The sequence below is a fragment of the Mercenaria mercenaria genome, unplaced genomic scaffold (assembly GCF_021730395.1).
Source record: "Mercenaria mercenaria strain notata unplaced genomic scaffold, MADL_Memer_1 contig_740, whole genome shotgun sequence".
Classification (NCBI taxonomy): Eukaryota; Metazoa; Mollusca; class Bivalvia; order Venerida; family Veneridae; genus Mercenaria; species Mercenaria mercenaria.
The window spans coordinates 10,747-73,397 of NW_026463638.1; the positions used below are offsets into that span (position 1 = coordinate 10,747).

Sequence of the window (62,651 nt, forward strand, 5' to 3'; positions counted from 1 at the left end):
ATGGAAACATTGGGAATCGCAAACAAAACATTATTTGTCTCCTACAGAGTGAAAACCAGTTTCGGGTGGGCTGGGACGATTTCAAAATTGTGTATGAAATCGAACCGAATCGGTTAATCGGCTGCCATATTGAAAAGGTTTTTTTTCTTAACGACTGTATCAAGGTACTTCCCGCAGCCGATAACATTAGGAACTTAAGGGCTTTGTCGTTTGCAGCTAAATCATATTTTGGTATTTTACTTTAAACATATTACAACAGACAAATAATTGAATATTGAGGTCCTATGTTTGATGTGATTTAGCGGAAATATACTGCGGGTCTATGTGCTAGTCATAGAAATGTATAAAGACAAAGTACGATTCGTCATATTTATTGTATGAGAGCGATTAACAGTTTTGCAGAATTAAAACCGGTTTCACCTAGTTATCGAATCGGATCCGATTAACCGAGCAACCGTCCTAGTCCTAGTTTGGAGACTATAGGAATGCGCTTTTCCGTCCGGCCATCATTCTGTTATTCCGTCCGTCGGTCCGCTATTTCGTGTCCGGTCCGTATTTCTGCCATTTATTAAGGGATTTTATTATTACTTGACACAAATGGTCCGCATGATGTAACAACGTGTCATGCGCAAAACCCGGACTCCTGGCTCAAAGGGTAAGATCACAATTGGAGGTCAAATGTCAACAGGGATTTGTTCCTGTTCGGTCCATAACTCTGCCATCCATGAAGGGATTTTAATATTACTTGGCACAAATGTACCTCGTAATTAGACTGAATTAGATGATATGTCATGCACAACTTTTAGACGCCTATCTTAAAGATCAAGGTCACACTTGGCAGTTAAATGTTAACATGGCAAGAACAGGGTTTGTTTCGTGTCCGGTCCGTAACTCTGTACACCATAATAGGACAATATGCCATGCACAACTTTCAGACACCTAGCTCAAAGGTCAAGGTCACACTTGGCTGTCAAATGTTAACATGGCATGAACATGGTCTGTTTCGTGTCCGGTCAAAAACTCTGTCATCCATCAAGGTATTACAATATTACTTGGCATAAATGTTCCATATGATGAGACAACATTTCATGCACAACACCCACAGCTCTAGCTTAAAGGTCAAGGTCACACTTGGGGATCAAATGTCAGTAGGATTTCTTTACTCTCCGGTCTGTAACTTTGTCATGCAAAACAGGATTTAAATATAAGTTGGCACAAATATTTCCCTATATGAGACAACGTGTAAAGCGCAAAACCCTTAGCTGAAAGGTGAAGATCACACTTAGAAATCAAGGGCCAAAAGGGCTTTTTTCCTGTGTAACTTTTTTATTGCTGGCCGTAGGGAAAAATCGAGACCACTTTTCTGTGGTATATCCAGTTTTTAGCTGTATTTTGACCTATAAATTGGGAACTAAAACTCAGGCCCCAGTTTCAGCAGATCTTTCAGAAACAACCTACCTGAATGCTTTGAAACACATTACAAGTCTTTGGCATCATGAGAAGGTCTCAAAAACTTGATTTTATTTTTTGTCTCTTTATAACACAGAAATTTTATGAAGGTTTGGAATGTAAGGGTTCTCAGGAAGTATTGTACTAGATGCTTTCAAACTATTGATAAGCTGTCATTTTATGAAATGACCTTTCTGAACCAGGTTCCATATCACTGATATACAGTAAACAACATTATGCACATTTTGAAACTTAGAAACTTTTGGTATAACCTTTGTATGCAAGCTAGGATTATCTTAAAGAGCATCAAATAGTTGAGTGCCCTGTAATTAAAAGCTCTTCTTGTGAACTGCGATACCGACTCAAGAAAATGATAAATACTTCGTTTACTTTCAGAGAGCCAGTTAGGTGAAGGTTGCTCTATTAATGCTCACTGTGACACTGTAAGAAATGCTGTATGCACTAGGAATGTTTGTGTGTGTAACGGTGGTTATTTTGATACACAGACTGGTATTGGAGGATCCTGTCAAAGTAAGTTTTAAAGACATTTCTGAGCATGTATGGCTTTGACTGTGCTTTGGCTTCTATGAAATCTACCCGTGCCAGTCAATGTTTAGCTCACCTATGCAAGCTAGGATTATTTTAAAGAGCATCAAATAGTTGAGTGCACTGTGAATAGACAGCTCATCTTGTGAACTGCGGTACCATCTCAGGAAAATCATTAATACTTCGTTTTCTTTCAGAGAGCAATTTAGGTTAAGGTTGCTCTGATAATGCTCACTGTGACACTGTAACAAATGCTGTATGCACTTGGAATGTTTGTGTGTGTATGAAAGTGGGTACTCTGATACGCAGGCTTTTACTGCAGGATCCTGTCAAAGTAAGTTTTTATGCTTACTTGGCGATGTATGGCTGTCTTTACTGTGCTCATTGCTTCTTGGAAGTCTACCTGTTTAATCCCTGTTCCTCTCAGGTTTCATCGGAAGAATACAGTTTATTGTACAAGGAAACTATTTCAACAAGGACCACAAATATAGTTCCTCACAAGTGTCGTATTGTACTTGCGTTCAGGGGTTGATTGTTCAAGATGACCAACACGAGTGATTTATTTATTTCAAAGAAAAGCCAGGATTCCTTGAAAACCATATTCTCTGGTATTTCAAAGTTTTTATTATATATAATACTGCAGTAAAATAATATATTTCTAACTATAAAGTTCCTCGTTCTGTTTAGTTTGACATCGCAACAACACATTTATATGGAGACTTTCCAGCTTTTGATAGTGGAGGAAAACCCCAGGTGCCCCTCCAGGCATTATTTCATCACGGGCTGGAACCACCGATCTTCCATAGACCATCTGGATATCTTCCTCACATGAAAAATTCTACGCCCCAAGCAAGGCTCAAACCATCATTGGTGAGGGGCAAGCGATTTGAAGTCATCACCCTTAACCACTCGGCCACGGAGGCTCCAAACTATAACATTATGTCTATCAGTAAACTTCTACAGTCACTGAAGATAATTCAATTATGTTATTACTCAAAACAAAGACCACATATCTAGTACAACACCCTCATATTAGTCCTCTACTGGTCGAAAACCCGTTTCGGGGACTTTCCGTCCGTCCATCCATCGTAATTCCTGTCCGGAACATAACTTCATAACCATTACAGATACTAACTTCAAACTTGGCATATAGGTAGATGGCGATGAGAGGATGTGCATAACACTTGAACCAGCTCTGTAGGTTAAAGGTAAAGGTCACAAATTGAGCTAAAAGTTAAACACTGTCCATCATATCTTGTGTCTGGAGCATAACTTTATAATCATGCAAGGTATTTACTTCAAACTTGGCATGTAAGTGGGTGGGAATGAGATAATGTGCAGAGCTTAAGAACCAGGTCTTTAGGTTAAAAGTCAAGGTCACAAACTGAGCTCAAAGTTCAAAATCTGTCTGTCATAATTTGTGTCCGGAGCATAACTTATTAGCAATTTAAGATATAAACTTCAAACTTGAGATGTAGGTAAGTGGTGATGAGACAATGTGCAGAGAAAATGAACAAGGTCTGTAGGTCAAAGGTCAAGGTCGCAAATGGACCTAAAAGTCTAAACTTGTTCATAATATTTAGTGTCTGGAGCAAATGTCACAGCAAGGTCAAATCTGCCTATCATAGTTCGTGTCCAGAACTTAAAATACATCTTTTATCAATTTTTTTATAGAATTACTATAAATAGCTCATTTTGTAACTTCTTTATTATTAGCCGTAAGGAAAAGCCGAGACCACTTTTTTGTGGTATAATATAAATGGTACCTCAAACTTTTGGGGGGATACTTAGGTTGTTTTCTTGGGGTGATCGTTTCAGTTAAATATCGTTTACATGGTAATTTGACAGAAAAAAACATCATGGTTCAGTTTACCGGTAAACAATCTCGAAAGTTCGGGATTTGAAAATATTTGTCAACTTTATTTTACCTTGTTCATGATATTTAGGGTTTTTACATCCATTATAAAAACGTTCCGGTGGATGCTTAGATTAAAAACTTCATGGAACTTTTGTTGTACATTTTTGCAGTCCGCTTCTAGTGCTGTCAAAGTCACATGTTTCTCGTACTATACTATGGACTGTTTTGGAAGGTATTCGCATTATTTATCAATGCATTCATTACTATGCACTTCAAAAAATGTTCACTTGCCAAGTAGGCTGCCGACACTGGGCCCTCTAAAGTTGTGTACCAAATAAATGTGACAAATTCCTCTGTAAACACTGCAGGCCAGAAGAGTGAAACAAAAACATCCAACAGTGTTTATTTTAAAAAATCAGAGTGCTTATCTATGTTCTTGGCCACTTATGTTCATGGATGTTTCAATGTTTTCAGATTTATTTATCATTTGGCCTAATTATTAGCCCGACTATTCGAAGAATAAGTAGAGCTATCCTACTCACCACGGCGTCGGTGTCACACCTTGGTTAAGTTTTTCGTACCAGTCCGAATTTCGATAAAGTCTTTTGAGATAAAATTTTGAAACTTTCAGCACTTGTTTACCATTACCATGTCGCGTTTTAAGCGAGTGTACATAACTCCATCGACGATTTTGGCTGAATTATGGCCCCTTTTAACTTACAAATCTTGGTTAAGTTTTTCGTATTGCATTGCTCCCTCTCTACAGCGGCCCGCTGAACAACAATTTCCTCCTGGCAATAACACTTGCTACTGACTCAAAATATGCTTGTTGTTCTTTATTTTACATCTCTACAACAACTCCCTCTGAGCAACAACCAAATTTTCTGTCTCCAAAATGGTGTTGTTGTAGAGAGGAAGCACTGTAGTTCATATAACCAATTGAAGCGCTTTTGTCAAAAATATCTATTGGACGTTTTACAAATGAAACAGGCTGCCGGCGTCTATGCTATTTTGCAGTGTCATGTGACTGTCTCATCGTCACGTGGTATCTTGTGAATGTAGAGGTTATAATGAATGCAAGGGAAGGTAACCGCTGTGAGGAGCTTGTCTCATCCAGTGTTGATTAATAACCATTTAGAGAACTCTTGATTGAATTTAATTCAAATTATGACCCTTATTTGACTTAGAAGATTTTAATGAAGTTTTTATATTGTCATAATAAAGTTTTAATTTGTAGTAAATTGTAATAAAATAATTTTGACAAGTAATGGCCTTTGTTTGGCCTGGCAATTGTTGAATACTTGAGCATGCTGTCTAATGGCTTGTCTTATTTCTTTCTTTAGACAAGGTAAGATAATTAAGAGTCTGATAGACAGATTGCAGATTTGTTGATTTGCTACATGTGTTTGTGACTTTACATATAGTCATATGGATATGGACTGGATATGGTGATACATGCATTTTCTGTTTCCTTCTAATTACTGAATAAAATAGAATATAATACTAGTATACATGGACCTATATCTTGAATAAATACCTAAATATGCCTTTATGTACTTAAGGTAAAATTCAATGTTACTAAAAATGAAAAATAAAAAACAACTAAAAAAACCCCCCAAGAAAAAAACAAACAAACGTTTTAGCCCATAAGTTCAGTTTGAAATGACATATTCTTTAGGTAGGCCAGTGATCTAGTGGTAACACGCTTGACTGTCAATCTAGAGGTCCGGGGTTCGAATCCCGGTCCAGGCACTGAAAATTTCTGAAATGCTCTCGAGTGTCTCTCACCTAATTAAGAGGTTCTTCCCAGGAAAGACGGCTGTATCTAAAACAGATTTCTCTCTATCTGTTCCGGGTGCTTTATCTCACTCTGTCCCTGTCTGGTCAGATCGCTCTGTGTCTGTGCTATTAGAGGATGAATTTCGCGCTCTGTGTGGCTGCGTATGCTATATGTAAAGCGCCTTTGAGCGTGTTTATCATGAAAAGGGTGCTATATAAATCTGGTATAATAATAATGATAACATTCCAATCAAACAAAGTGTATATAAGCTTATACTCTAATCTAGCTCAAGGCTGCTTTTGTCGGTCTAGTAACCAACAAGTGACTGTAGTTCAGACTGGCATCCATTTCCCTCAAAGTTGGTGTACAGCAAGTTTATAGCTTATTAGGATTGTATTTTTAGGGTCACTAGAATAAAGGTCAAATATTAAAAACTTGGCTTTGTAGCTTGCTTTGTTTTTTTTTTTTTTTGTTACATGTATGCCATTGAAACAGCTGAATACAGTTTAGATAAACCCATTCTACAAGAAACGTAACTATTGTTTTTTATTAGTCCCCGACTGGTTGAAAACCAGTTTCGGGGACCATCATTCCGTTTGTCTTGTCCGTCCGTCCGTCTGCAATTGCGTGTCCGGTTCACAATTCTGCCATCCGTAAAGGGATTTTAATGGCACAAATGTTTCCCATGATAAGACAACGTGTGCTGCGCCAAACCTAAAGCCCTAGCTCAAAGGTCAAGGTCACAATTAGAGGTCAAATGTCAACAGGGCTTTTTCCCTGTCCGGTCCATAACTCTGCCATACATGAAGGGATATTTATATTACTAGGCACAAATGTACCTTATAATAAGACTGAATGTGTCATGCACAACTTTAAGACCCCTAGCTTAAAGGTCAAGGTCACACTTGGCAGTCAAATGTTAATCTGACAGGGTCTGTTTCGTGCCCGGTACATATCTCTGTCATTCAAGGGATTTTTATATCACTTAGCACAAATGGTTCCCACGATGAGACGGCGTTTCATGCGCAACTTTCGGACCACTGGCTTAAAGATCAAGGTCACAATTGGAGGTCAAAGGTCAACATGGTTTTTTTCCTGTCTGGTCCATAACTCTGCCATCTATGAAGAGATTTTAATATTACTTAGCACAAATGTTCCCTATGATGAGACAACGTGTCGTGCGCAAAATTCGGACCCCTGGCTCAAAGGTCAATGTCACAGTTGGAGGTCAAATGTTCCTGCCCGGTCCAGAACTCTGTCATGCATCAAGGGATTACAATATTACTTGGCAAAAATGTTCTTCATGATGAGAAAACGGGCCATGCGCAAATCTCGGGCCTTTAGCAGCAAGGTCAATATCACACTTGGAAGTCAAAGGCCAAAAGGGCATTTTTCCTGTTTAGTCTGTAACTCAACTATCCTTAAAGGGATTTTAATATTACTTGGCACAAATGTTCATCACCATGAGATGGAGTGTCATGCGCAAGAACCAGGTCCTTAGGTCTAAGGTTAAGGTCACATATAAGAGATCAAAGTTCAGATACAAGAAAGACTTGTCCGGAATATTTCTTCTTCATGCATGGAGGGATTTGAATGTAACTTGGCACAAATTTTCACCACCATGAGACGGATTGTCATGCGCAGGTTCCTAGGTCTAAGGTCAAGGTCACACTTAGAGGTCAAAGGTCAAATTCAAGAATGACTTTGTTACATCCAATTTTTAGTTGTATTCTAGGTGTATCTCTACCTGGAAAAAAGTTTCTTGTGGACTTATATTATATAGAGTTATTGTTAGGATTAATTTTCCTGTGTTGTTACTATAAATAACCTACATGTTAACTTTTTTTTATAATCGGCCGAAACAACTGTAGGTTTTTATATATGCAAATTTTAATCCATATGTTTTGTTATAACATATTGTACATATAGTTCAATATTGTTTTAATACATTTAATACATGATTGACAGATATCAGTTCATTATGTTATACTGCAGAAGAGAAAATTAGGTGCCTTCCAGTAGGAGAATTTATTTCATCTTTGCACTGTTTCAAATCTGGAAATTGAACCAACTTGATATGATTATGCAGGAATAACATGTTTTTTGTCTACAGTTTCCCTTGCGATTTCGCAGATGCAATAAAAAGAAAAAAATATGCGCTGTTAATACTTTTCTAACATAACAAGTGTAAAAAAGGCTAAATGGAATGAATTTTATGTTGCTAAGCTGTCATTTTCTTTTCAGACTTGTTTTGTGGTATTATGCTTCAAGGTGATATGCAAATATATAAAAATGTGTATTTACTAAATGTGACCTGCTTATTTACAACAACCTTTGAAAGTAATATTGACATAATTTAAAACATATTAAACTTTTTTGCACATAGAAATTATATGTTCTTTCAGTTGACTGATAGCTTTTGTTACAGATATGTAAGTAAGTATAACTGACATACTTCTATAAACACTACAAGAATGTAGTAATGTTATTGGTCAATTTACTATTAACAGTTTCTGCACGTGATATAATCTGAGTGGTAAAGTAAATTTAAAGGTAAAATTCCAGTTATGCATCTTATTAAAACAGGTTAGAAATATACTAGACCAAAATTTCATATTTGAAAATATGAACAGTTCCGACATTATAGCTCATATAAACAAAAATCAGTATGTCTATGTGTGAAAACAGTGATGTAAATAAGGTTTAAAAGAATACACAATACATGTGTAACTAAACAAGTATAAATGAGAAATACCACTAAAATTGTGCTGTCACTGCTTGACATACCTATATCTCAATTATTACTACATGGTTTTGATTCAGAATTAAAATAGTTGTTCTACATGTTCACCTACACATCATATGATGCAAAAACGATAACTCCGGCACCAATATTTTATTATGAATAATTATTGATTGCCCTTCGTCCCTCGTCCGTCCACTATTTCTTGTGAACATGAGAGTATGATTACAAATAATGAACATTTGTCAGAGTTCTTTCCTATTAAAAGGGGAGTTCGTCAAGGCTGTCCTTAATTTATCCCCTTATCTGTCCATAATATGCATTGAAGGCCTTTCTACAGCTGTCAGGAATAATACAGATATCAGAGGTATAAAAATGTCAATACCGAGACAAAACAAACCCTCTTCGCTGATGATGTAAGCTTCTGTTAATATGGTAGTAGAAAATCTTTCGTAACCCTAATAAATACATTACATAATTTTAGAAACGTATCTGGTCTAAGACTGAACGTGTCCAAATGTGTAGCTTGAAGAATTGCTTCACTGAAACACTCAAATGTTCTATTCTATAGCAACAAAAAGTTTACATGTACATCAGAGCAAGCAATAACATTAAGTATTGTATTTTCGAATGATTCAAACCAGACACATAAATTGAATTTAGGACCCAAAATAGCAGAATTGAAGCATACACCGGTAACTTTCTTGGAGTAAATGGAACTTATAATCATTAATTGGAAAAGTAACAGTACTAAAACATTTTCTTAAACTAATCTATCCATTAACACTTTTAAGAAATCCCATACACGAAACAACTTTAGATTTAAAAAGAAGCATGTTTAAATTCCTGTGGGACGCAACACCAGAAGAAATAGCGAGAAATATAATTATACAAAATTATGTAAATGGAGGTCTCAAAATGATAGATTTACATTCCTTTATAATTTCCTTAAAACCTGGCTGGGTTAAAAGACTACTCCAAGAAAATAATGCACTATGGAAAATAGTGTATAAATATGAGGTACATTCTTTTTCAAGTTTAATTGCCATCCGGTGATATACAAAAAATGACCTTAAAATAATTATAGATTTCTTAAAGAAATATTGAATGCTTGGTCCGCGATAAATTGTCTTACAAATAATGAAATCATTTCACATCAACTACTATGGTATAATCACCACTTGAAAGATAAAAGAGGAAATGTTTTCTTTTACAAAAAGGATATTATTCTTAAAAGACATTTAAGATTACAGGTAAAAAGTTCTGTTCCTTCGATTTCGTTAAAAATCTTTACGAAATATCAGAAGGTGAGTTTATGTTATATCATAAGATAATAGGGGGGAGGGGGGGGGGATTTTATTATTACTTGACACAAATGGTCCGCATGATGTAACAACGTGTCATGCGCAAATCCCGGACTCCTGGCTCAAAGGGTAAGATCACAATTGGAGGTCAAATGTCAACAGGGATTTGTTCCTGTCCGGTCCATAACTCTGCCATCCATGAAGGGAATTTAATATTACTTGGCACAAATGTACCTCGTAATTAGACTGAATTAGATGATATGTCATGCACAACTTTTAGACGCCTATCTTAAAGATCAAGGTCACACTTGGCAGTTAAATGTTAACATGGCAAGAACAGGGTTTGTTTCGTGTACGGTCCGTAACTCTGTACACCATAATAGGACAATATGCCATGCACAACTTTCAGACCCCTAGCTCAAAGGTCAAGGTCACACTTGGCTGTCAAATGTTAACATGGCATGAACATGGTCTGTTTCGTGTCCGGTCAAAAACTCTGTCATCCATCAAGGTATTACAATATTACTTGGCATAAATGTTCCCTATGATGAGACAACATTTCATGCACAACACCCACAGCTCTAGCTTAAAGGTCAAGGTCACACTTTGGGATCAAATGTCAGTAGGATTTCTTTACTCTCCGGTCTGTAACTTTGTCATGCAAAACAGGATTTAAATATAAGTTGGCACAAATATTTCCCTATATGAGACAACGTGTAAAGCGCAAAACCCTTAGCTGAAAGGTGAAGGTCACACTTAGAAATCAAGGGCCAAAAGGGCTTTTTTCCTGTGTAACTTTTTATTGCTGGCCGTAGGGAAAAATCGAGACCACTTTTCTGTGGTATATCCAGTTTTTAGCTGTATTTTGACCTATAAATTGGGAACTAAAACTCAGGCCCCAGTTTCAGCAGATTTTTCAGAAACAACCTACCTGAATGCTTTGAAACACATTACAAGTCTTTGGCATCATGAGAAGGTCTCAAAAACTTGATTTTATTTTTTGTCTCTTTATAACACAGAAATTTTATGAAGGTTTGGAATGTAAGGGTTCTCAGGAAGTATTGTACTAGATGCTTTCAAACTATTGATAAGCTGTCATTTTATGAAATGACCTTTCTGAACCAGGTTCCATATCATTGATATACAGTTTACAACATTATGCACATTTTGAAACTTAGAAACTTTTGGTATAACCTTTGTATGCAAGCTAGGATTATCTTAAAGAGCATCAAATAGTTGAGTGCCCTGTAATTAAAAGCTCTTGTTGTGAACTGCGATACCGTCTCAAGAAAATGATAAATACTTCGTTTACTTTCAGAGAGCCAGTTAGGTGAAGGTTGCTCTATTAATGCTCACTGTGACACTGTAAGAAATGCTGTATGCACTAGGAATGTTTGTGAGTGTAACGGTGGTTATTTTGATACACAGACTGGTATTGGAGGATCCTGTCAAAGTAAGTTTTAAAGACATTTCTGAGCATGTATGGCTTTGACTGTGCTTTGGCTTCTATGAAATCTACCCGTGCCAGTCAATGTTTAGCTCACCTATGCAAGCTAGGATTATTTTAAAGAGCATCAAATAGTTGAGTGCACTGTGAATAGACAGCTCATCTTGTGAACTGCGGTACCATCTCAGGAAAATCATTAATACTTCGTTTTCTTTCAGAGAGCAATTTAGGTTAAGGTTGCTCTGATAATGCTCACTGTGACACTGTAACAAATGCTGTATGCACTTGGAATGTGTGTGTGTGTGTGAAAGTGGGTACTCTGATACGCAGGCTTTTACTGCAGGATCCTGTCAAAGTAAGTTTTTAGGCTTACTTGGCGATGTATGGCTGTCTTTACTGTGCTCATTGCTTCTTGGAAGTCTACCTGATTAATCCCTGTTCCTCTCAAGTTTCATCGGAAGAATACAGTTTATTGTACAAGGAAACTATTTCAACAAGGACCACAAATATAGTTCCTCACAAGTGTCGTATTGTACTTGCGTTCAGGGGTTGATTGTTCAAGATGACCAACACGAGTGATTTATTTATTTCAAAGAAAAACCAGGATTCCTTGAAAACCATATTCTCTGGTATTTCAAAGTTTTTATTATATATAATACTGCAGTAAAATAATATATTTCTAACTATAAAGTTCCTCGTTCTGTTTAGTTTGACATCGCAACAACACATTTATATGGAGACTTTCCAGCTTTTGATAGTGGAGGAAAACCCCAGGTGCCCCTCCAGGCATTATTTCATCACGGGCTGGCACCACGGTAGAACCACCGATCTTCCATAGACCATCTGGATATCTTCCTCACATGAAAAATTCTATGCCCCAAGCAAGGCTCAAACCATCATTGGTGAGGGGCAAGCGATTTGAAGTCATTAACCTTAACCACTCGGCCACGGAGGCTCCAAACTATAACATTATGTCTATCAGTAAACTTCTACAGTCACTGAAGATAATTCAATTATGTTATTACTCAAAACAAAGACCACATATCTAGTACAACACCCTCATATTAGTCCTCTACTGGTCGAAAACCAGTTTCGGGGACTTTCCGTCCGTCCATCCATCGTAATTCGTGTCCGGAACATAACTTCATAACCATTACAGATGCTAACTTCAAACTTGGCATATAGGTAGATGGCGATGAGAGGATGTGCATAACACTTGAACCAGCTCTGTAGGTTAAAGGTAAAGGTCACAAATTGAGCTAAAAGTTAAACACTGTCCATCATATCTTGTGTCTGGAGCATAACTTTATAATCATGCAAGGTATTTACTTCAAACTTGGCATGTAAGTGGGTGGGGATGAGATAATGTGCAGATCTTAAGAACCAGGTCTTTAGGTTAAAAGTCAAGGTCACAAACTGAGCTCAAAGTTCAAAATCTGTCTGTCATATTTTGTGTCCGGCGCATAACTTATTAGCAATTTAAGATATAAACTTCAAACTTGATATGTAGGTAAGTGGTGATGAGACAATGTGCAGAGAAAATGAACAAGGTCTGTAGGTCAAAGGTCAAGGTTGCAAATGGACCTAAAAGTCTAAACTTGTTCATAATATTTAGTGTCTGGAGCAAATGTCACAGCAAGGTCAAATCTGCCTATCATAGTTCGTGTCCAGAACTTAAAATACATCTTTTATCAATTTTTTATAGAATTACTTCCCTTTGTTGTTACTATAAATAGCTCATTTTGTAACTTCTTTATTATTAGCCGTAAGGAAAAGCCGAGACCACTTTTTTGTGGTATAATATAAATGGTACCTCAAACTTTTGGGGGGATACTTAGGTTGTTTTCTTGGGGTGATCGTTTCAGTTAAATATCGTTTACATGGTGATTTGACAGAAAAAAACATCACGGTTCAGTTTACCGGTAAACAATCTCGAAAGGTCGGGATTTGAAAATATTTGTCAACTTTATTTTACCTTGTTCATGATATTTAGGGTTTTTACTAAGGCAAATTTTCATCCATTATAAAAACGTCCCGGTGGATGCTTAGATTAAAAACTTCATGGAACTTTTGTTGTACATGTTTGCAGTCCGCTTCTAGTGCTGTCAAAGTCACATGTTTCTCGTACTATACTATGGACTGTTTTGGAAGGTATTCGCATTATTTATCAATGCATTCATTACTATGCACTTCAAAAAATGTTCACTTGCCAAGTAGGCTGCCGACACTGGGCCCTCTAAAGTTGTGTACCAAATAAATGTGACAAATTCCTCTGTAAACACTGCAGGCCTGAAGAGTGAAACAAAAACATCCAACAGTGTTTATTTTAAAAAATCAGAGTGCTTATCTATGTTCTTGGCCACTTTTGTTCATGGATGTTTCAATGTTTTCAGATTTATTTATCATTTGGCCTAATTATTAGCTCGACTATTCGAAGAATAAGTAGAGCTATCCTACTCACCACGGCGTCGGTGTCACACCTTGGTTAAGTTTTTCGTACCAGTCCGAATTTCGATAAAGTCTTTTGAGATAAATCTTTGAAACTTTCAGCACTTGTTTACCATTACCATGTCGCGTTTGAAGCGAGTGTACATAACTCCATCGACGATTTTGGCTGAATTATGGCCCCTTTAAACTTACAAATCTTGGTTAAGTTTTTCGTATTGCATTGCTCCCTCTCTACAGCGGCCCGCTGAACAACAATTTCCTCCTGGCAATAACACTTGCTACTGACTCAAAATATGCTTATTGTTCTTTATTTTACCTCTCTACAACAACTCCCTCTGAGCAACAACCAAATTTTTTGTCTCCAAAATGGTGTTGTTGTAGGGAGGGAGCACTGTAGTTCATATTTTGTCTAAACTGTTTGACATATGGCCACCACTTAGTTATTATAACAGTCTCTATCTGTAGACAAGAGTACATAACTCTGTCAACTATTTTGGCTGATTTATGGCCCTTTTTTGACTTGAAAATTGGTACAATTTTCGTACAAGTCAGTGTTTTGTCAAAACTATTTGACATGTGGCTTTGAAACTTTTAAACACTTTTTATCATCATGATGTACATCTGTAGGCAAAAAGTACATGAACCTGTCAATAATTTTGGCTGAATTATGGCCCTTTTTGGACTTAGAAATCAGTTAGATTTTTTTGTACCAGTCCATATTTTGCCTAACCTGTTCTTCATATGGCTTTGAAACTTTGACCACTTGTTTACTATCATAGTTTATATATGTAGGCAATACTACATAACTAGGACAAGGACTTTTGCTCAGTTATGGCCCTTTTTTGACATAGAAATTAGTTAAGTTTTGCTAACCATTCCATATTTTGTTTAAACTGTTTGATATATGGCTATGAAACTTTGAACACTTGCTTACCATCATGGTCAATCATTGCCATATAGTGCAATACTTATCCAAATTCACAAATACAGGCATATTGTTTGTTTTATCTATTTTTTTTTCTTTTGTCTGAAAATCTATAGTAATATTTTTGACCCCATACTTCCATCAATTCTTCGAATAGTCGAGCGCGCTGTCAACAGACAGCTGTTGTTGATTATCTACTTGCACCTGCTGTTGTTTTATTGCAGCATCCATGACAGTTAGGGTGTAGCACAGGACTTACAGCGATTGCACAAATATTTAAGCCAATCAAATGCTTCGTAACAAGTATCATGTAAGATGCGTCGAAATATGTGTATTAGAAAAAAATATGGCCGACCACACTAGTTTTTGTTTACTTTTGATTTATGACAATCAGTTGTTTATTACCCGCTGCCAAGAGGCGGTGGGTTTACTGGTATGCTAAATTTTTTTCGCGTGTGGGACATGAAGCAAGTCACGTGACAGGTTTTCGATACTGTATAGAATTTTTAGTCGTAGATGTGTGATACATCAATAATTTATTTAAATGATAAAATATTATATTTATGTATATGTATTTTATCATTTTTTTTAAAAAAAGTAAGAAAAAAAACTTGGGTCACGTGACACATTTCGACCATCTTCGTAACACACCGTAAGTTACGACCATCTTCAATTTTCGCTTTCGGATTGCTGTGACCTAGTTCACACGATCCTTTTGTTTACATTTTTATTTTTACAATTTTCGCCTTTCATGTGGTACATTTGGCTTAGATACAAGAACTTTATAATTTGGTTGTGATGTAGGATTACTACGATTATTGGAGATTTGTAGAATAATGCGTTTTGTTTATATTAAATTGTATCAACGGATTGATGCGTAAGACGTCATCAATATCTGCGTACATAACATGTAAACAAATAATCAGCTGTTCAGTGATATGATAACCTTTGATAGAGCTATGTAAAGTTTGTTGTTGAGTACAGTCTTCAATGCATAAAAGGTAACTGCACATGTACCGTCATATAGAGCCACGTATCGTACAGAATGTTAAAGCACAGCCATCTTGCCAGTTATGTTTGTCGAAACAGGTGAGTATAGGATAACTTTAGTTTAGGTCAAGGTATGTTTGAGTCATTCAGGCGGCGTGTCAACAAATGATTAACTCGACATTGTTGCCCTTTCGGCTTCAACATTCTAGTTCTTTAAATTTTGCTCCTGTCTTCCTCTGATATAACCCTTCGGGCATATATTGTTACTACTCAGGGGTTTCGCGGAGATGGATAGGCTAGGTGTACTGAAGAACTCTAAGTAAAGCTAACTCAAGTAGTTGAAAAGGCTAACAGGTTATAGCCTTGATTCAGTGTACCGTAAAACTTACTAAACCAGAGAAACTATAAGACTCAGGATAACAGTTAATGATGTTAATTAATGTTAATATATCATATTCCAGAAAATACAGGCGAAGTCAACACATTAAACAAATGCATCTCACTGATATCAAATGTAATCACAAATTTCTTTCTTCTTGATAATAAGCGTATTCATCTATTGATGGTTAAAATCTATCAGTATAAGTAAAAACTTATCAAATAAGATTAAGACCGTTCCGGCTTTCCATAGTTTACAGGTAGCGAAGCGAATAACAATGAATTTAAAATGTATTACAAAAAATAACAATGCTGCGCTCTCTCACAAGTAAAATATTGCAAGTTTTAATACATATCTGCTTTTAGATTAATCCATTTATGACTGATCCGGCGTTCCATAACTTGCAAATATTGACGCGGATATAAAGACAACGTCCAGCGTACATTTATGTTCAGCATAGTGTTCATTTTAGTGGTTTTAGTTCTGAAAGCTTGAGCTGAAGTGATTGCTGATGGCCAAAATCGGACCCTTTTATAGTTTTCAGGAGAAAATGACCCCATAAAGTTACCAAAACAGTCAAAATGGGTTATTTTGGGTAAATTGACCAAATGGTTAGTGACCGAAGGGTCACAGTGACCTAAATCGTTACACTCCATGCTGAACACTGCCGAATCATAAAAATGGCGGTTTTATGAAATGTATAGAGAAAAAGAACATCAAAATAACGCTAGTTAACGCGGTGACATGCGCTCTCGCGAGATTATCTCCTATTGCCATTCTGTGTATTTTATACTTCCTTGGTGAAAAGAATCGCCATAATGTCATCTTTAAGTGTTTGCCTTATCAAGGACGTTTGCAGAGTATACAACCCAGGTCAATAGATGTCACTAGTTTGTTTATCTTTAATCATTACGAATAATTGTTGTAACGCTCATGTTTATTTTAGAGAGATCCCTTGATGAAACATGTGGAGCTAATTCCCAATGTTCTCTTGTAAGCAACAGCATATGTAACAATGATATCTGCTCTTGTAAGAGTGGTTTCTTTCGTTCTGGAAACATATGTACAAGTAAGTTTTGTCTTAATAATTTTAAATGCGTATTAATGCCATCTTTGGCTATTTAAGTGGGTTAAATATATAGTTGTTTTCATTGGGAAAGTACTTCAAAATGTGATGCATAAATGTAGCATCCCGGGACAGGGTTCTTACTTTTGAATAGCACTTTGATGGATTTTATTTCTTTATAATCCCCAATCAACAGATAAGGGCTATAGAAGTGGAAGTGAAATTTCCGTGTGTGTGTGTGTGTGTGTGTGTGTGTGTGGGTGTGTGTGTGCATCCGTCATGCATGTACCTCTTCTCCAATATATCTTAATGGAATTTGGCTATATATAATGTATAATCCCGAAAGGTCATTGCTGCAATGGTACAACTCAGGACTAATTGCTTTATATTTATAAACTTTTCTTAGTTTGACAATTGAATAATAAGAAGAGCTAATGTATTTGCACTGGTATAACCGCATATCTAAAACTGTTTCTCGTATTTTATGCATACACCTTCCCCGCCTTAAACCTCTACTCCTTCAGATCATATCCATCCCCTCCTTCAATATTTATATGTCATGTGGAACGATGTGTGCAAGGATAACTCAAAGCGGTTTGGTTTTGTTTGGCACACACATAAATTGTATGTTTTCTAACTTCGATAGTAGTAATAAAAAAATAATATCCAATATCAAATTTGCTCACATTGTTAATTGAGAACTACGTTTAGACCACGTTTGAAAGCAAGATGGATCATCCAAATTTATATATGACACTTGAATTTCCCAAAAATTCAACTAATGACCATGTCAATTCTTTACCTTTGATAGCAGTTTATATACGAAGCACAGATAAACCTTGTTAAATCTTTAGAGAGACTCTTCTATAAGCATGTTTTCAAAATAAAATCGTTGTCAGGGTTGGCGGGCATGCAGATGACTTAAAACTGGTCGTTTCTGTTCAATAAGTTTAGTTATGATTGAGATATTGAAACGAGACTTGGCTATTAAGATCAAGGTTTGGATTACATTTGAATTCACTGTTACTGAAAAATCCGCTTAATAACTAAAGTTTTGATTGATGTATAGTAATGAAACTTGGCCAAAAGGCAGCTTACAGAAAAACCAATGTTGCCAAGACCAAGGTCAGCATAACTTGATTAATTTACATACTTTATGAACTCGAGCGTAGGCGTTTGTCTGTTGTAATTATTAAGAACAGCGGACGCGTTTGGTTCCATCCTTGTCTGGACTTATACTTTTTTGTAATATTAAAGGAGCTATAGATATCGTAGGTTCAAGGTCAGGATCACAGTTGCTAAAACATAAATTCAAATCACTGGGATCATCAGATAAGTAATTTCCTGTTAATAAATTTAGTTATTATTGACCTACTGCCATTACACTTGGTGTATACCAGGTTAGTATAAAGACCTAGCTTTAGATTGTATTAGGAGTCACTGCTGCTGAAAAAGAAGATGATTTTCGCTCAATATCTTCATTTTAGGTATACATTTTGTCACCAAACATTTAGCGTAGATATTTTTTATCAAGACAAAGGTTGGGTTTGTATTTTAGGTCTCTCGGATCAGGATCGTTGATACTATAGACAGAAAATGATTTCCGCTAAATATCGTTAGTGTTGGTACATCTATTGTCATCAAGGTTGGTGTATAGATAACTTTAACTCAGGCAAGGTTGGGTTTGTATTCAAGGTTGCTGTTACTAGAATAGAAAGACAACAGTTTATTAAACCATATTTCGTGGCGTTGCCGTGTTCCTTGTCTACGTAATTTATCTAAAATCTGGACAGAATGTTTCTCCTTGTCACAGCTAGTACAAAATCAAAACAAGGTTATCTGAAGTAATTAAAAAGGGCCATATCATAGAAACATTTTGTTAAGCACTTGAGGTCATATTTTCTAAACGTAGACAGAATGTTTGTATTTATAAAAACTATATCAATTTTAGCTTGCCTATTTGAAACCTTTCAGATATTATAGTTCAAACATCGTTTTTAACTAATGACAAGCGATGGAATTGCGAAAAAGAAACCAATTTATTTTCATATTATATCCTAACGGAAAAAAATGAGTCACTTAAGCACGAAGTGCTTCAAATTTAATGGTAGTCATAGATACGCCATCTTTGAGACAACAACATTCAAGGAGGCGGAAAAACTGCCAAATACATGGACTACTAATTAAATCAAAACCTTTTAATAAACATGTACCTCCTCAATCATGAGTGAAGATTAGACTTGCCAATAAAGTCCTAGAGACTGAAGAAGGCCTGGTTTAGTGTACTTTAGACGGAGATTTTTGTTGTTTTGACCTTTAAACGGTTTTTTTTTACCTATAAGTCAAATTGTGTCTTCACTAAGCTGCGCTCCGTTTTGGCAAACTTAATTGCGTTAGAATGTCAATAAATGATCTATATCCTATACTTAGCGCTTATGTTAATACACTTTCGTACGCATCGCCGTCCGCGTCACAGAAGTTTTTCAAAGTTATGCTCCTTTGCAACTTCAAAAGTTTGGCTAAAATTTAATTGGCAGCATATGAGGAGGTTTCTCAAAAACTACTTGACCAAATACTCTCGGTGTCATAGGGTGACCTCATATGGTATGTTACACAACTCTAGCGTTTTTGTTTATTTTTTGTCAAATTAATGTCCTTTAGTAACACTTAAATTTTGTGACAGTTTTGCATGTAAACAAATTTCTCAGAATTTACTTAACGACATATTTTCAGATTCTCGATATGTCTTTTGTATCATAGGATAACCTCATATGGTAAATTTTAAAGCTCTGGCTTGCGTTGTAGCAAAATTATGCCACTTTCTCATCTGAAAAAAATAGCAAAAGCTTTTGTTTTAAGATAGCTTAAGGCAGAAGGGTTTAACATAGTTGAGCGCGCTGTCATTAGACATCTCTTGTTGTCCACTGGGATGATTTGATATGCCATTTTTGACTTCCCCCATGAAAATTGGAGATATAGAATTATGATATGTGTCCATCTGTTTGTCTTCCCTTTCCCATTTGACTTGTTTTCTACACTTTTCGGCATTTTTTTAAACTCAAATACATCCTTGATCGCCTTTAATTGAACTCCGATCCATTAGATCAAGCGTTGTTCGGTGTTTCTTTAATTTTTAATATATCACACATATTGCATATAATAGTATTTGTTACCGATATGTATCTACAGATGCTTTTCACATAGCTCAAATGATCTCAAAAGCTACCATTTTGAGGACCATTTCTAGCATAAAATATGCTACAGATTTGACAAAAACTTCTAACAACGCTGTGAAATTCTGTAAACTGAAATGGAGCATTTTAGCTCACCTGAGCAGAAAGTGTTCGGGGTGAGCTATTGTGATCGCTCACCTTCCGGCGTCCGTCCGCCGTCCGTCCGTCCGTCCACACTTTCCTTTAAACAAAATTTCCTCTGAAACCATTTAGTGGAAGTTAATGAAACTTGGTCTAGATATTACTTGGTTAGTCCTCTTCGAAATTTGTTCAAATGGTTGCACAAAGGGGTCGCCAGTACTCATTTAGAAAAATCTTTCAACGACATCTCTTAAATCGCTGGTGTGATTTTGAAATAATTTTACACAAATGGTTCTTGTGTAATCTTCTACCAAGTTTGTTAAAATCATTCTGGTTCGTCTAAAAACATGGCTGCCAGGGGGCGTGGTCACTTTGCCCGATATGTATATAGTGGAAACTTTAAAAAAATCTTCTTGTCTGAAACTGCTGGCCCGATATTAAAATGACTTCACACAAATGATTCTTGTGTAACACTCTGACAAGATTGTTCACATTATTACGATTCGTCAAAGGAGTGTGGTCTCTTTCCCTATATATATATATAGTGGAAACTTTTAAAATCTTCTTCTATGAAACTGCTCGTCCAATTTTGAAATAAGTACACAAAAATAGTCCTTGTGTTATCATCTACCAAGAATGTTCAAATTATTTTGAATCGTCAAAAAACACGGCCTCCAGAGGGTGTGGTCATTTTTCCCCATTTATATATGGTGGAAACTTTAAAAATCTTCTTGAATGAAACTACTCATCCGATTTGAATTTTCTTTAACATACATTGTAAATGGTCCTTGTTTGACCCTCTACCAACACTGTTAAAGTTATTTTGAATCGTGAAATAAGATGGGCACCAGGAGGTGTGGCCATTTTCCCCTATATGTATATATTGGATATATAAAATATTCTTGTCAAAAACAGCAGGTAGAATTTTAATGATTTTACACAAATGTTTCTTGGGTGACCTTATACGAATTGTTGTACAAATTATTCTGTTTCATCAAAAACTATTGCCACTAGATGTGGAATGTAACCCCTTATTTATATAGTGGAATCTTTACAAAACATTTATGTTTGATATTGTCATATCACATCATTCCCCAAATGTCTTACCCTACCTCCACCCACTTTAACGCGCACATACGCATTACCTGCCTGTATATATTTAGTAGAAACTCTTAACTGTTTAAGCAAGCAACTAAACTCAGGTGAGCAATATAGGGCCACCATGGCGCTCTTGTTGGTATTATTGCTACATAATATGAACTTTACATGAATGAAGAATTATGGCTTGTGCCTTTATATACCTTTATTATTTTTGGCTTATTTTGTTAACTGCAAAATGTATCTCTGTTAGATATGTAGAACTTCTAAAAGGGAGTTTAATATTGCAAAAATCGCGAACTAGCTATTTGCCCGACCAGAAAAAATGTGTTAAGGCAAGCAATTAGCTTTATCAAGATACAGTGCCTTCGCAGAAGTGTCGTACAACTTCTGCATGCAGATCTACATAATGACACATCTCACAACTTAGGAAGCCATTTTTTAATTTATAGATTAATCATTACCGATGATAATTGTATTACTTGTCTTTTCAATGCCTTATTTATTTTAGAGAGATCCCTAGGTCAAATATGTAGTGCTAATTCCCACTGTTCTCCGGTAAGCAACAGCATAAGTTCTGTCTTCATATTTTGAAATGTGAAGTTGTCTGTGGCTGCTTAAACTGGTTAAGGCAGCTGTGTCCACCAAAAGCATCACTTAGAATCTTACATGGCGACCTAAATAGTACCAGTAAGTTCTGTCTATGAATGTTTAAAGTGTAATAAATTTATCTTTGGCTATATAAATTGATTAAATATATAAGTTGTCACTGGCAAAGTTCTTCTAAATATGAGACATTTAATTAGCATGCCAGGAAAGGGTTCTTATGTTTGAATAGCACTTTGATGAGTTTTATTTCTTTTTAATCATTCAAGATAGCCAAGTGCTGTTCTTATGACCATAATAATGTATTTCTGCACACCTATCAAATATTAGGATATATAGCCAAGAAAAGGACTGCAATTCAATTCAGTTTATAAATTATATCTCACCAATACAAAAAGAAAATGATTTAAAAGTAATATAGCTGTTGTGTGAAATTTCTTTATCCTGACACCAGGTACTATTTCAGTTAGGTCAAGACGATGACAATTGTGTCTCTGCGTAAAACTAATAACAAGAGTAGATTGGGTTTATGTAACCTTTTACAATTTAGATTACTCGTATTCTTACCAAACAATTTAGATTTAAAATTAACAGAGGATTTTTCTTTTTTTGCACCAGAGATGAATATAGCAGCTAAGTCAAACTTGTGCTGAAGACCACTTCCTTATGAATCCGGCTATTTTCCCCTCCCGTCTAGCCATACATGGTGTAAATGTACCTGTAACAAGAGACTACCTGTCAACAATAACCACCATTTCCAAATTTTCAGTAGTAGTCTTTATAAACAGGTTTGACTGTATGTTTTTTATTTACTGATATTTATATATGTACCTGAAAGGAAAAACCCGTTCCTGTTATATTCATTATATATAATATTTACATACAATAGAGCGCCTGTTGGGACAATCATGTGATGCAACAAACCAGTGTACAGCAGTCAATGCAGTGTGTAGTAATAGTAAATGTCAGTGTCGAAGTACATATTTTGATACAACCGGGTCTGCAACTGGTGGATCTTGTATTCTGAGTATGTTTCTACATTTCTAATTTGGTTACTTGATTAAATTATTTTGATTTTGAAGTCCTATTAATCTAGATTGAGGCTGCTGAAATAGACATTAATTAATACTGTTTTGCTAACATGAATTTGTAAATAAAGAGTTAAATTGGTTAAATTGATACCAAACACATTTTACTTTGTTTGCATATTGCTTTTCTTTCAGAGACTCCTCTTGGTGGAACATGTCCACAACCAACAACTGCTGTACCAAACACAGCAACCTGCAATGATATTTATGCCAGATGTACAGGAAGTGGCACTTCTTACACATGTCAGTGTATCAGTACATATTATGACAATATGGACAATACAGACAGGAAATGTGTACAAAGTATGACAAATCTTATTTCGGTTATTAGCTCACCCGAGCACGAAGTGCTCAAGGGTGAGCTTTTGTGGTCGGGTGAATAGCCGTCGTCCATCGTCGTCCGTCATCCATCAACACCTTCCCGCCTAAACCACCGGTCCAATTTTGATGAAACTTCACAAGAATGTTCCTTGCATGATCCTCATTATAACTTGGTCAAAGAAATGAATTTCATACAGAACGCTGGTTGCCATGGCAACCGAAAGGAACATTTTAAAAAATCTTCTTGTCCAAAATCACAGTAGCTAGGGTTTTGATATTTGGTATTTGGCATCATCTAATGGTTCCCTACCAGTTTTTACAAATTATCCCCCTAGGGTCAAATATGGCCCGCCCTTGGGGGTCACATGGTTTACATAGCTTTATACAGGGAAAAACTTTGAAAATCTCCTTGTCCAAAGCCACAGGGCCTAGGGCTTTGATATTATGTACGTAGCATAATCAAATGGTCCTCTACCAAGATTGTTCAAATTATTTCCCTAGGAACAAATATGGCCCCACCCGGGGGCCACATGGATTATATAGACTTATAGAGATAAGTGAAAAACTTCGAAAATCTTCTTGTCCAAAACCACAAGGCCTAGGGCTTTGATATTTTGTATGTGATATCATTTAGTGGTCTTCTACTAAGATTACTCAAACTATCCCCCTAGGGTCAAATATGATCCCGCCCCGGGGGTCACATGGTTTACATAGACTTATATAGGGAAAAATCTTCTTGTCCAAAACCACAAAGCCTAGGGCTTTGATATTTGTAATGTAGCATCATCTAGTGGTTCTTTACCAAGTTTGTTCAAATTATCCCACTTGGGTCAAATATGGCCCCGCCCCGGGGGTCACAGGGTTTATATAGATTTATACAGGGAAAAAATTTGAAAATTTTCTTGTACAAAACCACAGTAGCTAGGACTTTGATATTTTGTATATAAAATTATCTAGTGATCCTCCACAAAGATTGTTCAAATTATCCGCCTAGGGTTAAATATGGCCCCGCCCCGGGGGTCACATGGTTTATATATACTTATATAGGGAAAAACTTCTTGTCTGAAACTGGAAGGCCCAGATTTTTGATATTTGGTATGTTGCATTGCCTAGTGGTCCTCTACCAACATTTTCAAATTATGCCCCTTAGTTGAAAAGAGGCCCCACCCAGGGGGTCCCAAATTTTACTTAGACTTATATAGGATTTTTTTTTTAAAAATCTTCCTGTCTGAATGTTCAGTGTCTAGGCCTTTGATATTTGGTATGTATCATTGCCTTGTTGATCTCTAACAAGATTGTTTGAATTATGCCCCTTGGGTGAAATGAGGTTCCGCCCCGGAGGTCACTTGTTTTATGTATAACACATAAGTTATTCAGGAAAAAAATACTTAAACATTATCAGATCATATTTCCTATACAGTTTAATTATAATTACCTGATGATCCCAAGTGATTAGGGATCTTAATACTGACTTTCAGTGACCATGAATGTGACCTACTTTCTTGTATTTTAAGATACGACCTTGAAATTTGGATGACACGTACAGTTGTGCACACCGATCTAAAAACTGATTTCCAGTGACATTGAATGTGACCTACTGATCTTCTTTCTTGTTTTTTAAGATACAGCCTTGAAATTTGGATGACTTGTACAGTTTTGCACACCGACCTTAAAACTGACTTTCAGTGACCATGAATGTAACCTACTGACCTATTTTCTTGTTTTTTAAGATACAGCCTTTGAATTTTGATGACATGTACAGTTTTGAACACCGATCTAAAAACTTATTTTCAGTGACCTTGAATGTGACCTACTGGCCTACTTTCTTGTTTTTTTTTTTAGATATAGACTTGAAATTTGGATGACTTGTACAGCTTTGCATACCTATGTTAAAACTGACTTTCAGTGACCATGAATGTGACCTACTGATCTTCTTCCTTTTTTTTTCAGATACAGCCTTGAAATTTGGGTGACATGTTCAGTTTTGCACGCCGATGTTAAAACTGACTTTCGATGACAATGAATGTGACCTACGACCTACTTTCTTAATATCAGTTTGACATTTGATACATGTAGCTCATATTACTCAGTTGAGCGATCCGGGGTCATCATGACCCTCTTGTTTATTTTTTGCATGCATTGTCTAAGACCTTTTTGAGAGAAACTGACATATAAATGAAAATGTCTTGTATATTGCACTTTAGCAAAATGTCAGACGATTTCTCAGTAGTAACAATTAAGGTGCTTTCGTCATACATGTATTACCATGGCTTGTAATTGAGCAACAAAAAGAATATTGTCACTTACATTCAAAGACGATTGTAACCTTATGATTAAGATATTAGATACCTAATAGAAATATTCAAAAAATGGTATTAGCTTGGTACATTCTTAAAGTTGACCTTGTTTTGAACTGTTTTGCAATTTTTGAGCAACTTTTACTGTGACTTTTTATAAATTTTATATAACTTCCTTAAGCACAAGTAGAGACAAATTTCAAAGTGATGGTCACTGTCTAAAACGTTTGCAGAGACTTCATTATACCAATAATTTTTATGAAAGAAAAGTCAAACTATTGATACACAATTATAAAACACAAAATAAAACTGTCAATATCATTTTTCTAGGGTACAAGTAACAGGGTTTTTCGAGACGGAATTCTAATTCAAACATTGAAAAATTAAGGTCGAGACCTGTGGGACTGTTTATAATGCTGTCACTTCATTCAAAAATAACCCTGGGGCAGAAATAAAACCTACAATAGAGAACTTTTACCGAATGTAACTCAGTTATTTTTAAAGATGTCTAACTCTGCCCCCCCCCCCCCCCCCCCCCACCCCCCCCCCCCTCCCCCCCCCCCCCCCCCGCCCCCCCCCCCCCCCCCCCCCTTTCTGTTTCAGAGGAAAATTCACTTTGAACAGCAAAAAATAAAAAATAAAAAAATCCCAATTTTGTAAAATAAATCAATGACAGATCTTGAAAAAAGTAAACAGGAATATAAGGAAAAACAATTGGTCCTTGTGGGCCTGAGCCTATGAAACTTGAAAAACTCTTCAAAAGGAGGTATATTATTAGCTATCTTATATCTTAAAACAATTTTAAAATCTCTTTTAAAATGTTCAGAAGCTGGTACATTTGCATTATCTCAGCAGTGGTACCTGATAGAAAGGGTTTTCATTATGTTATAATTTCAGAGGTTGGACTTGGATACAGCTGTCCTAGATTAAATGCCTGTGGAACTTCTAATGCCGGTTGTGTTGGTGAAAAATGTGTATGTGAGACTCAGTACTATGATGACAATGGTTCCACAAATAATGAAGGAAGTTGTGTCCCCAGTAAGTTTCTTGTTACATAAATCAAACCAAAACTTGTTTTTAAGGGTCTCGTATATGTATCACATAACTAGTTGGGTTTCCTTTTTTTTGAAAAATCAAAGCACGTTATTTTGGTAAGGGTTTAAGGAACTTTACGTTGAAATTCATTTTTGAAGTAAATTGAAAACTACACAAAACTAGAAGGTGTTTTTGTCACAAAAACATATGTATCTCCTCCCCCGCGTATATCTTTATCTCTGGCGGCCATTTTGTGCAGCGAAGCGGAACGTGTCGGCGATATGCAGAACTAGGATTAGTACTGATCACTCCTGAGAAGTTTAGCCGAAATCTGTCCAGCTGTTTGACATGTGAAAGCCGGATAAGATTTTTCTACTTTTAGCTCTGGTGGCCATTTTGTGCAGCGAAGCGGAAAGTATTGGCGATATGCACAAAACTTTTGTGCAGTTTCGTCGAAATCCGGCAAGCAGTTTGACCTGTGAAAGCTGGACAAGCTTAATGCGGACGGAAGGACGGTCGGATAGACGGCGAAGGCAAAAACAGTATGTCTACCCCACCTATTGGGGAGACATAATGAGAAGTTAACTTTAAAGCAGACATGAGTTTGTTCATTAGAACACTTTATTGAGCCTTTTTTAATTATTAAATTTGAAATGAAATTTATATATACATATTTCTTGATTGTCAGACAATATGACTCTTAATATACCTGGTATGTACTTTAATGCATGCTATGGGTATTTCAGGAATATCTTTAGGAGCTTCTTGCAATGGTAATCCACCAATGAATCTCTATCAGTGCAGTGATGCAAGTGCGACATGTTTATGGTCCTCTGGTTCCTACAAATGTACCTGCAATACGGGATACCACCCGGAAGATTCAGAATGTATTGCCAGTGAGTAGCAAGATTTACTGCATTGCTGTAACACAATTATAAATATTACTGAGTGTCTTTAAAGAACAAATATCAGGTATTGAAATTTTGTTGTAATTGATAGAAAATACTTTTTTTATGAGGGATTCATGTTTTGACATCTGTAAGCTATTCTGATGTCCACAATTTAGTGTTGTTTCACCAATTTAAGGTTCAAAACTCTTTTTTACTTAGATTGAAAGTACAACTCGGGCTATAAGTCTATACCGGCCTCAATGTCATACGGTAAAAGCCTGTATATGTTGATTTTATTGCAGGTATTGAAATTTAACATTTTGGTCACTTACCATGCAGATAAATAAATGTAAACTATTTTCTCTTATTACTGCTGACTTTGCATAGTAGCATAATTGAAACTAAGATTCAGTCCTGAATGTAACGCCATATGCGAATTTCGTGCTACGAAAAAATATGTTCACTGCCATGTTTTGTTTTATACAGATAAACCCCTTGGGGAAACATGTTATGTTTCAACTGATTGTTCAGATCCTGCATCAGGCTGTATGAATAGCAAATGTATCTGTGGTCACAATTATTATGACAATAATGGCTTTACTCAAGGAGGAACATGTTCACCAAGTAAGTTTTCAAACTTTTTTGTTTACCTGCAAAATTTCATGATTTAAAAGAAATCCAATAAGTAAAGGGCACCTGCTACAGACGGAAAAGGAAAAGAAATTTAAATATGTTAACATCAATTATATTTGAAGAAAATGTCACAATAAATTTACCAATAATAACTATTATGCTGAGAGCTTGACAACTTTCAACATTAGCCGTACCATTTCTCAGACTTTATCCTCTGACAATGTGTCAATATACATCATGAAGATATCGTTTTTAAAGATGAGATTTTAATTATTGATTATAACATTTAAAACATAAACACAATTTTAATAGCCTTTTTGGTCTGCTGGTATTTCTGTACGAGACACACGACATTCAAAGACTGTTTGAATGCCGTGCAAAAAAAACAACAACAAGCAAACAAAATACGACAACATTAGACATACGGCATTGACAGCATAAGACATACGACATTCAACCATTCATTCAAGCATTTGCTGTGATAAACATATTGGGCGTCTTAGATAACCAGATAATAATTCTACGGTCAGCATTTAAAGGAACATTCAAATATGTAACTAAACTCGTCACCTAACATAACATTATTTGGACACTGGTAGCAAAGTATCGGATCTAAATATCAAAAGTCCCTCTTTTAATAGTAGGGGTATGGTTACTACGCCATAAATGGTAAAGAGATTCAGCAAGAGCTTTTTGTAAAATTTGAAATAAGGTTTTACATTTACTAGAATTAAGAATCTTTTCCATATCTATTTTGACGGCGGACAAAACGCATTGATTTATCCAAAAGTTAGCAAAGCTCACTGTCGTAATATTTTCTTTTCACATAAGATGTCCAAGGAGAGTGATAAACATTTTGTTGATGAAGTGCAAGTTTCTACATTACACAATTTGAAAATTTTTGCACACAAAATTGAAGGCTCTACCTTCCATTAAAGAATGAATAGGTAAAACACCGAGCTCGGGGGATCTTAGAGTTTCCCTTTTCCGTCAGTTCGTCCGTTGTACAAAGTTTGCTCACATATTCATATATGTAACTATAAGGTATATTTGTCACGAATGCCCCTTCTATATATTCTTAGGATGGAAGACGGGTATATTTGTTGGTATGTATTTGTTTAGGTTGGCGTGGCCCTTATAGACAGGGACCCTCACCCTGTATTCATGAATCTTGCAACATCAAGCCGTAATAATGAAATGAATGAACTGGCACGCAGAAAAGTGCTATTCAAATATTCCAAATTTAAATGTAAACACAAAGTCACCGCATCCGAATGTTCAAATGATGTAAGCATAAATATGCTGAAGTTGAGCACTACCGCACTAATACATCAAGCACCACCACAATCCGATAATATTATAATACAAAATTAATTCAGAATTAACAATACTATCAATTCTGTATTCATTATATTATTCAAGAATTTTAAAGGTGAACTTACGTTTTTAAAGCTGTAGCACTGTTGAAACAAAACTGTATGTCCTTTTTACTAAAACATTAGCCTTAATTCATCTTAAGAACGCTGTATTATTTTTAAGGGTAGCCGTTTACAGACAGCGATCTGCATACATTTTAAGGTATTAATATTAATATTTAAAGTAGCAGTCCTAAGGTAGTGAGTTTTATATATTTTATGGTATTAATTTAATAGGAAACGAAAATAAAGTAAAATAAGGTGTCATGCATCCTTAGCCAGCGCTACAGACACTATCTTTAAATTTTGGTTCAGCCTGTGCTGGAAAATCCCAAGAATATATGACATAAAACATATGCCCCTTCTATGTATTCTAAGGATGGAAGACGGGTATATTTGTTGGTTTGTAGGGCGAAAGTCGAAACATAAGTTATAGTTGGTTTTAACGGATTTAATACATGCAAGTGAAGGCGAAAATTGATGTGGAAATGAGGAAATACTTAATGTATTTACAATTTTACAATCAGAAAGTAAGATATTGATTACCTAGTCACAACTGGTGGTTGTGTAGTACTGCAGAAAATCATGGAAGTCAAACACTATAGGGAAAATACCGCAATCAATCGCGCAAGTGAAATATTGATCACATTCACAAGAGGGCGTCATGAAGTTTCGTCGAAATCTGGTCAGCAGTTTGACTTGTAAAGCCTGGACATGATTTTTCTACTTTTACTTCTAACAGCCATTTTGTGCAGCGAAGCAGAACATGCCGGCGATATGCACAACTAACTTGGTAGTGAACACTCCTGTGAAGTTTCGTCGAAATCCGGACAGCAGTTTGACCTGTGAAATCCGGATAAGATTTTTCTTTTTTAGCACTGCCAACCAGTTTGTGCAGCGAAGCGGAACGTACCTGCAATATGTACAACTAAGCTTGGTACTGACCACTCCTGCCTGTGATATTTCGTCGAAATCTGTCCAGCAAGTTGGCCTGCGAAAACCAGACAAGATGTTTCTATTTTTAGCTCTAGCGGGAATTTTAATGCAGGGAAGTGGAACGTGCCAAAGATATGCACAACTTGGGTTAGTACTGATCACACCTGTGAAGTTTCGTCGAAATCCAGGCAGCAGTTTGACCTGTGAAAACCGGACAAGATTTTTCTATTTTTAGCTCTTGTGGCCATTTTATGCAGCGGTATGCACAACTAGGGTTGGCACTGATTAATCCTTTGACGATTCGTCGAAATCCAGCCAGCAGTTTGACATGTGAAAGCCGGATAATATTTTTCTATATTTAGCTCTGGCGGCCATTTTGTGAAGCGAAGCGGAACATGTCGGCGTTATACACAACAAGGCTTGGTACTGATCAATCCTGTGAAGTTTTGTCCGGCCAGCAGTTTGACCTGTGAAAGCCTGAGAAGCTTATTGCGGACGGACAGACGGCAAAGGCAAAAACAATATGTCCCCCACCTATAGGGGAGACATAACTATATATAATGCAGTAATACTAAAATTACTTATTTTTGCGGTGTTGAGACGCGCACCTGCTAGAATGTAAACAGTCAGAGAATTTGACGAACAACATACTACAATATTTAGAAATTTCATTATGTTCTTAAAGGTTGTGACATAAATGTCAATTCGCCTGTAGATTGCCAAGCATGTCGCCATTTTAGGATCACATGGTTCTACAATCGTCACGTGATTTTGTTGGATGCAGGGGTATTTTTTTAGGCTTAACACCACTAAATCTGGCTATCTTTTTATTTCTGAATCATATAAAATTCGCTTACTATTTAATGTTTTTTCAACATTTTCTAGCGTATCAGATTTTCTCACAAAGAACTTTATCGCTAAAATAGAAAAAGAAAAAGAAAAAGGGGTGTTAACTTCTATAATATAAAACTACATTTTGTTAAATACAACCCGCTGAATGTACTCCGTTTTGCTTCTTTCGATGTCTCTTTTGGATACTAGTATATAAGATCTTTACGCCGCCATTTCTACCTAGTATGCGATAAGACCATGCCAATTTCGATAGAATGCTGCACATTCATACTGAAACGCGGTAGGGTAAAAGAAAACACGTTGCTATTGAGAAAAGGCACCAGGAAAGGAAACAAAAAATAGCACTATTTATATGTGGACTACTTGTGACTAGACTTACGGAGGCTTACATTTGATTTTGGAGTGATCAGTCTATTGACAATATTCGATTCATCACGGGAAGTTGCGCACCAGTAGTTACAAATTGGATCTGACTCATATCAGACCAGAGTTATGGCCCTTGACTTGGCGTAAAATGGCATACTTTTGTGTCAAGTATTTGACCAAGGATTATAAAACATTACAGGAATATCATTCAGCGTGTGAAGTTGTGCACCTCGCGTATTGTTAGAGATAATACTCTGTTTATTGTCCTTGATTTAGTCAAAAATATGCAAAGAGAGCATAAAAGTTTGTGTCGGCCATATCACAACAAGCATTTAACCCAGGGCCATGAAACATAATAAGAATATTATTCAGCATGTGAAGTTGTGCACCTGGGACGTGTTTCCGGATTTCTTAGAGTCAGATCTGAGCTATGGCTCTTGGTTGTCCAAAGTGTGCATAAAGGGCATACAAGTTTGTGTTGCATGTATCTCAAAAAGCATTTGACTTAGAGTCATAAAATGTTAGGGGATTGCTATATAGGACGTGAAGTTGCGCACCTGGTGTTCTGTTTGGGATTACACTCAACCAGACCTAAGTTATTGTCCTTGACTTAGTGAAAAATACACATTCATTTCTTAAAGGTTTTGTGCTTTTATCCTAAAATAATCCACTTAGAGTCATGGAACCATGTAGAAATATTATCCAGCATGTGAATTTGTGTCCCCAATATTTTTTATTTCACTTTGCGAGACAGACAGAGAGTTATGGCCATTGACTTAGTCAGGAAAAAAAAAGTTCGTGTCCCATGTATCTCAAAATGTACCTGACCTACAGTCATTAAACATTAGAGGATTGTTATACAGCATGTAAAGCTGTGAACCGAATGTTTTCTTTTGGATTTCAGCTAGGTCAGAATGATGGTCCTTTACTTATTGACAAATACACCTATAATGTTTAAAAGTTTGTGTTACATATATCTTAAAAATATTTCATCTAGTCATGAAACTACATGTATGTACAGTGACAGAATCGGGGGCATCTGTGTCCTATGGACAAACATCTAGTTTTCATATTTTTTATTCTTATTCCTTCTATTTTAATGACATGTTTTAAAATGATACCACTGCGAAAGTCATGGATAAATATTTGCATACAACTGACCTCTGTGACCTTAATACAGATATCTTCTGTAAGTGTTATTTTGAAAACAATATTTCTTAAGTTTCATAAAGACTATTCATAAAATAATTTCATTTTGCAATAATGAGTCGTCGATTTTCCAAAACGCATCGTACTTTTAATTTAATTTCCGTCATTTAAGCTCCAGAAAGGAGCACATTTTACATCCGCAAATAAGCATTTTACGACTGTGCAAATTTTGCAAATTTACATCTGACATTGTTTACTTTAATAGATGAGGATTAAAATGCGTCACATTTTGGAAGGGATAGGAGAAATTCCAAAGACTGTTTGATGTATTTTTTTGAAAAGGTTCATTAATTCATATATCTAGTAAAGTTAAATTCATTTGATGAGGATTTTATACAATTAAAGTAAATATCTAAAGATGAAATATTTTTGTGGCTATTGGACATTATGACCAGATTTTCAACTCTGGAACTAATGATGGTTTAAACCAGTAATAGTTAAGTCATGGCTAAACTTTGCATTCTAACGGATTTTTTACTAAAACTCGGCACGTAAATTTGCAAAGTATTAGTTTCGCCCCCGTCACTTACCCTAAACCATTTAATACATTTAGCGAAGAGTCTTGCCGCTATGTTACATGTACATACATTTTCATATTTGCCTTACGTTGTATTATATGTATCTACCCATGAAACATTTTATGCTCCAAACTCCACGGAATAAGGCGGCATATAGTGGTTGGACTGTTCGTCTCTCTGTCCCTCCCCTTGGATTCCAGCTAATAACTTTAGAATGCTGTGACATAGGAACTTCAAACTTAATAGGCAGGTTGTTCGTGACTGGCAGACGGCCCTTATTGATTTTGAGGTCGCGTTTACCTTCAGCTGAAAATCATTTTCCAATCAATGGCTGAAGATTGCTTTGGCATTCACTCGTCACTCTTCATAGTTTGGTTTTCAGTGGCCAGAAGATGAGCCCCATTGTTTTTTGGGGTCAGTAGTTCAAACATATAAGTCACAGAAAAGTGGAGGCCATGCTTTTCTTTGAGAGTCTGTTCCGCAACAATATTCTTTAAAACAATAACGTTGTATATCACAATCATATTGTGGCGATTCTTCTTCACCGTATGTATTTTTCTACAAACATTTCAATTTTGACGTGTCTTTGAAATGTTTGTAGAAAAATACATACGGTGAAGAAGATACGTCAAAATTGAAATGTGAAGAAAACTTTGGTGTAGATAAATTATTCCAAGCGCTGGCCATGACACTTTCGTAGTGTTCACCCAAATATATTCCAGCTAATTCAAGTTAACGAAAAATACTTTAGTAAAGTTTATTTGCTATATGCGGCAGACACTGACCCAATCTCTCTATTATCAACATTTTTCCGATGAATAGAAAGATCATTCATTGATGACACCGCTTAAAGTAGAAAAACCCAAACGAATGTTTAACTTTTCTCATACCCTGATATTCACGTACGGACTAAATCATTGTAAATGTATATAACACAACTTAACTGAAAAACCGGCCAATAGTTAATGTGAGCTGTTTATAATAAGATGATCAAACGGTATTAAACCGTCTTTAATTAACAAATAATCAAGGCCTTCGAGTGGTTTATCGTCTGAATTACCACGGTTCAGAGTTCAGATGCGTAGGAATTGAACCACGAATGCGTTAAATACTGAAGCATCCGAACGATGAACCGTGGTAAATTAGATGATAAATCACAAGAAGGCATTGATTGTTTTCATTCTGACATGCTCATTGATATATTTTAATAAATATTATGCTGGACTTCATTTACGCGAGGAGTAATTTATCAGACGTCATGCAGCAATTTGACGTCATAATTGAGTCATAATGTTCTCGCGCGTCAAACGTTGTTTATCGCAGAATATATAGAGTTTGATTTTCCTTTTTGTTTAGCTGGAAATCAAACCGAGCCATGTTAGAATGCAGCATAACTGCTGTTACTTTCACTTTACGTGGGTGTTTTAACAGGAGAGAAAACGTGTGCTAGCAGTGAGATTCCCGCGCTCACGTACTGTTGAATTACCCTTTTATATATGCGCGTCCCGTGGTAAAGCGTAAACGTCAATTGGCCCCGAAACGGATAATTTCAAAGGAAGTGAAGTAAACGTCAAAAAAGCAACTCAAACATTCCCGCGCATTTGAGTTACATCTTTCAAATGTCAAACTGATGCTGAAATATTAAGAAAGTCAGTAGGTCACATTCATTGTCAATGAAAATCAGTTTTACGATCAGTGTGCAAAACTGCGTATGTCATCCAAATTTCAAGGCTGTATATTAAAAAACAAGAAAGTAGGTCAGTAGGTCAAGGCTACAGTCAAGTGACATCATATGACTTGGGGTCATCAGGTAATTTTAATTAAACAGTCGTGGAAATAGGATCAGATAGATTTTTAAGTATTTTTTCCTATATAACTCCCATAATAACTAAATGACTACGGGGCGGGGCCTCTTTTAACCACAGGGGCATAATTTGAACAGTTTGGTAGACGACTACTAGGCAATGCATCATACCAAATATCAAAAGCCTAGGTCGTGTGGTTTAAGACAAGAAGATTTTTAAAGATATTTTCCTATATAAGTCTATGTAAAACTTGGGATCCCTAGGGCAGGGCCTTTATTCACCCCAGGGATGCAATTTGAAAACCAGATATCAAAGGCCTTTGTCTTGTTGTTTCAGATAAGAAGGTTTTTAAACTTTTTTTCCTATATTAGTCTATGTGAAAATATGGACCCTCAGGGAGGGGTCATATTTGACCCTAGGGGGATAATTTGAACAACCTTAGTAGAGGACCTCTAGATAGTGCTACATAACAAATATCAAAGGCCTAGGCCGTGTGGTCTTGTACGAGAAGATTTTCAAAGTTTCCCTATATAAGTCTATCAAACAAATGTGACCCCCGGGGCGGGGCCACATTTGACCCTAGGGGGATAATTCGAACTATTTTGGTAGAGACCACAAGATGATGCCACATACCAGATATCAAAGCCTTAGGCCCAGTGGTTTTAGATAAGAAGTTTTAAAGCTTTTCCTTTCGGTTGCCATGGCAACCAGAGTTCTGCATTGAATTTAATTCTTTGAACAATTTTGAAAGGAGGGAGGGGCGGGGGCATCCAAGGACCCTGTGAAATCTGGTGTTATTCTGCCCAGTTGTTTTCAAGAAGAAGATTCTTTTAGAAAATGTTGACGGACGCACGACACATGACGGACGGCGGACATTGAGCGGTCACAAAAGCTCACCATAAGCCTTTGGCTCAGGTGGGGTAAAAAGAGAAAAAATGTCTGCCGCTGATAGGGATCGAACTCCCGACTTCTCGATTACAAAACGGGCTGGCTACCTTTGTGCCAAACCGAATCTATGACGTCATAATGCTTAATTTGATGTATATGTAAAAAGTTACGGCAGCGGGATGAAAATCGTTTCGCAGTATTGAAATTTATGTATTACAGCCCTTTTTTAGTAAGATTTTTTTTCGGCGCTAATTTCTTATCGTCAAACAACTGTTTACATTGTTATTCAATGTTCATAGCAGTAAGCGGGTCGCTTTTATAATCCGTAAACGGCGAGTGTCTGCTGACCCCGATTAATTACTATGCGCATAGTCTACTGGACGAACATCGAACAACACCGATTCCAATAAATACCACGAATTTTCAACCTGATAACTACTTATACACTAGATCTGTTTTCTTGTTCTCACGTGTAACCGACGCCGGTAGCTTTGCTATTAGTTGATGAACAACATCTTGAGAAACAATTCTGTTCAGTAAATGTTTTATTGTTCTGTCCCAAAGAATTGGATACTTGAAATATTCTACAGGAGTTGCCCCTTCCACCCCCCCCCCCTCCCCCCCTCCTCCACACCCCTTAAAAAAGAGTGCAATTTGTAAAGAAATAAATGTAAACAATTGTCAATGTTTTACCTAGCTATGTTAAGTTTAAGCACTGGTTAATTGTTGCAAATATATTAAAACGAAGACATGTAAACGTTTTTAAAGGCGCTGAACTGTCCCGCAGTGTGGCCCCTTCATGCAGTCCCTTTCCGGAATTCAATACATATATAAGTAAATTGACATAGGTTTTGTAGAAAAATATACATGTTTTATATGCTGTTTAATTTTCATGTAAAACAATGATTTCTTTCTATGATTTGGTGATGTTCAAACGTTTTTCTCCGAAACATGGAAATATTTTTTCACTAAGCATTGTTGCTTATTGTAAAATTTTCTTTTTTCAGTAACAAATCTTCAAGTTACAAATATTGGCTTTCCGTCATCTTCAGTAAAAACAAATGAGATTACAGTAACATGGTCAGCACCAGTTAGTTATAAACAGTACATAGATCGGTATAGTGTGGAATGGAAACGGACTTATGATAACAGTATTGCTGTTCAGTCAGAAGGTGTTGCTTCACCTGGTACATCTCTGACACTTACAAAAGGAATAGAGTCTGGTAGAGCATACACTGTGACCATCATATCAATAAATGACCGAACACAGACAAGTTATGAAAGAACTATATCAGTTAAAAAACAACAGGCTGCAAGTAAGATATTTTAATACTGTTGGAAGACTTTGTTACACTAGTTTTTATACGCCCGTTTGAAAAACGGGCCGTATTATAGAAACGCCCCTGGCAGGCGGGTGGGGGGCGTCCACAGACTTTGACCGGAGCATATCTTCTTCATGTATGGAGGGATTTTGATGAAACTTGGCATATTTGATCAACATCATAAGACGGAGTGTCATGCTTAAGAACCAGGTCCCTATGTCTAAGGTCAAGGTCACACTTAGAGATCAAAGGTCAAATTCAAGAATGACTGTCCGGAGCATACCCAGTATCTTCTTCATGCATGGAGGGATTTTGATGTAACTTGGCACAATTGTTCACCATCATGAGACGGAGTGGCATGCGCAAGAACCAGGTCCCTAGGTCTAAGGTCAAGGTCACACTTAGAAATCAAAGGTCAAATTCAAGAATGACTTTGTCCAGAGCATACTCGGACCTATAATAACAGTAATGGTGTAGAGTCACAAAGTGTTGCTTTGTCTGCTTCATCGCTGACACTTACAAGAGGAATAGAGTCTGGTGGAGCATACACCGTGACCATCATATCAATAAATGACTGAACACAGACCAGTTCTGAAAGAACTACATCAGTAAGAAAACAACAGGCTGCAAGTAAGAGATTGTTTGAAGACCTACATGAGGTTGTTCGATATATACTTTCATTGTTTTCGTTTTATTTTCATAAATTAAGAAAAATATTTAGTCAATTGAATTATATTATATTATTACATATTATACCATATCTATATAACGCCCTTTTCATGATAAACACATTTAAAGGGGTTTCAAATAGCGCAAAAGCAGGCTTTAACGGCGCATATTCATATATCAATCAGAGAGAGAGAGAGAGAGAGAGAGAGAGAGAGGGAGAGAGTAGAACCAATAATGACCTCTTAGTTAGATGAAAGACACTCGAGAGCATCTGAACGTGGTATGCAGATCACAATTATAAAGCGTAGTCAACTGTTAATAGTATACTTGCATTTGCTATCGTCACCGATTACTTAAACGGAAATCAACTGTCTTGACAGTGTTCATGGCTGTAAACTTCTCGCAGAGGACTACAGAATGTACGAAATTATGAAATATTTTGATGTATATAGAATTATCTGACCAGGCAACGGATGCAAAATGTATTTTATGCTTAATGACATGGGGAATCAGGTCACAATGTCCTAGGTCAACGTGACTCTAAGAAGACACATACCAAATGAGTTAAGTTTGTGTCCAACGCAATAAACCGCTGAGCCGGTGGGTTGATTTTCCTAAAACTAGGGTCAATTATTTACCTCACCAAGACGACACTTTAGGCCACTAGCTCCAATACCATGGTTACACTTCGAGGGTGAAAGATCAAATTGGTATTTTGTCTGCTCCATATGTTCTCAACTACTGAAATAAAATTCAGTAATTAGCCTCATCCAGACAACCTGCCGGAAGCACACCAAAGGTCACTTTATTCAGGGTCAAGCTTACACTAAGAGGTCATAATTTCTTATCCGCTCCTTATCGTCTTAACCACAGGAAAGATTTTAAGACGATATACGGAATGCAAAGCTCAGGTTAATAGTTAATGATCACACTTGGATATCGAAGGTCATGATCACACCATTTTACTTTTCCTGTATCAAAACGGCATCTGTCTGTATTAATCATCTTTAGTCACATCTCTAATTCTCTTATTCACCCTTGTTATCCGGATAATACGAAATGCTATGATAATTCCAAAATGCTACTGGAGGAAATGTCAAGCTTGATATAGACATTGTTTTTATCAACATTTTCTAATTACTCATTCTGATTGTTAAAAGTATTATAACTGATTCAACATGGTTTAGAAGCTGAACCATTTGCATTAAACAATTTGCATATGGGACATATTGTTCAGTATCGAGAGCCCTAAACAATGTGTAAATTTTGCTTTTGAGAATGAGTTTGGCGATTCAAAGCGTTGTCAACCTCATTTAATGGACTTTCGGTAATGAATATTACTTTTTAGTATTCAGTTATTATATAAACAATGATATGAACTTGTTCAAAAGTTTTTATTTCAGATCAAATAACCCACATTTACAAATATATAAGCATATGTAGTAGTCGATGGATACTGACCCAAGTGTTCATAGAAATTTCGAAGATAAAGCCCGTAATGCTATGAGGATAATAATCTTGGTAGGTTGAAGATTACCTCCAGCCAAACTCCGAAAGTCATTTCTAAAAGAGCCAGAGATCTGTATAGGTCGACTACCGGGTACACCCCCACAAGCACTGAAACAAGCGCCAATATATGGCCATATCTTTTCGGCATTCAATATTGGGTCTTTATCCAAAGTCAACATTCAAACTATCTCTGTAATTGTAAGAATTACATTCATGAATAGAAAGTGCTAAAATTTCTCTCCGGTAACATGTGAGGCAAAAGCTCTTAATCTGCGGTGGGTTTCATATGCTCTTCCTGTATCTGTTACCAGTAAAAAATTCGTTAACAGGTTCATATGATTATGTTGGTACAAACTCATTCACCAAAACATGTCCACACACAAAACTGGTTAATGTGTAATGGAATGTAAATGAAAGAAGTCAATGACGGCAATTATCCACTTTCAAAGACAACACATGTAGGGCATTATCCATGGTCATTTTCGGCTATTATCCATTTTTCACACAAGGATCAATATAAATGGTTTTGACAAAAAATTACAGCATCTAAGTCAGCATCTGACTTTTGTGGGCTTTCTGTTCTACTTTCATAATTTTTCAGAACCAACTGTAACAAGTGGACTAGATTGGTCAAACAGTAATCGAGATGCCACTACCGGTACTATTAAAGTAGCTTGGGTTGCTGCAGCTGGTTATGTAAATCAGTACCATATACAATTGTTAGATGGAACAACAACGATCCAGACAAAAACAATCCAGTCGCCTAAAACACATTCTGAGTTTCAAGTTTCAGGACTTAGAGATGGATATAGATACAATGTTAAAATAGAGGCACGGAGTGAAAGTTACGATTCTGGAAAACGTGTATCGGGAGAAACATTCAATGCAGAATTCAAAACTACGCCCCAAAGTGAGTTAACATTTCTTAAAGTCTTCAAAACAATTAAAATGCCTTTTTGCTTGTATTTTCCCTTTTGAATTAATTCAACATTAACAGCTTCAGTAAGCAAGATGTACATAGTGAAATTGCTAATGCAAACCAAAAGACTTTCTTACAGAGACGCTCGGACTATAATTCGAAAGATTTAGCAAAACTTTCACGTTAAACTTCGGCCTACTGTTTCGTTTTCATAGTGTTAGAAAAGGTTTACAGCTATAAAAAAATATTTAATTCCGCGTTGTCAGCTTTGCAGCAATATAAGTCTAATTACATGCTTATTTAATAATTAAATGTTATCTTTTGCGCGCTTAGATGGGTATAAACCACAATCGGATATCTTGAAAATTCCACGAATTGCGCTGGTAATTTTTGGATAATTTGCAATAAATCCTAATGCTGTTGTGTCCATCTAAACGCACAAAACATCATTCAGTTGCAATATATTGTATATACATTTTAAAGTAACTTTCTACAAAAATAAGTTATTTTCTTTTAAAACAAAAATGAAAAATTGCCAGATGATCGATCTTTGCATTAAATTTAAACAGTCAAACTCTGGTATAATAAAATTGACTTGACCACTTTTAATTGTTATTTGCCTTCCGATAAATACAGTTCCTGATTTTAGAGAAATCCAATGATAAATCATATAGTTATGGCGATTCAGTTTGGATCATCACTGTCGGATAAATAAGTTTTGATTATGATTTATTGCTCTTTTTAAATTTGAGTTTCCAGCTTTGAAACCATATTGTCGAACGATGCCATTTTGTTCATGGTTAAGGAATAAGGTCAGTAATTTGGTCCAAAATGTGCTTCCGTGGTGTAGCCGGAAGATATCTAAAGTAAATAGATACTACTTTTATCGTATTTTGCACCAATTCAAGCAGAACGAGCGCTTTAATAACACGTATTCAGTGCTAGAATACTTTCTGCATGAAATAAGACGGGTTTCCTGTTTATATTCCAACGGGGCGAATTTTGGCATACAGACACTAAATAGGAAAATGACGCGAAGAAAATGGTCGTCGCATAATGGCTAGAGGTATTTCCCTATTTTCTTTGCAATTGTTTGCTAAAATCACATGAGAGATATATTCTTGACATGTAGATAGCATTTTCATAATGAATTAATAACATGACAGGATTTGTCATGGATAAAACACAAAATATCACATGTATTTGTTTCAAAAACTGCATATTTGTAGCCTAAAGATTGCTAAAGTGTAGCAGTCAGAGGTAAAATTGGACATATTTAACAGTTTAAATGTGTAATCTGTATGCAGATCAGAGCAGGAAATCACAAAACGGCGAAATTAGGCTACAGTTATGGTAACTGATTGAAAAATATGTCGCGTTGTCTTATGTTACTGAAAATGCCATAAAACCTAAGAAACCTTTGGCATCAAGCTTAAACCTTGTACTTTTTCATGTATTTAGGTTGCTTATACATTTTAAATGAAACTGGCACAATCTTATAGAAAAGAAATCCTTATAGGCGTACAAACACTAAATAGGAAAATTGCGCGAAAACAAATGGTACTCGCATAATGGCCGATTCAAATAGTCCTCAGTTTTGTTTGCTCTGTTGAGCTATTGTCCCCATTTTCTTTGCAAATTATTTGCTGAAATCACATGACAGATCTATACTTGACATTGCAGAACGTGTCTTGTATAATTAGACCATTCACCACCACTACATTTTTAGCTGAGTTAGCAGTTTGTGTGTTTGACTGAAAATATTTTTCTTACATCAAACATGACCCCAACTTTTCTTTTCATTTTTATTCAGCACTGACAGTATTCGAAAGAAATTGTAAGTTATAGACATTTAAAATGTGTCATAATGTGTGCTGCAGCTAATTGAAATATGTCAGGTTTATATAGAATAAAGAAGAACAGCTATTAAATGTGTTGTAACCTTTTGCAGGTCGAAAACAAAAGTAGTGGTTTATAGTGCGAACAAGAGCAAATATGCTCCACTTTTAGTGTAGCAGATTTTATGATTTAAACAAGTGACATTTAACCTTTATGTTGAATTATTCCACTCTAACGGAAATGTCAAAACTTGGTTTTATTGTACTGATCTTGTTTATAGGAAAACAAATGTTTTTTTAACTTGGTATACAAAACATATAGTGAATGGAACTATTAAATATTGACATTAACTCAGAAATGTCACGGCTGCAAATTAAAGTATTTACTTCCTAACTGTAGATGTCCTTAAACAAATGATAAGCTAAGTTTAACCATATTTTATCGCTTGCATATGCATGTATATATAGAAACAAAACATTTTCGATACAGTGTAAAGCAAAAGGGATAGACAACTTTAGTGATCGGCCCTACCCACCAAATAAAGTAAACACATGATATTATCTAGTGATGATGGCATTATTACAAGCTATTTGTAACCTGCACACATTATAAAGCAAAAACAACAACAGCAAAAAAAAAAAAAAAAAAAAAAAAAAACACATACACAAATATGTTACGACAGAAACATATTAGGGTTATTATAGTAGTAGCTCGATCTGGGATTCGTCTCGAGTTGATTTTGCCAGATCGGATCTCACGAGGCACGCAAGCGCCGAGTGTGAATCCACGAGAGCCGAATACAAAATCCCAGATATAGGTACTGTTATAATGACCCTTTTATTATATACCTCCACCTTTTTGTTTCTTGTTTTGTTATCGAACATAATCTTAAATGTTTATATATACATATAAATAAAGTCGGGTATTGAGAAACCGTTTCATAGTTTTAATAAACTTTGAACGGCTGTAAATATTTTTTGCTAATTTTCAACGTTTAATCAATCACTACGGAGAAGTATAAGTCACCATTAAGTGGATAAAAGATTAAGATTTAAATATGGAACAACAGAATAAGTCTAGTTTGGCATCTTCAATACAATATCCACAATTGCATGTCGAATGTTCTCTCAAATGGTTTTTGGACAAATCAGCATGCAAATTACGATAGACCAGTTTTGCTTTGCAGACCGTAACCAACTTCTGAATTTAACGCCCATCTGAAAGAGAATCCCATCCTACTTCTTTGATCAGATAATTGAATAAAACCCACCCCGTTAAACCTGGCTTCATACTGAAGTTGTTCTCAAGTTAGTTTTTCATATAATGTGCACCCATCCCATACAACCAAAGCTTATTCTGATATGGGACGCAAAAAATGAAATGTACACGAGAGTGGTTCCAATAAGCATGAAACTTTCATCACAATCGAGCAAACACAAATTAGTATCAACTAAGTGAAAAGTAGATTTTATTTAGTGTTGATCGTTTTATTTTAAATTTTAATGCACGCGTTGTCGTAACACTTTAGAGTCTGATTGTCAGGATACAAGTTATATGACCCAGGGAAGTGCCTACGTCATTAGTATCTTGAACAATGAAATGAGTCCTATCGCTAAGGTGACTATGTCTTAGACTAGCTGACAAACGATATAGAATGTCCTTTGTTAAAACGTATAGCTGGTGAGACCAAATATCTCATAAATAGAATTTTCTTGTGGCTACCTTTCCTAAATGATTCGTGGACCAATGATTCGTAAATAATTTTAATTATGAACTACAATTTCAGGGATCAGGCAAATCACTAAATGTTTTAAACTAACAACTTTCAGTTAGCTCAAACTCCTATAGACTGGAGACTATACTTGACTGGTCTTTTTGTTGTCTATATGCATGCCCCGACTCCTGGAATGCTCAGCGCCTATATGCTATCATATGTAGCATTCAAGTATGATATAGGTATATCCACGATGCATTGGCTGCACTTCGCTAATAACGCTGAACCGTCTATAAGCTGGAACTCTCCCACTATCTCAGTAGATTATCAATCTCAGCTTCCCGATGCTCAGCCTATATATGCTATCGTCTATAGCATTCAACTACCCTTAAGGTAAACTCCTATGCGCTGGCCCTATAGCGGCTCGAAACCTGTTTGAAATTCTGCAACTCTTCTTTAGTGTACGAACTTTTAACTTTTTCTTTTTAATAATTTATCCGCTCTGACAGTGTAGTTGCAATAACTTCCTTATCAAGGTACTGGGATATATTATTAGTTGAATCCTCGACGAGTCTTCTTCAACCGCTGGATACCGAATGAGCTCTCTGTCATCTATTTATCTGTTCATTCCCAGGCAGACGTGCTATTTATAGAACTTGTTTCTGATTGGTCCAAATTTATACATAATATCTTACAACAAGTACCTGCTCTATCAAATGTCTGGTTCCCTTTAACTATTGTATATGACTCAATGTCTGATGCTTGGATCCGGCTATCGGTACATTGAACCCAAATTAGCCACAAATGACCCAAATCCTATTATTAACACCAATTCAACAAAAAATATATCAATGATAGCATTAAAAGGGAGTCAAGCACTATCTGTGCTTATGTATTACGTTATCAATACATCAAATATACAAATTATTCTGACACTGATAAAGTTATATTTTCAACACGCTTATGCCATTTTAAGTCTGTAGGTAATGTTAAGCCTTAATGCTTATGGTTATCCACAAAATCAAGTGAGGTGTCATTAGATAGAAGAATTGGCTCATTATTTGTATTTGCCGAGAAAAATATTACTTCGGTATATAGTCATTGTCACTAGATGAGACAGCCAAAGAACTGTCGTCTGCAAAGAGGCGTGTTACACCTAGTAGATTTTCGGCAATGTCATTAACATAGACGAGAAATATCACAAATAACGAATGGTTGTAAAGTAGAAATCTTTGAAAGGGTATCCTAAAACCAACCTTTAATGGTTATACAGCAGGTATAAAGGTATGATACAAAAGCATAATTTAATGGTCATACAATAAGTGACCAATGTTTGAAAATATATTATGGCGAGATACCCCTGTTATGTTTTATGTACTTTAAGTGTTGATATGATTAAGTGGCTGCAAACCTTATCATATTCGTACCTTACAATACTTTTACGCCACTATTTCGACCAACCAAAAGAGCCGATACTAGAAAAGAAATAAAGGATATTTGTTTGTTTACGTGGGAGATTGAAATATCTTTCACGAGTGAACACCAGATGCAATATGTAGGATATCGTGTTCGTGAGTGAATGATATGTTGATCTTATAACTATGTAAATCAAACACATTTTCTTCTTATTACATATTTTGACTAAATTAACTCCTTTGATAGTTTCTTACCAGTGAAAAATATATTTGATATTTTTAGCAGTGAAAATACCAGATATATTTCACTCTTATATATAAATAATTAACTTAAAACATGTAATAAAGCTATATTTACTGGTACAATAACTCCAATGTTTAAGCTCTAATAATAAAATTTAAACAAAATCATTACGTTTTACGCATTTCATTATTCATTGTATTCGAAAACTTGATTCCGTCAAAATCATTGTCCGCTCATCAAAACCAATTGAACAGAAATTTATTAATTCGAGGGTAGCGCTCCGCAGACATCAGAATCTGCTTGGCAGCAGAGGTGTCAATACGTCCCATGATATGTGTTACAGGACCTTCTATGACAGTCTGTGCCTAATTTTGTTTAAGGGCCACGGTTATATAGGAACTTGACATCTGATAGTATTTTGATAGATCAAACGTAAGGCATTCACCTCAACTATTGAGTTTGTCGGGAATAACTGTACAAAAGGATCCAATCCAAAGTGTGTGAATGCTGGTCATCAGTTAAAATGAAATAGGTTGATATACATTGATATTTGTTCATATCAACCAATTATCTGTTTCCCAATCGGTCGGCAACAAACCCCATAGTAAAAAGTTGTGCCATATTTTATAAACAGAGCTAAACGGTGCGTGCTAAAATATCATAAAATTAAAATTAAATATCATTATACAGATGTGATCTCTATCAATCATTTGAAAATCCAGTCATGTTGACACATTTTTCCATATAGTTTCGATTGATTTAAAATAACCTGTATAAATTTTATCCATAGGTCCAGACCCACCTCGAAATGGCCTCTGTAAGGAACCAACGGACAAATCTATCACATTGAAATGGTCAAAACCTGCTGATACAAAGGGAGACTTGAAGAAGTACCACATTCGTGTCTATCAGAACTCTAATACTTCCAAGTTCATTGTAAGCACAACAGGAACTCAGAAGACAGTTGGTAATCTTGATCCAGGTACTTGGTTGAATATCTTAGACATTAATTTGGATATATATCTTAGTCTATGTGTATAAGTTGCTTCTTTGAAAACGTTTGAATGACGATGATGCTGTCTACTAGCAAAGAGAATTATCACTTTAGACGGATAAGGTCGCATTAATGAAAGATCAATCAAATTAAGAAATTATTTTACACTATTTAATTTATCCAATCATGAACGTTTATTTGCAACACATGGCCGTACAATATATTACCGTATTGGACATATGTGCGTGCGAAAAGAAACAGTATTTTGTCCGTATTTGGACGGTTAAACTGTCCCATGTTAAACATACGATAAAGCCCGAAACGCGTGAAAAAGTTTGAAGTAGGCTCTCTATGTACGGAATTTGATTATGCATATTGAAATCAGGATTATTTGTCGTTTGTTTGTAAACACAAAAACGAAAGTACAAGTCATGGCAACGCTGTCCATTTTGGATATAAACACATTTATAAATGACTAATATTCAATGAACCATTTATTGATTTTAACTAAAATAGAATAGGTAAAGAATAAAAAAGTTAATTAACATTGTACTGTAAAATACGACATTTATTGGGACTCGTTCCCAGCTGGGAAAACCATATTTGACTCGCCTCGGCTCGTCCAATATGGTTTTCTCAGCTGGGTACTCGTCCAAATAGTATGAGGTTATTTAACAGTGTTGAGTACAATACTGAATTCTATTGTACGAGTCCAATTGAATTCACTGTTAAATTACCACTTTATTTCACACCATGTAAAGATAAATGTAAAAACAAGTTCACACATTTTAACTTACAAACAACAACACATATCAGTTTAATGCGTTCTTTTCTGATAACACGTAGATCTACATTTACTCTTAGTGCCAAACAATTCGAAAACAGGTTTTCGTGGATAGGATGTTCTAACTAAGAAATCTAGTGCTTACACTGACATGTTTCGTTCAAAATAAGAAAGTTATCGCATTTTTTTTTAATTTTACTGCTGCCGTTATAAAGGTTATTTAACATTGTACTGTACAATACGGAGATATATTTGGACGAGTACCCAGGTAGGTACGAGTCCAAATATATCTCGTATTGTATTGTACAGTTCAATGTTAAATAACCTTTTTATTCTATATCTATTTTATTTTAGTTTAAACTAAAAGTGATTCACTGAATATTGTATTTTCAAGACGCACAATCTAACTCTGTACATAGAGCGCCTACTTCACCCGATGTACATTCGGAACATTTTCACGCATTTCGGGCTTTATCGTATGTTTAACATGGGACTTTTTGAACCGTCCAAATACGACAAAATACAGCTTTTTGTACGCACGTGCGTCCAATAAGGTAATATATTGTACGGTCACGTGTTGCAAATGAACGTTCACGATTGGATAGATAAAATAGATATAGAATAAAAGAGAAGTAATTCCAAATGGCTCTTTATAAGGAATCTGGAGTTGTCCCGTCCATCATGAGAAAAAAGGATTTTTGGCACAGGAGTCCAATATGAAAAAATGGAGTTTCGGATGTTGCTATATATACTTAAGAAAATGTGAATGCGTTTTAAATCACACACTACAATACTGGTTTCTATTGTATTGTCACGTGAAAGATATGGTTAAAATATATAGGTGTGAAATAAATATCCGTATTCTACAGAACAATGTTAAATAACCTAATATTAATTATAAATAAATATAAAATAAATAAATAAATAAAACAATTGTCTGTTCTTTTTGGCAATACGTGGTTATGAAATTACCCATTATGTTCAAAGTAATTTATTGATTGAAGTAACCACTTTTTTTAAATGTGTATGTGTAAGACATGTATTGTTGTATCAGACTTGTATGGCTTATATGAGGGTTTTTGTTTTCTGCACTTCATTGATATATCATTTACCATATTGTCTAGAATAAGTAAAATAAACTTTCTACAGGGGTTGATTTGTTTCAGTCCAATTGACTACCCATTACTTACTTTGTATTCGGAAATCTTTCTTTTTAAACAAGGTATATCTTTTCAGTAGACAGGTGGCACAAACTATGTATGATTTCACGAACTTTTAACAACAACAAAAAACAACAACAACAACATAAATATGATGATTTGTTTTGTTTCGTTTCAATCAATTTTATGATGCGCAGCTATTCCCATTTCAAACCACTTAGTACTCATAAAATGTAGGCTGTGCGACTTTCGAATATTTTAAGTCGAGTCGGTTCATGGATATAATGCAGACATATGTTTTGGACAGACTTGTTTAGGCAGTTGCGGTAGTGTTAGGAATTAAATAAAGATGGTACTTAATGTCGAAATTCAAATTTTGAATTGGGTACATGGAGTATAATGCCATGTATGTTTAATTTTATTTCCATGCGCATCTAGCGTTACATTAGAATAGTCCAGGTCCAGGTGGTAATTATTTGCTTTTCAAATAATATTTCTATACTGACAGGGATGTCAGTAACAAATTGTACGGATTTAAACAAACTGTAATGTTACTATTTTGCTCCCGGAGAATAAAATACAAACATATTACATATCAGTTACTAATGTGACCAATCAGCATACCGGTTACAAACGTTAGTAAGTTCGTTTTATGGAACTGTGCCTTCAACACTCACCTTAGTAAGGCTGCGCTGAAAAAAAATTATTTAACATAAATTCTGGCGCTTAAGCCGGTGCTCGGGGGCGTGAGAGGTGTTGCACATTTCATTACCTTTCATGAACAGACTCAATCAAACCGAGTCTGCTATTATTTTTCTTGGTTGCATTCTATACTTCTGTAGGATCTTTTTACAGATTTTATTACTTTTTATGATTGTAATAATTATGTTTCTAATATATTTCCAATGTAAGTCATCTTTAACATTGCTCATTTCGGATGTTGAAACAGTTGTATTCTGTATCTTTTAAGGTACACCATATACATTCTGGATCTATACAGAAAATGAAAAGTACAATTCAACCAGTTATAACATTGTAGTGACAGGCTGTAAAACTAAAGCAAAACGTAAGTGTCATATCTTAAGTGCATCTGATCGATTGATCAATATCTTAAGCATAAATATCGGCTTCATTATGAAAAAATCGTCCTGTGGATAGTGACAAATCTTGTTTCCATTTTGGAAGCCAGTAACAGTGTCGCGATGCTTTTATAATTGTAGATTTCTATATAATGTGTTTATATTCTGTGTTGCTTCAAAAAAGACGACTGTTTGAAAATTTGATTAATTTCTGTCGTAAATAAACTTCTTCGTCCCGCCTTGAACAAATTGAAAATGAGTTTATCATTTCTTTATAGTCGGTTTCTGTCCAATAACTACATGTCATTTAGGTATATAGCGGTCAGACTTGATCGCTATGGTCTGTAGATGGCTTTTATGGGTTTTGAGTCCAGAGGTCAAAGGATAAGATCACAGTGATGCCAAGACTAAATTGTTTCCGATCAACAAAATGGAGGGTTTTTTTTCCCTATCTGTCAAACTTAGTGTGATTACCTGTGGTTGGTAAACGACCCTGGATAAGAGGTCAAGGTCACAGTGACCTTCAAGCAGTTAATGGTTTTCGATTAGTAACTGAGAGCACTTAGATTTAAAAGCAGTAAACTTTGCTAGAAATTAATGAGACAAACCTATTCAGTTCCTTTGAGGGCTGGCGTCGGCCTCACCGTTAGCGTCACTGTCAGCGTCAGCGTCTGCGTCAACATCGGCGTTGTATTCAAGATAGAGTTTTATGGCCAGCTTCTCAGTTTCACTATATCTTCTTAATCTCTGCCTCTTTAATCATCAAACCTCACATAAAGATTGGTAAAGGACAGACTTCATTTTATTCATGGTCAGGTGACCCAGAGGCCAAGGAAACTGGATTAGAATTTGTATTAGTTAAAGTTTTATAACAAGTTTCTAAGTTTAAGTTCCCTTATGTTATTAAGCTGGCATATCTGATATTATTGATAAATGACTCTCCGACCCATTCGTAAACTCCCCCATCAATTACATACCCTTGTACCCATCTCCCCAAAACACTTTATAATACACCCGTTTTGAAATCAAATGGACGTATGAAACCTGTATTAAAATAAAAGAGACGTAATAAATGATGGCACATGCATCAATCTTTATCTCTTTGTCTGTCCTTCATATTTACTGTACAGATCATAGTTTATGGCAATTCATGGTAATGACTTAAAACGTGGTTCATAAGTAGTTGGCGATAAGACGATGTACAAAGCGCATTAATCGGTGGGTCAAACGTCAAGGTTGTAAATGGAGCTCAAATAAATTTGTTCATCATATCTGAAGCAGTACTATTGATAAATTATCTTAGCGTAAAGGTATATGTGGCGATTAGTAGATATGCAGAGCGCATGAACCGGGTCAGTAGGTCATATGTCAAGGTCACAGAAAGGTCTGTCATAATTTGTGTCCAAATTACAACTTTATAACCATTCAACGAATTGACTTCAGAACTAAAATATATGTAGGTGGCGATGAGACAATGTGCAGAACGCATAGGCTTGGTTGTAGGTTAACTGATACAAAGGTCAGATATGTCCTTTGTATTACGTGCCCTGGCTACAGCACCAAAATTATTAAAGGTATTGCCTTTAAACATGAAAATGAGTGAGGACGAGACGATTTGAGAAATGAACAGTCCACATAATTTCCCTCCCCCTCCCCCGAAAGACAATCTCTTTTAGTTTCATGTGCCTATTAGTAAGTACTCCGTCACAGCATCCCCGCCCATACAACCCTCACCGATACATAACCTAGCCCGCTTCCACCTCCGACTCCCACCACCACCGCCAAAATAAAACCCTTTAAATTCTGTTTCTCTCTCATCTTATCGCGTATATTTGCCCGCTTTCTAGAACTCTTGTTGTTTGACTTCTTACACGCTAAAGTACAGTCAACTCGCCAGTAGAGAATCACTGCCAATAGAGGGTCACTTAAAAATAAAATGTGAATCTCTCTTATACATATTAGAGTATACAATGTTTAAGTATCCAGTAATATAAACTTATCACTTAGCAATTATTACACAAAAGAAGATGGATCTAATCTAATGAGTTTGAGTTCCAGGAATAGATAACTCTTGCAACCAGTTTCCTGACTTGGATTTTAGCACTCTTGAATTCTTCGAAGTAGAATATTTTTGAGCATACCTCACAGTTTCTTAGATAAAACCACACAAATTTGGTACCATTTTGAAGAGTGAAACACACACTTTCATAGGAATAATATGATTATGAATTTTAGATTGACTTTGATGAAAAAAAGTGCCATCAAGCAGAGGCGGCCATTTAGCCAATAAAGGGTCACCCATATCAGGTATAATCAAAAGATTGTTTATTCTGCTTAAAAATACAAATCAATGGTTGATTTGATGTAATAATGGTTTGAACTGGCAAATTTAGATAAATGAATAAGGTTCTGTGCATCAATACTTGATTTTTGTTTAGATATAGTTGGTGCTAATTATGCTTAGAAATACAACTGTGAAAACTAGCGCTATATTCCTTTTACCTAGTATCTCCCGTTTGAAATGTAAACATACTGATTCTCATTATATTCTGCCTTGAAATGTTTATTTCCAATACCACAGTCATGTTTTGTCAGAAAAAAGACTGTTTTAAATGGATAGAAAATATGTTAAACTAGGTGACCCTCTATTGGCAAAAGTGACCCCCTATTGGTGAATCGGACAGGTTTAAATATTTCATCATAACTTCAGACATAAAAGATAGATTCAAATAAATCAAACATTTAAATGAATGTGAGCAATAGTTTTAATTGTTAGTAAGTTTAGATATCATGAAAGTCTAAACATTCTTCACCACATGCTAAAAGTGTTGATAGTGACCCGCTATTGGCGAGTTATCTGTACACCTAATATTATTTCTACGTATCCCCCACAGTTCCCTCTCACTTCTACCTCAATAAGTACACTCGCCCCTGTCGACCAAATCACCACTTATTATCTTACCTGAGCCAAAGACTCATGGTGAGCTTTTGCGACCGCTCAATTTCCGCCGCCCGTCAAAATTTAAAAAAATAGTTTTCTTGAAAACTACTTGACAAAATTACACCAAACTTCATAGGAATTATCCTTGGGCGACCCCCTTTTAAAATTGTTCAAAGAATTCCATGCAGATCTCTGGTTGCCATGGTAACCAAAAGGGAAAATCTTTAGAAATCTTCTTGTCCAAAACTGCAAGGGGTAGAGCCTTAATATTTGGCATGCGACATCAAATAATGGTCCTCTATAACGATTGTTCAAATCGTGCCCCTTGGGTGAAAAGAGGCCCCGCCCCAGGGGTCCCATGTTTTACACAGACTATTATAGGAAAAGTCTTTGAAAATCTTCTTGTCTAAAACATCATGAGCTAGGCCTTTGATATTTTGTATGTAGCATTGCCTTTTAGTGCTCTACCTTTTTTTCTCAAATTATGCCCTTGGAGGGTCTCAAGTTTTACATAGACTTAAAAAAACTTTGAAAATCTTCTTGTCTGAAACTGCAAGGCCTAGGCTTTAGATATTCGGTATGTAGCATTGAATTGTGGTGCTCTACCAAAATTGTTCAAATTATGCCCCTTATATGAAAAGAAGCCCTGTCCCTGGGGCGGTCTCAAGTTTTACATAGACTTATATACAAAAAGGCTTTAATATTTTCTTGCCTGAAACTGCAAGACAAAGGCTTTTGACATTTGGTATGTTGCTTTTCCTAGTGTTCCTCTACCAAACGTGTTTAGATTATGCTCCTGGTGTGAAAATATACCCTGCCCTGGGGTCCAAAGTTTAACATAGATTTACTTAAAAGTCGCCCCGACTTCATCTCAGTGTTGTTATATTTTCTGGTCCTTCGGGATCATTGATTTCAACTCATTTAGATTTGAAGATTGAATACTGCTTAAGCCTGTGCTAGGGGGCGTTGGCAGTGTTTCATTTTCCATTACTGCTCATGAACAGACTCAATCAAACCGAGTCTGCAATTTTCACTGTTTGCCTTGTTTTCGGTGCTTCCGATGGATCTACTTTCAAGATTTTATTATATAGGAAAACAATTCTTGCTTGAAAGTTCATAGCCTTGGCCTTTGATATTTTGTATGTAGAATTGCCTAGTGGATCTATAACAAGATTGTTCAAATTATGCCCCTGGGGTGAAGAGGCCCCGCACTTGGGGTCACTTGTTATATGTGTTATATAGGAAAGAATACTTCTAAGATTGTCAGATCATATTTCATAGACTGTTAAATTATAATTACCCGATAAGGGGTCACTTGACTGTGACCTTGACCTACTTTCTTGCTTTTTAAGATTAATGTTGATGACATGTACAGTTTGCACACCGATCTTAAAACCGACTTTCAGTGACAATGAATGCGACCTACTGACCTTCTTTTTTAATATTTTAGCATCAGTTTGCCGTTTGAAACATGTGTCTCATATTACTCAGGTGAGCGATTTATGGTCATCATGACCCTCTTGTTTAATTTCCGAAAGAAAATATTTAACAATAAAATTGATATAAATCGACAAAATATCAGTTTTGTTTGTTTCCACCAGCGTTTCTTTGATTGAAATTGAGTGACTGAAGGCGGAACTTAATCGGATAATCATACTGGTAACTTCTTGCACATTTTGCTTAAGAACATGATGGTCCACACGAATAAATGGATTATTGGATTATTGTACATCAGGATCTTAACAGTACAGAGAAGAACTAATTAAATATATATATATGCTACATCTTATTTATGAGGGAATGACAAAAATTTCAAAATCGACCTAAATGTTATGAGTATACTACACAGAGTAAAGGGCTGCTTTAGGAAGGTACAGGCAGTCTAGTATTAACACATGATAACTGTCTTTATGGAGAACATAAAAAAACAACTTTTTCCAAAGTTTCACAAATACCACGATATTTAATCTATTTCTGTATGGTTCACAAATGCAAATATTGTTATCTTTATTGTAACTGCATAGCATACAGATAATGCCAGCTGTATTTTACTTATATAGTTAATTGTGTATTACTATCTTTGGAATATTTGTTGTAAATATAATATCACTGTAAAAGTAAATAAACAATTAAATGCTGTAAAATAATGAAATATATCTTACGCCGCTTACTTTATTTTGTTAGTATCTATTATGACACTGAAATATACGAATATGGTGATATTTTTTTTTATTTGTGTTCCAAGTTACATCAAGGTCGCTATAAATTGACTGTAAAACGTTGTTATCCTTCAATATAAGCCTCTGTCTTTCTTTAACTCTTACGTTGCATTCCCAGCAGATACTTTTTGTACCCCCCGACAACAAAGTTGTAAGGGGGGGTATACTGGTTTCAGGTTGTCTGTCTGTCTGTCCGTCTGTCTGTCTGTCCGTAGACGCAATCTTGTGCGCACCATCTCTCCTTATCCCCTTGACAGAATTTAATGAAACTTCACACAAGTGTTCAGTACCAACAGTAGTTGTGCATGGGGCATGTTAGGTTCTTTTAGAAAAAAAATTTGCAGAGTTATGGGACTTTGTTTTTTTGTTACTATACTATATACATAGACACAATCTTGTGCGCACCATCTCTCCTCATCCCCTTGACACAATTTAATGAAACTTCACACAAGTGATCAGTTCCAACAGTAGTTGCGCATGGGGCATGTTAGGTTCTTTTAGAAAAAAAAATTGCAGAGTTATGGGACTTTGTTTTTTTTTGTTACTATACTATATACATAGACACAATCTTGTGCGCACCATCTCTCCTCATCCCCTTGACACAATTTAATGAAACTTCACACAAGTGATCAGTAACAACAGTAGTTGTGCATGGGGCATGTTAAGTTTGTTCAGAAAAAAATTTTGCAGAGTTATGGGACTTTGTTTTTTGTCACTATACTATATACATAGACACAATCTTGTGCGCACCATCTCTCCTCATCCCCTTGACACAATTTAATGAAACTTCAAACAAGTGATCAGTAACAACAGTAGTTGTGCATGGGGCATGTTAGGTTCTTTCAGCGACAAAAATTGCAGAGTTATGGGACTTTGTTTCTTGTTAACATACTATATACATACAGTCTGCATATGCAATCTTGTGCGTGCCTAATCTACCAAACCCTTACACACAATTTAATGAAACTTCACACAAGTGATCAGTACCAACCCTAGTTGTGCATGGTGCATGTTACATTCTTTTTGATAAATATTCTGCATAGTTATGGGACTTTGTTTTTTGTTGCTATACTATATACATACAGTCTATATACATACAGTCCACATAATTATGCAATCTTGTGTGCGTCAAATTGCAATGTACTGTGTCAGTGCATGCGGGGGGTACATTCATCACCTTTAGTGATAGCTCTAGTTATTTTTGTTATAAGCTTTCCAAAGGTAAGGTTTAATAATTTCAACATGATCCTAGGCTTTATTGATCAATATTGTAGTATTTGAACGAAGAATTTATTAGGTTTTGATATTGCTTTTGCGGGAAGAAGAAAACATTTCAATATGGGTATCTTGGGTAGTCTGATTTCTAGGCTAGTTTTATAAATTGAATTTTTGAAGTATGCTAATGAAGAGATTTTTTTCATCGCAAGTCATAACTGTTAACGACAAAAAAGGTACGGCGGCCTTTCACAATGTCTGAATATAGACACATTAATTAGAAAACTCTTACTGTATAGCATTATGCAACTAGGATACAACTAGCTAAGTATATCATCTTATTCCAATATTCTTTTTACAGCAGACGATAATGGCTTCCATTATAAAAAGTGATGTTAAAAATATGTCTATGAAATGTATAACGAATTAAACATTAAAATATCCAAACGATACAAACTATAAATCCGAAACAATAAAAGTTATTCCGATTCTTTTTTTGAATATTAGGAGATAAATCTGTATCAAACTTAAATGAAAGGAGCTTCAAATATATAGATCTATGTATAAAATTTATATTATAGTAAAAACGGTGCAAATTACAAATCCAAATCAACAACTACATGTAGTCCAATTGTTCGTTTCCACAAGTGTTTCCTAGATTGAAATCTATTTGTCAGCTGACTGTAATGCTGAACGTAATCGGGTTATTGTATATTGGCTTCTTCTTGCACACTTTGTATGGGTACAAGATGGTACGGATTGTTTTACATAGGGTTATTAATAATAAATGTGAAGTAAATATACACTTTCTATGACATTTGTTAAATATAAATTTATGTTTAAATTATGTACATGAATTTAACATTTCTCAAACTAACTTATCCAATTTATTGTATATAGACTCGATGATGCCACCTTTGAATGCCACCTCATCACTTGTGTTTTATTTTATTCGCATTTACTTTCATCTTATCATCTAATATTCTTTCTTACTTAACACCAACTCCTTAATTGTACACTAGGTGGTCAAGTGCTTAACACGCTTGAATGTCAATCAAGATGTCCGGGGTTCGAATCCCGGTCAAGGCACTGAAAATTTCTGAGCGTCTCCGAACCTAACTAAAAGGCCAGTGCTAGTTCTTCCCCAAAAAGACGACTTCGTGTGTATCGGCGCTATACACCGGGCACGTTAAAGAACCAGATTATCTATCTATCTATCCATCTATCCACCCATCCATCCATCTAATCCATCCATCCATCCATCCATCCATCTTGCGAGGACACAGATTTGACGCGCATCAACTGACAAAGAGAGCAAAGAATGAAAGCATAAAAGGGGTATATACAGATTTTTTTATTAAAAATAAGTTAAAAACAGAGCAGGTTTCTAGGGGGACTCATGTTTCAACCTGGCAGACTGCCAGAACAGCTGAACAGATTTACTCCAAGAGAGACAATATTCTCAGGGAATGAGTTCCAATGGACAATAGTGTGAGGCTTTGTCCTTCTGGTTAGATCGCTCTAGTAGTGGATGAATTTGGCGCCCTGATTGACTGACTTTGCGCTATGTAAAGCGCCTTTGAAGAATGAGCTTTTTATGAAAATGGCGATATACAAATCAGGTATAATGTATAAACCCCTCAACCTGACGAATGACAATAATCATGCTCCTTCCTCACTCCATAACTCGACTCATCATCGCTTCTTGGCACACCTTTATCCCCACAGTAGACATCCGTTTCTCTCCTGCTCACATACTTCTCCAGTATTCCGTCTTTTTCACTTTTCTACTGGCACTAGTAGTCGAGCGCGCTGCCTTTCAGACAATTCTTGTTGTTTTTGTGATGTGTCAGTCTAAAGGATCTGATTCTGTTCAATAACTCGAGTGTATGCCATGTAAACACGATAGAATGATTACCATTTATTATGTTACCCTGGTGGAAACGACATTCAATCTACACTTCGAGATTACTTGCACTTAAGGCTATTACAATCAATATAAAGCGGTTGCCTGTTGTCAGCAGAAGATTATCAAGGGTTCTGGGATTGGCTGCATAAATATGTAAAATATAACAGCATAATCCTTGACTGCTACTTCAATTTGTCTATCAGAATAAGCATTTTAATTTGTTTTCAGTTAAAAAAGAACGTCAAGGTTCAAGTTGTTTAGTAATTGCTTATGTATTCATTTTAAATCATGTCAGTCTTTAAATGCCGAAAGTTGCACACGAGTTTAGTAACCAATGAACATGTTTGGTTTAATATTTTGCAGTGTCAGAACCACCAACCAACCTCCAAATAACTGGAATTACAAGTCGTAGTTTTGATATCTCCTGGATGGAACCTACAGAAACCTACAGTCCAGAGAACTATGGTTATGTTCTACAGATTAAGGTTGATCAGGATAAATGTGTGAAAGAGATCATTTATAGATGTTCAGACTGTGTAGGCAGTTTTCAGGTGATGTTGTTTCTAATTTCTTTTCTATTTATACGCTATTTTGGCATTGAAACACTGCCATTATATTATTAACATCCAATAATACAGTATAATGTATAAATCTTTGAAAGAAAGTTTAGGAGTAGAATTAATATATATTGTTTTCAAAACAGTCATAGCAAATTATAGATTTAGAAATTACAAGAAAACATGTATTTTTTTACTTAAATAAACATATTCAAAATAAGTAGTACATTGACTTATTTTGGTTAAAAAACAAAGGTAAGTATCAAACAGGGAATGCCACGCACCAAAAATGCAGCCTCCCCAAAACGAAACCCACAGCACGCAAACTACTTTTATATTTTGTCTGTAAGAAGAGGGAGTATATAACGTACTGTTTAATCAACCGTTATCGTACTATGAAACAAGGTGTTTCCCAAGTTTGATATCAAAAACATGACAATACTACTGATATTATGCATCACTCTAGAGAACACCGAGAGCTGAGGTAGGAATTTTTTGGAATGTTCAAAAATATCTTAATAAGGTTTGCATTTACCGTGAAAATGTTCGACGGAATACTTCCATTGTACATTTCAGCCATTTTTGACATTATTTGTTTTATAATTTTCAATTTAGACCTTATTAGTAAATGGATTGATATAGATATCAGGATATTTTTGCAATTCTGTGCAAAACGTTTGCAAAATAAATGAAAATGATTTTGACTGATTTCTCCAATCATGAAAAAATACCTTTAGTCATAAAAACATAAGTAAAGATTCTTTCTAAATTAAGAAGATCCTACTATCAAGTTTGGACACCCTAAAATGATGCGTTTTATAATATATCTAGCAAACTAAACCTGAAATTCATGAACCCCTGTAACGGATAAGGATCAAGCCGTGAATTATATACCATGCTCTAAGCCAAAGGTGCATACCTAATCTTTCAGGTGTTTAAGATATCAAAGAAAATTCATTATGTTTTAGAATACAAACAATCATACCATCACTGTAAAAGTTCAGTGAGTGATACCTTTGTTACATACTTCAGAAATAAGACACATTTAAAAGAAAATTTAACGCTACATAAAGTTATAGTGTGCACCCTGCATGTGTAACGGATAACTGAGGACTTCAGTAGATACTACGAATACATTACAAAGTGTTAAATGTTAATATTCATTTTAGTATTTTTAATGATATCAGTAACTTAGTGATCTAAAAAACCATAAAATAATGATTTTACTGACTGACCAGTACACACTTTCAAATGACATTTTAACGTATTTTTAATTCAAGGGAATTAGCATTTTAAATGACCCAGTAATATTAAAAGGAAAACATCACGTGTTCTAATTTGAAAACTGATTTTTCAGTATAACAACGGAAATCTACATTATACATCAGCTGACTATAATTACATTTAATATGATAAAATATAATTCCTTCAAGAATATTTTAAATTACAAAATGATCAAAATGCAGTCTAAACCTAAATTCAGAAGAATCAACGCTTAACATGATGTCGATGTAGGAAAATGCATATTAATCTGAAATGAAAATGTTAACCTAATCAGAAATTGTTTGACAATGTGTGGTAACTTAAATATTGAAGTCGCTAGATTAAATGCATAGATAGAGTTCTTCAAATCATACCTATTTGTTGATGTATCAATTAATTTTTTTTAAAAAGTAAAAAATAAACGGTAGATTTTAAACGTTGCTGGTATAATCAGAAAATTGCTTATTTCAGATTTCAAACTTGAATGGTTTATGCAATTCTACAGTTCGATCAACGATAGGCAAGACTAAGCAAGAACTAGAAGGTCAGCTAACATATCCTGTAAGTCTTAATCCAGGTATTGCTTACACTGTGACTGTTACTGCTATCAATGATGTAGGAAGAGGATATCCGGCTAACAAGACAGAAAAAACTATGGAAGAAGGTACCAGTCAAGTCACTTTATTTTCACTTTCGTGTTGAGTGACATTAAATCTGGTTTGGTGCATAAGTAGAACTATGCGAACAATAGTCTGTGTATACTGTGACACGAGGTACCGTTTACACGCAATTGACCCAAATTCTTGTAACCCGTTTTTAAAGTAGTTTTAGAATATCCTCATCAAAATAGCCAGGCTCTTATTGAACCAGAGTTTACACGAAATGACTCTGACATTGACTGCGCAAAGAATTCCAACCCATTTGCAAGATTACCTCTACAAATACATGTCTGTCAAGATACAGTTTAGACCCCAAAGAAAATGTCAAACATTTTTTGTCGCTTATAAGGCATTCTGAAACGTCTGCTTAGAAGCTGTAAAATTTCTTGTTTCGTTTACTAATAAACAGCAAGGTTATGACTCTTGAAATAGCATTTTTAAATTTAGGGTTTGTGCTTATCATAAAGTATGTGACATACAGTGTTGAAACTTTAAAGGACAGTAAATAGCTATGTGCAACTTACTTGTCTTTGTCACGTTTAATTATATACAAATACATTGTTTGTTAATAAGGTTTGTACTATTAAACCACTACAAACTGATGAAACAAAAATCTAAATAATACTTGAGGAAAATAACAAATTTGTACCATGAACTTTTCTAGACTTCAAGACTCTGTTCTATAATTAATTCAAACAGAAAACTTGGAGTATATGAAAAACAGAGCCGTAGATATGGCCTTTATTATCTAGAATTGAAAAATGATATTTACATTATTTTTCTATTGCTTATGTGAAACATTTTATTACGATTCCTAATCAATAAATCTCAGATGTAAGCGATGCGAGGAAATCCAATGCCCGCAAATAATAATTAAGTATGCGTATAAGAGGCGCGACTAAGATGATCAAGGCTGGCGCAGTTCTCACAAGCAGACTGCTACATCCCAGATGAAGCTACTTTTAAAGTAACATCACTGTATTATCAATGATCAAATCCATATTGCTGTAGCAAAATTAATATTATTTAGAACGTTTATTCGGAGAGTTGCACTAGTAAGCTAAGTTAAAATGTGGAAGGGGACTTTCTTATTCCACCCTCCCTAATTCAGTATGTCAGTCCATCCGCGCAAATATGTCAGTGTCAATTTATGGTATGTGGGATACAGTACGTGAAGTTTGGGTTAATGCGGCTTATTGGGGTGTATGTGGGTTCCCCTATGCCGTTTTACACAAAACCCAGACTGTTAAGAAATCGTCAGTCCACCCGGACTCCAAGTTAGATCCTGTGATATCTTTAAAATGTTAACGATATTTTGTTGACATTTGGTACAAGGATAGATTTTGATATGGATATATTAATGGTTATCATTTTACTTGCAAAGGCGACACATGTTATTATAATTATTATCATCATCATCATTATTATTATACCACATTTATATAGCACTCATTTCATACAAAATATGTGCGTTCAAAATTGCTTTACAAAGACATAAAATACATGTAAATGCAATGGTGAAAGGAATATTAATCAAAACAAGATCATTCTTAAATTTTGCTCAACGTTAAATTACATTACATACACTATTAAATCAGAGCAATCCCTTTCTCAGCACGAAATAAACCTGTTATGATTTTGTTATTCTTTTTGTTTGTTTTGGGTTCAACGCCATTTACAAAAATATTTCAGATTTTGTTATTTTATATAACATGTGTGAAGGAGATGTGTTTCCAAAGATTTTTCGAAGATGTTTGAAATGCGGCCAGTGAGCTTGGATCTCTGATGCTTGCTGGAAGGGTATACCAATCTGTCACCATACTTTACTGTTCGACTACTCGGAACAACCAAAGACACTGGGCCATCTGCCGACCTTAAGTGGCTTTGTATGTTAATGTCAATATTTTGAACTCAGTTCGGAGCTGCACCGGAATCCAATGCAACTCCTTCATGACTGGTGTGGTGTGACTGTATCGCGGAGTCTTGGTTATGATGCGGGTCGCTGTGATTTGTACACATTAAAGTTTTTGCAGT

At 35.6% G+C, this 62,651-nt stretch overlaps 1 protein-coding gene across 1 annotated transcript; it reads left to right on the top strand.

Moving 5' to 3' along the window:
* Positions 1-27,427: 27,427 nt before the first annotated feature.
* Positions 27,428-60,622, top strand: LOC128554784 (fibronectin-like; the record flags this gene model as incomplete). The annotated part of the gene is made up of 8 exons (XM_053536092.1): positions 27,428-27,590; positions 28,071-28,208; positions 37,214-37,522; positions 40,308-40,616; positions 46,628-46,819; positions 49,746-49,841; positions 58,502-58,689; positions 60,430-60,622. Coding segments are annotated over exons 1-8 (1,588 nt in total), but the record flags the coding sequence as incomplete, so codon positions are not given.
* Positions 60,623-62,651: the final 2,029 nt, after the last annotated feature.